Source organism: Microcaecilia unicolor, chromosome 1 (assembly GCF_901765095.1).
Source record: "Microcaecilia unicolor chromosome 1, aMicUni1.1, whole genome shotgun sequence".
Taxonomy (NCBI): Eukaryota; Metazoa; Chordata; class Amphibia; order Gymnophiona; family Siphonopidae; genus Microcaecilia; species Microcaecilia unicolor.
The window spans coordinates 240,925,425-240,997,513 of NC_044031.1; the positions used below are offsets into that span (position 1 = coordinate 240,925,425).

The window sequence follows — 72,089 nt, forward strand, 5'->3', positions numbered from 1 at the left end:
TCTGTGGCAGTATCTGCAGATGTCAAATGAGTTTAGAAATTCTGATCATTTGTTCTGTTGGCGGGTCCCCGACGGGGGTTTCTGGCATCTAAGGCCACTATAGCCCGATGGCTTAAGGAACTAATTTTTTCTGCTTATCTACTTTCAGGGCGGTCGCCGCCTGAAGCATTTAAAGCGCAATCTACAAGGGCAATATCCTCTTCGTGGGCTGAAACGGGTGTCTTTTCTCTTCAAGAGATCTGTCGTGCGGCTACCTGGGCTTCTCAGCTCTCTTTTGTGCGGCATTACAGGCTGGATGTGGCAGCGCGGCAGGATGCACATTTTGGAGCACAAGTGTTTGCTCGCGGAGTTGCCTGTTCCCACCCTATTTAGGGAGTGCTTTGGTACATCCCATCAGTTTTTTTTTTTTTGTTACATTTGTACCCTGCGCTTTCCAACTCATGGCAGGCTCAATGCGGCTTACATGGGGCAATGGAGGGTTAAGTGACTTGCCCAGAGTCACAAGGAGCTGCCTGTGCCTGAAGTGGGAATTGAACTCAGTTCCTCAGTTCCCCAGGACCAAAGTCCACCACCCTAACCATTAGGCCACTCCTCCACTCCAATGGATTCATCTGCTGTTGATGACAAGGAAGGGAAAATTAGGTTCTTACCTTGATAATTTTCTTTCCTTTAGACACAGCAGATGAATCCATGATTCCTCCCTGATTGACTTTAGTTTTTGTACAGATGTTGTATACAGACATTGGGCCTCATCAGGAGTACTTGAAGACAAGCTATCAGAGTTGCTACATGCTGTTTTTATTGCAGGAGGTTGATAACGTCCCTCCTTTGTTTGGATATTGCTCTGGTTCTGCGGCGTTTGTTCTCTGTGAGGAAAGTTTATGTTACTTTGCCTTTCTTATTCACTCTGCTTTAGAAATTTCATATACTGAAGGCAGAGGGGGCTGGGCGTCCAGGTGTTTTCCATGTGCTTTCAGTGTTCTCTATCTCCACCTGCTGGTAGGCAGATACAACCCATCAATTAATGGATTCATCTGCTGTGACTAAAGGAAAGAAAATTATCAAGGTAAGAACCTAATTTTCCCTTATTCAAGTGTGCTTCGAAGTTATTTATGATCATGCATGTGACACCCAAAATGATAGGAAATATTTCTGTTTCTTTCTGACACATTTTATTAGTCTCAGACTGCATTCCTTGGTACTTGAGGATATTCCCGCTCTCCATGCGGTTCACTCGGGACTGACACCTCTATAATCAATGATGTTCTGGAGTTTCTCTTTTACCACTATATCTGGTTTTCTGGCATCCAGCTTTTTATCAGTCAGGATGGGAATGTCCCAGGTAATCATAACCTCTTCATTTTCCACAGTTTGCCTAGGGTCATGATCCCAATGTTTGCACACTGATGCTCATCTTATTACTTGCTTGGAACTGCATCGGCAACTTATCCAGGTGCACTTGGAACTTTTTGATCAAGCCTGTGGCACCCAAAATGATGAGATATACCTTTCTGCCATATTTTTTGGGTTTCAGACTACATTTCTTAATACTTGAGGATCTTCTCGTACACCATGTAACTGACCGAGTAACTGTTTGGGACTGACATCTCTATAACCAATGGCATTCCGTTTTGCCACTATATGTGGTTTTCTTGCATCCAGCTTTTTATCAGTTGGGATAGGGCTGTCCCAGATAATTATAACCTCTTTGTTTTGCATAATTCTCTTAGGGTCATGATTCAAATGCTTTTCTGGTACACTCATGTTGTAATACTTATAGAATTATCAATGAATGAGATGCACCAAGTTGAGCCTATCTGTATAAAAGTTTTCTGCCATCTGCAGTTCACAGCCAGCCGCAAGATGAGCAATTGCTTATAGTTCTTTCTTATAGAATCTACAAATGTCTGTGCACCAGTTTTAATAATGCTTGCTGTAAAACATCTTGTTTTTAATCTGCTATCCTGACATACAACTATCACTTATAAATTTATTTTTTTCTGTATCAGTCATTCTATGCCATTGCAACTCAACTTTGCTTTTGAAACATTTTTCATGTTTAGTACATTTCAATGGCTTGTCTCCCCATGTGAGACACTTCATGCAATTGCAGCTCGGCTTCACGTTCAGGACATTTGAATTTTTTGTGTCCCATATGAATCATTTTATGCCGTTGCAGACTACTTTTCCAAGTAAAACGTTTAGCACATTCAGAACATTTAAATAGTTTGTCTCCCCTGTGAGTTACTTCATGGAATTGCTGCTCGGCTTTGCTTTTGAAATATTTTCCACATTCACATTTAAAAAGTTTGTGTCCTATGTGTACCATTTTATGCCGTTGCAAACTGCTTTTCCGATTAAAACTTTTAGCACATTCAGAACATTTATATGGTTTCTCTCCTGTGTGAATCATTCTATGCATTTGCAGTTTACTTTTTTGAAAGAAACATTTATCACATTCAGTACACTGAAATGGCTTGTCTCCCTTGTGAATCATTGTATGCCGTTGCAAACTGCTCTTCCGATTAAAACTTTTAACACATTCAGAACATTTAAATGGTTTTTCTCCCATGTGAGTCACTTCATGCAATTGCAGCTCAACTTTCCTTTTGAAACACTTGCCACATTCACATTTAAATGGTTTATGTCCCATGTGAACCGTCTTATGTCGTTGTAGGCTGCTTCTCCTATTAAAACTTTTACCACATTCAGAACATTTATATGGTTTCTCTCCTGTGTGAGTCACTTCATGGAATTGCAACTCAACTTTTCTTTTGAAACACTTACCACATTCACAACACTGAAATGGTTTCTGTCCTGTGTGAATCATTTTATGCCATTGAAGACTGCTTTTCCGAGTAAAACTTTTAGCACATTCAGAACATTTAAATGGTTTCTCTCCCATATGAGTCACTTCATGCCTTTGCAAATTGCTTTTCTGACTGAAACATTTATCATATTTAGTACATTTAAAAAGTAAGTCTCCCGTGTGATCCATCTTATGCAGCTGCAGGTTCTTTTTCTGTCTGAAACGTTTATCACATTCAGAACATTTAAATACTTTGTCTCCCAAATAATTGATTTTATGCTGATGTAGGCCACATTTCTGACTGAAACATTTATCACTTTCAAAATTTTTAAATTGTTTTTCATAGGCTCCAGAGTATTCAGATGGATTAGTTTTGTGTATACCTTGATGGTCATGAACCTCGGTCCCAAGCCTGCTTATATGATGCTCAACAAAATTTGAGTCTGTGGTAAAGGTTTCCCAAGTATCAGCACTTTTAAAATGTCTCTCGTCTTTGAGTCCTCCAGGTTCTACAAATTTTGAGCAGTAGTTGCAGTTTCTCTCTTGTCTCTTTGATCTTTCACTTTTCTGGGCTCCTGCTTTCACCTTGGTTTGTACTGTATTACTGATACCTCCCTCACAGTCAGCTGAAAGATCTGGGCTGTCTTTGGAGGGGTCTTTGTGTTTCAATTCCTCTTTCTGCTGCCCATCGCACATTCTTATTCTTTTAGTATTATTCCTAATTCCATCATCTGTTGGATAAAAATGAGAGTATGATCCTTAATTTTACCACTATGGAAAAGGACATATAAAAAAAACTATCCTCATATGATTATTTGGAGATTTGCTTGGGTAGGGTTTCATATATATACTAGTAAGAAATGCCCGTTTCAAAAGGGAAGGAAATGGGTGCTAGCAAGGCCATCCCCCACCCTCTGTCGCTGTTCCAGACTCTGCCATCCCTCCGTTTTCACCCCCCCCCCTTCCACGACCCAGTCGACCCCCCCCCTCCCCGTTCTCGGTGAACACCGTCCCCCGCCGCCATCCAGTACCTGTGCTGATGTGGGACCCCAACCCCCGTCAGGCAAAGTCGTGTGATGGCCTTCGCGGCATTGCTTCTTCAATGATTTTGCTCCGCCCTCGTCGTCATCATGTAGTGACGCGAGGGCAGAGCAAACACTGATGGGCAAAGTGGTTATCTCGATGCCTCAACTTCCGGTGGCCAAAGCGGATATCTCGACACCTCAACTTCCGGTCATTTAGACGTTGAGGTTGCGAATTATGTGCGGATGGGGCGTGGCTGAGGGCGGGTCTATGACTGACAGTGAGTGGTGCATGAGTGAGAGTGAGTGTTGCTGACAGCCTAGCCTACCAACACGGCAGGGCTTCAGTGTTTCCCTCCCACAGAGTGAGCTATATATATATATATATACACATATTTTAAAAAAAAAAAAAGTAGTGTTGCTTATACTGGACTTTATGGGATCTGAGTCTCAGAAGCTCAGACCTATGGACTTTCAATTTCTTTCTAAGTCATTAGAATTAATTTGCTTTAAGCTAAATGCAAAATTTGCCCAAAAAGAGGGTAATTTTATAAACAGTCTCTTAGCTGTGAAGATCAAGTAGGTGCAGTGGCGTTCCTAGGGGGGGGGGGGGTGGTAGGTGCGGTCCACCCCGGGTGCATGCCGCTGGGGGGGTGCCGCGCGCGCCTGTCCTCCGTTGTTCCATGTTTCTTCTCTGCCCCGGAACAGGTTACTTCCTGTTCCGGGGCAGAGAAGAAGCATGGAACAACGGAGGACAGGTTACTTCCTGTTCCGGGGCAGAGAAGAAGCATGGAACAACGGAGGACAGGTTACTTCCTGTTCCGGGGCAGAGAAGAAGCATGGAACAATGGAGGACAGGTGCGCACGGCACCCCCCCAGCGGCGTGCACCCGGGGGGGGGGTCCTTCGCGGGGGTGTCCTTTCGCTGGGGGGGGGGGTCCGCGCTGCATCGGGGGGGGGGGGGCGCTGCACCTGGGGGGGGGGGGCGCATTGGCGATCCGCCCCGGGTGTCAGCCCCCCTAGGAACGCCACTGAGTAGGTGCCAATCTGTGGTCTATTTTACAAAAACATATAAAGGGCAATTCTATAAACTAAGTGTTCACACTTATGTACTCATTTCACACATAAATATTTGAGTAATTAGATATCCCCAAATGTGTGTGTAAATTCCAATATTCTACCTATGCGCTATCTGAAAATATCCACTTATCTTACATAGGGAGAAATTTAATTTTCCCTGCTAATTTTCTTTATTTTAATTCCTCCAGCACAATTCAGATAAGTGGGTTCTGCACTACCAGCAAGTAAAGACTAAAAAAAAACAGTAGCCTCAAAATAAGCCTATAAACGCCCTGTGCAGTTTCAACAAGCCAAAGGGCAAGAAAAATGAAGTGTAGTGGGCCCAGGTGTGAACAAATGAAGACAGCAGATCCTCAAAACTTGAGAAAACAACAATTTATTCAAAGACCAGACACGGCCCATGTTTTGGCTAATCGCCTGCATCAGGGGTCATATAATGTTAGTTTAGTTTATTAAAATTTGATATATCACTTTGCCAAAAGGATCACAGCAGTGTACAATAAAAACATACATCAGCGAAACACTTTCCTTGCTTTCTACTTCATTTTGATTTATTGCATAAATTTATGTTTTTAAAGTAATGTCTTTTACCTTTATTTGGCTTCTTCCCTTTTATCTATGTTTGAATTGTAGTATTAACTGATGTCACATTTTTTATGTAATTTTTTGTATTTTTTTTATTATTCATTTTGTACTGCTTTATGATTTACATTTTTATTGGCCTGTGTTTTTTCTCATATATATGATTTCTTATCTATACGATTGTATTTGAGATTCCTGATGCAGGCCTAGCAGCCAAAACACAGCCTGTGTCGTCTTGAATGTTGAGAATAAAGCACTTTTAACACATAGGGGGTCTTTTACTAAGCTGCAGAAGTGTTTCTAGAGGTAAATGTCAAGATGCCCACAGGAACATAATGGGCGTCTTGGAGTTCACCACCAGCTGATTTCTACTGCGCGCTAAAAATGCTACTGCAACTTGGTAAAAGACCCCCACAGAGTATCGCCTGGTGTGGGTTAGTTGCCTTCGATGTGCTGTTGGTGTCTTTGGAGACCTGCAAGGGATTGGAGAGCCCCCAAAAGTGGGGACCAAAGTAGGATGATAAGATCTCCTAGTGGCCCAGCACACAGAGGTCTTAGAGACATCCAACACCAGATATTTATCGCTCAGCCATCTAGAACCTGATCTAAGCAAGACTGTAGGAGACTTAGATCTATAAAATTTTTATGTAATCTAATGATGATTAAAATAACATCAGCATAGATGTGAAAAACTAAAGTCTAGTTCCTGTATCAGAGTGGCCAAGGGCCTGAGGAAAACATTAAAAAGTAAAGAGGATAAAGAGGACCCTGGAGTACTCCACAATCAAAGGAATGTTATTAGAAAAAAAGAAGCAACCTTATGGACAGCATAACAGCGACCAAACAAAAGAAAAAAAAACAAGATTTAAACCATTTCAAAACTGTGCCAGCCAAACTACAAGCTTCCAAAAGGGTAAGCAAAGCCTCCTTAAATAACTTGGCCTGACGATCTCCAAATATAAAGCTAGTTATGTGTTTCCTGTGGGGAGATGTGAACATAAGGAAACACATAATTAACTTTATATTTGGAGATCTTCAGACCAAGTTAGTTAAGGAGGCTAACATTACATGACCCCTGACACAGGTGATTAATCTGTGCTGGGTCCTTGAATAAATCATTGCTTCCTCTGGTTTTGAGGCTCTGCTGTCTTCATTTGTTCCTACCTGGGCCCAATACACTTCAGTTTCCCTTTAAGCCATTATCTCAGTAAGAAACTTAGATAAGCCCCTCAAACTCTCCATTATATTCCTCAGAATCAAGTCATTAAAAAAAGAACCAAACCATGTGCCACTTTTTTTTCCTCCCGAACATGCCCTGTTCATGGTCAATTTTTTGTTGTTTTCTGCTGCCAATCCGATACCATTTTTTAAACACAGAATCACGTGTCCAACCCTGAGTTGGTTCTGAATTTCTCTGGAGGAATTAAAGAAAATGAGCTAGTAAGACCACATCTCTCTTTCCTTAGCACTCCTCCTGAGCAGTTCAGACAAGTGGAAGTACCATAGCAGTGACATTCATGAGGGTGGGACAGCCATACCTGTGGACAACACTCTCTATTAATAGCCTGCATCCTGTCTCGCCTGTACATCCAAACGATAATGCCTTGCAAAAGAACGTAAGGACACCCAGGCAGATGCCTTACAAATATCTAGAGCTGCCACCAGACCATAGATTTGCATATAATGGAGAAAGTGTATGCAAATCAAGTTCATGCATATTCATTGTGGATATCCTGAAAACCTGACTGGCAAGAGGTACTCCAGGACTGGACTTTGGAAACCCTGGTATATGTAGAGGGGCATAATCGAACGGGGCGCCCAAGTTTTCCTGGGGCTGTCCTCGCAGCATGGCTCTGTGAAAGGGGCAGGAAAACCCGTATTATCGAAACAAGATGGGTGTCCATCTTTTGTTTCGATAATACGGTCAGGGACGCCCAAATCTCAACATTTAGGTCGACCTTAGAGATGGTCGTCCTTAGGTCGTTCCTAGAGATGGTTGTCCCCGGTTTTCAGCAATAATGGAAACCGAGGATGCCCATCTCAGAAACGACCAAATCCAAGCCATTTGGTCATGGGAGGAGCCAGCATTCGTAGTGCACTGGTCCCCCTGACATGCCAGGACACCAACCGGGCACCCTAGGGGGCACTGCAGTGGACTTCACAAATTGCTCCCAGGTGCATAGCTCCCTTACCTTGTGTGCTGACCCCCCAACCCCCCCCCAAAACCCACTCCCCACAACTGTACACCACTACCATAGCCCTAAGGGGTGAAGGGGGGCACCTACATGTGGGTACAGTGGGTTTCAGGTGGGTTTTGAAGGGCTCACATTTACCAGCACAAGTGTAACAGGTAGTGGGGATGGGCCTGGGTCCGCCTGCCTGAAATGCACTGCACCCACTAAAACTGCTCCAGGGACCTGCATACTGCTCTCATGGAGCTGGGTATGACATTTGAGACTGGCAAAAAAAATTTTTTATGTTTCAATGATTTTTATTGACAACAAATTCAAAATAAACCTTTACACTTCAATGAGCTTGTACTGCGTCTCTTTTGCTATCAGACATTTATTTATTGATCCCCCCCCCCCCCCAAACTCTCCCCACCTATAATCTGGAAAGTCTGTTATTAAACATCAGTAATGGAATAGTCTGTCCTTCTTCCCCCCCCCCCCCCCCCCACCACCACCACCCCTGTACATCTATTACTTATCAATATCCTTGTCTATGAAAGAGTAGGTACTAGGTATTAAGAATTTGTCTCTTAGCTGTCGGTTGTAACGTGTCCCAAAATCTGCTCCATGTCTGCTGCAGGCGTCTCCCTTCTGCTAAAGCAAGCTCACAAACTCCACACCTTTCCAGTTTCAACAGATCTATCATGAGTGTTCTCCATTGGGTAAAAAAAAAAATTTTTAAGTTTATTTTTAGGGTGGAAGGGGATTGGTGACCACTGGGGGAGTAATGGGAGGTCATCCCCGATTCCCTCCGATGGTCATCTTGAAGGGGTGGAACGCCGATTACCACCCGAATACTACTGAACAACAGGACGACCTCATGTTTTGTGCCTACTGATGGACTTATACTTATGGACTCTAACTCTGCTTTTGGCCTCTTAGCCATACTTTATTAATGCACTGGACCTTTTGTGCCTTACATATAATGAGCCTAGACTAAGACCAAAACCTGTGCAGTTTAGACTTTTACTAGTAGTATGTATTTGTTAACCAGCAGCTAGATAACAAATTGTAGTAGTCAGCAATTTAGGGCAGCTGGCTCTGCCAGCCCAGTCTCGTGATCCATGCATAGAGGCTGTATTGTGTAAATGTGCTGGAACACTGAAATAAGTTACTGTTTTGCTGCAGTTTATACTATTTTGCTGTAAAGGACAATTTATTGTGCTTAGCTAAAAGAAGCTGTAACCAGATAGCAGAACCAGCTGGAACTTGTGCTGCTTATCAGTATATTGCCTTATATGGTATATGCAATGCCAAATAACTGTGAATAGACTAGAGACCAGTGTTGGAAATAGAGGGTTGTGTGCAAAGCCAAAGATAAGTTTCGTTTCCTGGGTTCTGTGTAAGATCCTCTGTCTGTAACTGCGCATGACTACTGATAAGAGTGTATAAGAACGAGTGTCAGGTGACGCTCAGGGGGCAGTATTCTGAGATTGTACTCGGGGCTGTCTGAATTGCTAGCAATAAAAAAGCTGTTTTGTTTTGGAACCAATTTGCCTTTCGTCTCCTGATTTCCCACCTGTTTCATTGGCGACCCAGATGGGACAGAAGTAGAAAGGGGAATCGGATTATATTCTTTCCCCTCCCCACTGCAGCCGGGTCGGCTCATCGACCCCCTCCCGAGAAGGTGATAAGTGGCCACCGCTGATTTCAGCGTTCACCTCCCGGCGGAGGGCCGATTGATTCCGGCTGACTGGAAGTGGGGCTGTGAGGTTCCGGCAAGACACCTTTTTCTATTTCAGAGAGAAGCGTACGACGGCGCGGCCTGCGACCCCGGCGGACAGGCGAGTATACTCTACGTAGTGACCGGCCCAGTAAGGACCGAAGAAGAGGCGTGATCACCCTCTTTTAGCCAGTGACTAATACGGACTATTGGTATAAGACTAGGTCCCGAAACTCACTAGGCTCCGACGACGAAACCGAGCGGCGAACGGGAAGGTTTCTTGTGGCGTATGAAAATGTAGACTCTCAGGCTTCTCTGAACTGCAGATTCCATGACCTTGTGTACACGAGCTGCATGAGCTGTAGAATGGAATGTGTTTAGATAACGTGCTTGAGAACCAGATAAACTGTTCAGCAGCTGAGGAGTGCAGGGGTTTTTTTTTGTCTCAGGCTGCTATAGCGTAAAAGCAGTCCAGGGTTTGGGACCCACTCATAAGACCACAGCCGGTGGTGGGGGTGGGCTCGAGGAAATAATTACTCCGGGTGCATGTTAACAGAGTGATATGACCCTTTGAACTTAACTGTTGCATCATGTTAGAAGTTACTATAAGATACTAGGAAAAATGCCCGTTTCTGAGTGCAATGAAACGGACGCTAGCAAGGGGCCCCCTCCCTCCGTCCCTCGGAGCTACTCGCGTTACTTGTTCGGGGTTCGCGTTTGCCTCGTATTTCGGCCCTCGAGTGTTATAGCTCCGCCCTCGACGTCATGACGTTTTGACGTGTTGTTTTTTTTACATAGAGAGATAAGATTTTGTTTCTCTGAAACAGAACTATGTATTCTACAGCAGACGGTGCAAGCTTTGTATATGCAGCACCAGGATTTCGTTGCTGGGGATAATGTTGTTTATCTTTCTTGAATCTGGTTGTTAAAAAGGGGATGACAATTCATGCTTTTCTTTAAGTCTTATGGGTATAGTATTACGGAGGTTAAATATAAAGCCTCCCTTCAGGAATGCAGCCTTGATGTTCCTCCAGCTGTTTTTGTCACGCTATGTTAACTTTCAACTTTGTGATTTACTGAAAAGTGCATGACGGCATTTTCTGAGGTTTAAAATAAATAAATAAATAAATAGGAATTATTTAGCTGAGTTTTGGATTGTGTAGTTATTACAAATTTTATATACCTTGTATACCAGGATTTTGTGCTATCCCAGTGCCCTTCTAGGCAACTGCCTGGGTTGCCTCACTTTGTTTCTCTTTTATTACATTAGATTTAATATTTGTATTCTTATAGCTCCATGCTGCACTTGGGTTCAAAGCACGGTGCATCTGTTGTAATTTACTGTGAGATTTATGGTATCGTGTTCATTTACTGACCATAGTCCCTAAAGAATGTAAAGAAAACTACAGAAGGTATCCCACACCCCAAAAGCTAAAACATTGGATTTTAAAACTCAGATTTGTAGCTTATGTCAAAGTTACCGAGAGAGCTTGTGGCAGCTTGTTTACATTCAGTTTAAACAAACCCTGCATTTGGAAAAAAAAAAAAAAAAAAAAAGGGTCCAGTTTGTGCTTTTCTTCAGGGACATATCAGCTGCCTGTAGCCATGAGCAGTTGCCTTTTATGCAAACCTTATGAGTCTCGTAGGCAGTGCAAATCACAGCTGCTTAATTGTATTGCACTAAGTTTGTTTTCCTCCACTGCAGAGGAGGGATGCAAATTCCTAAGTTATTCATGAGACTTGCAGACTATTTCTTGCCTACTCTCTGTATCTACCTCAGTAGGATTTGTACAATAAATGTTTGTCTGGTGAAATATCCCACGTGTATGTTCTGTACCCCAGGTAATTGAGATTTCAGAGAGATAAGTTTTAGGTTTCAGTGTTCGTTGTTTCAGTGTTCAGTTGTTTGCTTATGACGTCACTCTTCTTTCTTTTATTGATGACTTGCTCCCTCTGCTGATCTTTGGGTGTATTACATGCACAAGTTGTTTTGGGGAAAAAAAAAAAAAAAAGAAGACAGTCCCTGCCCAGAGGAGCTTGCGGTCTAGACTAGGGCAGACAGATAAGATTCACAATTACAGACTTTTGTTTTAATAATGTGATTTATGCAAAGAACCGTTTGTCTACTAAACTACTTAATGTGTTTAATTCATCATGCTTGTGATAAATATATCTGTGTTACTTTACCTTGGGCAATTGTGACTCCAGAGATATTGCCCCCTCCAGGGTAAAGGAATTTAGCTGAATGTTCAGATTAAGAAGTTGTTAATGTACCTTGAATGAGAATGCTTTGTGCTGCTATAGAACATTTCTAGGCACCTGCCTACGTGCTGACATCATCCTTGTTCTAACTTTTCTCCATAAATCATATGTCTCATGATTTTAGCTGGACGCTTAAACCAGGTTGTCCAGAGAGGTGAGGTGTACCATGATAAAGATCTAAATGTAAGTTTTAAATCATAGGGAATCACATTGTGAAGAAGATGGAAGCAAGTTCCCAGTCATTGAAAGGTTACTGAGATGTTTGAAGCTTGAAAAAGATATACTGCCAATGTGCAAGTTGTGTGAATAGTGTGAATAACCACATGGCAGGAGTACATGATTATGTGCTATGAAGGTACACTTGTAAGTCAGATAGAAGGGTTGTGGAAGTGGATATATGTGGGAGTGTTTCAACAGAACTATACTGCTTGGGGATAGGCCACAGAATAGCAATTCATTTTATTCTGTATTACCTATCAAAAGAAGCATGAAATTTGAGTATAGAAGTAAGCTAATGGCATTTTGTTAAGGGTTTGACCAGATATTGAGTGAATTATTATCATTTATGCCCTGAGGCCTACATAGAGGCCCTGTATCGTTTGGAGTCCTCTTCCTTGTTTTTTTCCAGGTCCATCAAATTGTCCTCTCACCTTAGTTGGCAGGCAGGACGTGACATCATTTGACTGTGATCACTGATGGCACCAGTCTGTGTTAAGGCCTGCTGTCCACCATTCCTGAAACAGACTTGGCCACCGCATTCTCCTCTGTTCTCAGGGTTGTTGCCTATTACTGCAATGAACTTTCTAGAATTATAACCTTTATATCCCAAAACAACTCTGTTAAGGTTGCACCAATGCTGGAAGGGGATGTTGGTTGAACTCATTTTGTTAGATAGACTGCTAAACTCTAGGCCAGCATTTAAACTGGTGGTCCATATAGGAATATTGCTATACATTCTCAATTGTAATGATTTCTTTTTGCTTACTTGGTATAGGCATCATCAGTAACGCCTCTGAAGCCACTGATTGTTTCCTGTATGATATTGTTTCAAGATCGCATGTATTGTCTCATGTTGCAAACACAAGATCCTAAAGTTCATCCAGTCCCACACACACAGTATACCCTATGCAGCTCGACATAGCAACCCGCCAGAGATCTGATGATGTGCCAGATCAAATATGGACCGGTTGTCCAGTACGTTGGTGACCTGTTGATTGTGTAGTGTTCGCCTGAAGGTTCTTGACAGCGGGCTGCAAATGCCCCTGAAATCTGTCACCTGCTTGAAGCTGTGTGGAAGCCAAGAAAAGTCGCTGTGATGCACTGTAGGGCCCACACAGGGAAGACAGATTCCATAGCCCGGGGCAACCGACGTGCGGACGAGGCAGCCAAAAAAGCCTGTCAAGAACCCTACCCTCCTTAACCTACTCCTCATCCATCTCCCTGAAGAAACCCCCGCATTTACAGAAACTCCCCCAACAGGGAGTCTTGAAATTTACCAGAAGTCAGGAACCCCCGAGTACAGGCCCGTCCAAGACTTAAGGAAGGTCAACAACCAGGTGGCCGACATAGTTGCTCTCGTACAGAACCCTTACTCCATTTTAGCCCAAGTGCCAGCCCAGACCAAGTGGTACAGTGTCATTGATTTGAAGGACGCCTTCTTCTCCATCTCCCTTGCCGCCGACAGCCAGAAATTGTTTGCCTTCACGTGGGAAGACTTACAGACTGGTAATAAGCAGCAGTTTACCTGGACCCGACTCCCCCAGGGATTCAAGAACTCCCCCACCCTCTTCGGCGACCAACTCGCCCAGGACCTGAAGACGTATCAGGACGAGTACGGGCCGGTCGTTCAATACGTGGACGACCTGTTGGTGGGCCGTGAAACGTACACGGACTGTGCAGAAGCTACCCTTTACCTCTTGACAACCCTGGAAGCCCTAGGGTACCGAGCCCGCCGACAGAAGGCACAGATATGCGACATCGAAGTTGCGTACCCGGGATTTCGCCTCCGAGAAGGAACCCGAAGGCTCGGTACCCCCCCGAACCCAAGCCATCCGCAACCAACCCACCCCTGCGAATAAGAAGGAATTGCGGGCACTCCTCGGAGCCGCTGGATATTGCCGCATTTGGATCATCAATTTTGCTATCCTGACCCACAGTTTGTATGCCAAACTGAAGGGGCCTGAACTCGAGGGCCAAGATCTCCGGTGGGAGAAAAGCGAACTGAAAGCCCTTCAGGACCTTAAGGATGCCCTTGCGGCCCCACCAGCGCTCGGACTGCCAGATGTGACTAAGCCGTTCCACTTGTTCATCGACGGAAAGAAGGGATTGGCACTTGGAGTCCTCACCCAACTGGTCGGCACCTGGCAACGCCCTGTAGCATACCTCTCCAAGGGCATGGACAACGTGGCACGAGGATGGCCGGGCTGTCTCCGAAGCATTGCGGCGGCCTGTCTGCTGATACACGAGGCCAATAAACTCACGTTTGGCCAGACACTCTTTGTGACCACACCCCACACCATCCGCGGCCTACTCGAGAGCCACGGACCCAGATGGATGACCAACTCCCGATTGGTTAAATACCAAGCCCTCCTGTGCGAAAATCCGGAGGTGCGGATCCTGGACACGACCAACCTCAATCCTGCCACCCTCCTACCGACCCCTGAATCACCATTCCACGACTGTGAGGAGGTAATGGCCACAGTGCAGACCTGACCTCAAGGACCAACCCTGGCAAGGGGGCATCACCCTTTTTACCGATGGAAACAGCCAGGTGATAGAGGGAATTCGAAGAGCTGGCTATGCTGTCGTGTCTGAGGACCATGTGATCGAGGCTATGGCTCTGCCGCCCAGAACGTCAGCCCAGAAAGCGGAGCTGATCGCCCTCACCAAAGCCCTCCTGTGGGCTGAAGGAAAAGTTGTTAACATTTACACCGACTCCAAATACGCTTTCCTCACCCTCCAGGTGCACGGAGCCTTGTACAAGGAGAGGGGATTTCTGACAGCTGAGGGGAAAGGACTTGCAAATGCCACTGAGATCTGCCAATTACTCGAGTCAGTATGGAAACCGAAGAAGGTAGCTGTAATGCACTGCAGGGCCCACACAGGCCGGACGGACCCTATCGCCCGGGGAAATCAGCGGGCAGACGACGCTGCAAAAAGGGCGAGTCGACTCCCTTACCTTTCTCATTCCTCTGACCCTGTACTCGTCGTTCACCTCCCCACAGAGACCCTTATCTATGCCCCACAAGAGGCTGAGTGGGCCCGGCAAGAGGGCCTGGAGTCACGCAATGGCTGGTGGGTACTACAGGATGGGCGCATATGGATACCCGAAGCCTTGGCCTGGACGGTGGCCAAGGAGGCTCATGACCGCACCCACCTGGCCAGGGACGCCCTGGGGCGCCTACTCGAGAAGACCTACTACATCAACAACCTGTCCCTGTGGACCAAAAATGCTTCCAGCCAATGCGCAACTTGTGCTCGGAACAACCCGAGAACGGGGCCCGGTCCTATGCCAGGACATGTTCTCCGGGGCACTAGCCCCTTCCACGTTTGCCAGATTGATTTCACGCATATGCCCCCAGCACGGGGATATAAAGCCATCCTCGTCGCTGTGTGTACCTACACTGGATGGATTGAAGTTCAGCCCACCAGAACGGAAACGGCGAAGGAAGTCACCTCCTTATTGATCCAGCACATTCTGCCGAGATACGGCCTCCCCAAGCAAATAAACTCCGACAACGGCCCTGCATTCGCCAGCGAAGTTACACAACAGCTCAGTACGAGACTGGGCCTCGATTGGAAGTTACATTGTGCATGGAGACCCCAGAGCAGTGGAATAGTGGAGAGAGCTAACCGATCCCTCTTTAACCAACTGGCTACCGACCTCTGGGAGCCTCAAGAGTATCCTCGTCAGGGGGGGGCCTGTTTTTGCTGTCCTGCTTATTAATACCTTTGTCTCTCCCCTTAGTTTTCAGGTGTCTCCGCTCCACCATGGAAAGCATCGCTGACCGCCGTGCTGCTGCCCAACTTATGGCTCTCCAGATGTACTCCCCCATTCCCCAGTCTGATGAAGCTGACGATGAAGCACCTTGTGGCTGACGTGCACCTTTCACCTCCTGAGTCACTTAATGGGCCAGTACCCTTGTGTCAGCATAAGACCGGATACAAAGGGGGGGGGATTCCACTAGGGGCCCTCCGTCTCAACCCCGGCGAAGCAACCAACGGCTGCGCAAGGGCTTAGGGCTCGCTTGTTGCCTCCCTCGCTAACTATCCTTGTCCTTTCTTTCTTTTTTCAGGGTTCATGGAAGTGATACTTTCCACCAGATGGATGTTCAAGTATCAAAAGGGGGGAATGAAGGGGTGGAACGCCGATTACCACCCGAATACTACTGAACAACAGGACGACCTCATGTTTTGTGCCTACTGATGGACTTATACTTATGGACTCTAACTCTGCTTTTGGCCTCTTAGCCATACTTTATTAATGCACTGGACCTTTTGTGCCTTACATATAATGAGCCTAGACTAAGACCAAAACCTGTGCAGTTTAGACTTTTACTAGTAGTATGTATTTGTTAACCAGCAGCTAGATAACAAATTGTAGTAGTCAGCAATTTAGGGCAGCTGGCTCTGCCAGCCCAGTCTCGTGATCCATGCATAGAGGCTGTATTGTGTAAATGTGCTGGAACACTGAAATAAGTTACTGTTTTGCTGCAGTTTATACTATTTTGCTGTAAAGGACAATTTATTGTGCTTAGCTAAAAGAAGCTGTAACCAGATAGCAGAACCAGCTGGAACTTGTGCTGCTTATCAGTATATTGCCTTATATGGTATATGCAATGCCAAATAACTGTGAATAGACTAGAGACCAGTGTTGGAAATAGAGGGTTGTGTGCAAAGCCAAAGATAAGTTTCGTTTCCTGGGTTCTGTGTAAGATCCTCTGTCTGTAACTGCGCATGACTACTGATAAGAGTGTATAAGAACGAGTGTCAGGTGACGCTCAGGGGGCAGTATTCTGAGATTGTACTCGGGGCTGTCTGAATTGCTAGCAATAAAAAAGCTGTTTTGTTTTGGAACCAATTTGCCTTTCGTCTCCTGATTTCCCACCTGTTTCAATCTGGTCAGTTCGGGCACCTTTTCACGGCCAAGTGCTCATCAGGGACGCCCTTCTTTTTTTCATTATCAGCCGAGGACGCCCATCTCTTAAGCACGCCCCAGTCCCGCCTTTGCTACGCTGCCGACACGCTCCCGTGAACTTTGGTCGTCCCCGTGAAGGAAAGCAGTTGAGGACGCCCAAAATTGGAGCTACCCCCCAAAAGATCTTCTCTCCTTTTCCTCGGCGACCAGCCTCCACTTGACACCATCAGAGGATGAGAAGATTGTACTGTCACCTACAGGTTGTATGGTTTAAGTTCTGTGATCACATTTACATCCAGGTAGATGGTCACAAGTATTTGTATTAGAAATCACAGAACTTGTTTCTAAATCTTTATTGCTGCTTGTCATTTGTTTTTATTGCTTGGCAGAGTCCTGATAGTTAGTTTTGTTGTCAGTAGATAATGGGGTAGTGAACCCTGGGATACATATTTCTTGGTATGACTATTCCTAGACACTTGATTTGTTATTGTCTACACATCGATCTGTAAACACCCCTGCAGAGGTGTTGAGTATATCAAAGCGTGGGGTTAAGCATTCTTCAGAGAATGGTAGCACATTAATAAACGTGCCAAAGGACTGTTCACTTGTTATTTTTGAAAGAATAAATAAATACAAAGTTAAAACAAAACAAAAAAAATATACACTGCTGGGTAGAAAGGAAGACTGGCATCTTTCAGCAGTACTGAGAGGTCAGAACTAGAGAGTGTATGAACTCAAAAAGGATTAGAGACACAGTGTGACAAAAGAAGATGAAGGAAAGTGACAGAGATACATGAAAAAAAGGGGTCAAAAAAGGTAAGAAAGATGAGACTTCATAAGAGTAAAGACTGGAGAGGAAAGAAGAGGATTTGTTTTTGTGAAGAAAGACAGGTAGTCACAGAATTGTGGGGGATGAAGAGAGAAGGAAATTGAGAAGAATGAAAGGCAAGAAGTCACAGCGGCCATTTTGAGAGCAGAGCCAACATGGGAATCGCTCCTGCTCCAACTATACCCCAAGGGATTGTAAAGTTGGGGGGGGGGGGGGGGGTTGGGAAGGAGGGCAATTCCTGTACCTGGGGGGAGGGCTAGAAGCAATGGGACAAAGCACACATTTTCAGCTTTTACCAAAAACACACGGGCTGATATTCAGACCACGGGAGGGAGCCCGGCTAACTCCCATGGCTGGCGGTCAGCCCGGATATTTATTGTTGGGCCATTTCCAGTGACTGGCATTAAATATCTGGTTTATTTTTAGGTGGTTTAAAATTAACTGGCTAGTCAATAGTCATAGATAGCCGGTTAACTTTAAACCACCTAAAGACATATCGGCTATTTAAGTGGCCCGATGTGGCTGCTTACAACAGCTGGGTATGAATTGAATAGTCGGAAATAGCTGGCTATAATCGCACGATATAGCTGGTTATCTTCTAGGTGCTAACCAGGAATATTCAGCAGGGGATAACTGGCTATCCCCTGATGAATATCGCCAGATTGCCGTTTAAGGCTGATGTCTCTACTTCTTTCCGATTGCACAGATGGAACTTTCCAACCCGCATCCGGCAGGTTGAAACCTCCCAGCAACAGCACTTCTCCCTTCTTTCTCAAACTTTTGGATATCTGTAACTGGATCTTTATCTAGTTGCTCTGATTGTGTTAGAGGTCTGTGGACAACCCCCATGCAGACAGAGGTTCCATCTTCCCTTTTCAAGGTGATCCTTTCCCCAGGCCCCCTGCATTTCAGTCACTTTGATATTGTTTCTCACATAGAGAGCTAATTTTCAACTACCTCTGTCCTTCCTTTTATGTTTGTGTCCCATTCATGGGAATCACTGAACCATGATAGCAACAATATCTAATTCTGCCTCTAAGGCTTGCAGATCATGAACTTTGTTGCTTAGACTGTGAGAGTTTGTAGTCTTTGCTTTCCAGCTAAATTTCAGAGGCCGTCTCATCTTCTGTTTTTAAAAGGTTCTGGGGTCGTGGGGGGGGGGGGGGGGCTCCATTGGACCACTAGGGAAATTTCTTTTTTTAATGGGGGGTGGGGGGCGCCAGGAGGTGAAAGGTAGGAAGCACAAGCAGGTAGACTTTCCAGCTGCCTCCTTGTGCTCCTCTCCTCTCCGACAGCTCTAGAGCAGCCGTAAAATTTGCTTGTTAAATTAGGGCTACTCTGGAGCTGTGCATCCCCTGGAATACACATTAGACTACAAATAAACTCATTAGAATACTAATGAGCTCATTGTAATACATTTGCATGGGGTTCTTGGTGGCTGCTAATAGCACACGTTAGAGCCACGGAAAACCCCTTTGTGCATTACTAAGTACCTAAAGTTTACTTTAGACTGGCTAGAACCAGTCTAAAGCAAACGTTAATAGCACTGTAAGCTTTGTGCATCTGGCCCTTCATCCAGTAAGATTAGTATATTATATTATCATACTACATTTTCTGTGCTTTATTACCATGTATTTATTGTTTATTATATTTTCAGTACGTTATTGACCGTCTTTGATCTGATTTTATTGTATAGTGGCCTTATATTCTTTACTCTGGCTTCCCATCACTACAGGGTATAATTTAACATCCTGTCATTACTTTTTAAATCTTTGCAAAAAATGGTGCCAATTACTTTTGTTAATGTACTTGAAGAAATGCACCAGGAAGAAGTCTTCACTTTTCATAGGCGTTTCTTTTAGATTTGCTTCCTTAAAGGAAATACATTTGATGCAGACTAGGAGGAAAGCTTTAGGCCCCACTCTGTGCAATTCTCTGCTTACAGAGCTTTGATATATTGGGGCTATTGAGGCTTTCACAGTCTTTGGGGCCCTTTATTGAAGTGTGTTAAGCAGTTAACATGCAAATTAGCGTGCACTATTTCCACAGAGAGCTAATTCACACATTAAGGGCCCGATTCTGTAAATGGCGCCTGAAAAATTCCACATGGAAAACATTTCCGCCTTAGTGTATTCTATAAGCAGTGCCTAGGTTTAAGCGTGGTATATAGAATATGCTCAGTTGATATCCAAGCACCTAAAACTACGTGCCTCCCTTTATACCAATGAAAATGTGGCGGAAATCTCGGCACATAGATTTAGGTGCAGAAGGCCATATTCTATAACAGTGAGTGTAAATTTTGGAACGCCCATTTCCCTGCCCATAACCACACCTCTTTTTGGCTGCACACATTACAATTTAGGCGCAGTGCATTACAGAAATGCTTAGCAAGTTGTGCATGTAAATTCTAATTATTACCAATTAGTGCTCATTACTGTTTGTTAAGACCTGTTATCAACACTGATTAGCTTAAGTCAATTAAGTTATATGCACTGTTATAGAATCCTATTACAAAATTTGGATTTTGGCACGGAAAATTAGGTAACAATAGAATTCCCTCTTAAATGCATGTAAAGGGGAAGATTCCCCCAAATTCTATAAATGGCACTTAAAATTGCACGTTAAATTTCGCTGTGTACCCAATTTGCATGCGCAATTTAACTGAGCCAATTAGCACCGATAATAGGGCGCTAATAATTATCGGCATTAATTAGCATTAATTGAAATTTACATGCTCATATGTAGTCACGTAAATTTTATATGCAACTCCAAAAAGGGGATGCAGCCAGGGGAGGGTCATGGGCGGATCAGGGGTTTCTACAATTTACACACGCTGTTATAGAATAAGAGGGGATTCGCATCTAATTTAGATGCAAGGATTTACACCAGAGTTTACTTGTTGTAAATCCTGGTGTATAAAATTAGGCGTTAAGCATATCTATAAATGGTGCCTAACTTTCAGCGCCATTTATAGAATCGCGCTTAGCATTTTTTTTCGGCACTGACATTTCAACGCTGTTTATGTAATTTGGTCCATTATGGGCAGAGAATGGATGCAAAGTGCACAAAGCAGCTAGCACACAGAACTTATCGTGCACTGTCACTTGTGATAAAGAACTTTTCAGTGTGATAACTACAAGGGACACGCTGGGCAGTCCCCCAAATGTTACCACACAGCCTTTGTACTTACTCTGTAGTAATTGTGGTAAGTGTTGCAAGGGCAGATTCCTAATTATATGCTTGCTCACTTTTGTTTTGCACTCCTAAATAGAGCTGAGGTGTACTGTTGATAATTTAGTTACATTTCCAAATGTCAAAGGAAAGAAAAGGTTAGGACTTTTTGATGGGTTACTAGCTGTTCAGGGACTACTACTACTACTACTTATGATTTCTATAGCGCTACTAGATGTACGCAGCGCTGCACACTTGAACATGAAGAGACAGTCCCTGCTCGACAGAGCTTACAATCTAATTAGGACAGACAAACAGGACAAACAAGACATAAGGGATACATTTATGGAAAGATGCTGCAGGATTGGTTTTTCTATCACAGTCCTATCTGTCACTTAGGAAGCTTTTAAAAACCCTTTTAATTAGAAAATTTTAGTTCTGATCTCTTTGATTGGAACCTGCTTAGAACTGTAAGGTGTTAGAGAAATACAACCCTGGATGTAACGTAATGTTAATATTTGCTGTTAAGGCACGGTAAGCACAAAATCTTACCATATTTTATTAAATGGGCCTTGCTATAAGACTTGATTATTCTCATCTGCCTTCACCTGTGTAGAAATAATTTTTATTGTTTTTGTTTAAACAGTTTAAAATTTTTATTAAAAATTTTTTTTTATTCTAGTATCTGTGACATGGATTTTGTGATGTTAAATTTAGGGCTTTTACAAATCCACGCTAGCGATTCCAGCACAGCAAATGCAATGAAGCCCATTCAATTCCTATGGGCTTCATCGCATTTGCCTTGCCGGAATCCCTAGCATGGCTTTGTAAAAGGAGCCCTTAATCTTCTTGGTCTGGCTGTTATTTATTGTTTCTATTATACTATACTTGATGGATATTATTTATATTTCATGTTCTATGTCTTTCTTTTATCTGGAGTCCATATGACAGTTTTACTAGTATGAATAAATAAAATAAAAAGTAAATGTTATACTTGCCTGTTAGAGGGTGAGTCTCTTCAGATGTTCTTGATTCAGGATGATCCATGATGGGGAGATCTTCCTCTTGTTTAATGCTCAGTGAGAACACAGATGTTACAACTGGAAGGCCTGTGATGAGAAAATAAACATGTCTATGAATATTCAGACAGCCCTGATAAAATTTGTTTCCTAATATAAGATTAAGTTTCCACATCTTCGATGTTAATGATCTATCTCCTGTGATCTGAAAATGCAAAGCCCTTTAACTCCAAAACATTCACTTACTCGTGCTAGGATCATTCATGCTTTCTTTTCCCTCCAATTCACAGTGTTGTGCAAAATATTTCTTGCAAGTTTGAAAATGGACCAAGTCATCCTATTTTTGTATACTTTACACTGGCTTCTTTATTTAAATTAATGTTGTTGGGTTTTAAAATACTGAATGAGATGATTCCAGCTGATATGAACCATTTTGTGACTTTATATTCTCCCCGAAAAGATTTGCATTCTTTAGATGACATTCAATTTCAACTTTCATCATCAAAGGACATTTGTTTATGTGATCCAAGGAAGAGGATGATTCCAGACAGGGTCCAGTTCAGTTGCACTTGCTACAAACTGAATTACGATGTCAACCTTCTCATATGATCTTTAAAAATACCTTGAAAACATGGCTCTGTAGTCAGCTGTTCTGATCTATCTGGTTGAATTTTATGAGGTTCTGAATTATTTGCCAGTTCTGATTTGTTATTATTTTATTTGCAATATTATGATAGAGAAAATTATGGCAGATAAAGGCCATATAGGCTATCTAGTCTGCGTATCTATACCATCTACTATCTCTTCCTTTCTCTAAGACAGGGGTGTCCACCTCACTCCTCGAGGGCCACAGTCCAGTCGGGTTTTCAAGATTTCCCCCCATGAATATGCATGAGGTCTATTTGCATGCATGCCTCCAATGTATGCAATTAGATCTAATGCTTATTCACTGTGGAAATCCTGAAAACCCAACCTGGCGAGGGCCAAGCTTGGACACCCACATGCTTGTCCCACACTTTCTTGAATTCAGATACAGTCTTCATCTCCACCACTTCCACCCGGGAGTTGTTCTACACATCCACCACCCTTTCTAAAAAGAAGTATTTCCTTAGATTACTCCTGAGCCTATCCCCTTTTAACTTCATCTTATATCCTCTTATTCCAGTTTCCTTTCAGTTAAAAGAGACTTGCCTCCTGTACATATATGCCACGAAGATATTTAAATGTCTTCATCCTATCTCCTTTTTCTCATCTTTATTCCAAAGTACAGTGGGGGAAATAAGTATTTGATCCCTTGCTGATTTTGTAAGTTTGCCCACTGACAAAGACATGAGCAGCCCATAATTGAAGGGTAGGTTATTGGTAACAGTGAGAGATAGCACATCACAAATTAAATCCGGAAAATCACATTGTGGAAAGTATATGAATTTATTTGCATTCTGCAGAGGGAAATAAGTATTTAATCCCTCTGGCAAACAAGACCTAATACTTGGTGGCAAAACCCTTGTTGGCAAGCACAGCGGTCAGACGTCTTCTGTAGTTGATGATGAGGTTTGCACACATGTCAGGAGGAATTTTGGTCCACTCCTCTTTGCAGATCATCTCTAAATCATTAAGAGTTCTGGGCTGTCGCTTGGCAACTCGCAGCTTCAGCTCCCTCCATAAGTTTTCAATGGGATTAAGGTCTGGTGACTGGCTAGGCCACTCCATGACCCTAATGTGCTTCTTCCTGAGCCACTCCTTTGTTGCCTTGGCTGTATGTTTTGGGTCATTGTCGTGCTGGAAGACCCAGCCACGACCCATTTTTAAGGCCCTGGCGGAGGGAAGGAGGTTGTCACTCAGAATTGTACGGTACATGGCCCCATCCATTCTCCCATTGATGCGGTGAAGTAGTCCTGTGCCCTTAGCAGAGAAACACCCCCAAAACATAACATTTCCACCTCCATGCTTGACAGTGGGGACGGTGTTCTTTGGGTCATAGGCAGCATTTCTCTTCCTCCAAACACGGCGAGTTGAGTTCATGCCAAAGAGCTCAATTTTTGTCTCATCTGACCACAGCACCTTCTCCCAATCACTCTCGGCATCATCCAGGTGTTCACTGGCAAACTTCAGACGGGCCGTCACATGTGCCTTCCGGAGCAGGGGGACCTTGCGGGCACTGCAGGATTGCAATCCGTTATGTCGTAATGTGTTACCAATGGTTTTCGTGGTGACAGTGGTCCCAGCTGCCTTGAGATCATTGACAAGTTCCCCCCTTGTAGTTGTAGGCTGATTTCTAACCTTCCTCATGATCAAGGATACCCCACGAGGTGAGATTTTGCGTGGAGCCCCAGATCTTTGTCGATTGACAGTCATTTTGTACTTCTTCCATTTTCTTACTATGGCACCAACAGTTGTCTCCTTCTCGCCCAGCGTCTTACTGATGGTTTTGTAGCCCATTCCAGCCTTGTGCAGGTGTATGATCTTGTCCCTGACATCCTTAGACAGCTCCTTGCTCTTGGCCATTTTGTAGAGGTTAGAGTCTGACTGATTCACTGAGTCTGTGGACAGGTGTCTTTCATACAGGTGACCATTGCCGACAGCTGTCTGTCATGCAGGTAACGAGTTGATTTGGAGCATCTACCTGGTCTGTAGGGGCCAGATCTCTTACTGGTTGGTGGGGGATCAAATACTTATTTCCCTCTGCAGAATGCAAATAAATTCATATACTTTCCACAATGTGATTTTCCGGATTTAATTTGTGATGTGCTATCTCTCACTGTTACCAATAACCTACCCTTCAATTATGGGCTGCTCATGTCTTTGTCAGTGGGCAAACTTACAAAATCAGCAAGGGATCAAATACTTATTTCCCCCACTGTATATATACTGTTTCTGGAAAAAAAGTGCGTCCCCTAAACATTTTACAATAACAACCTCAAACCTGCACCAAATTAAGTACAATTTTATGTGAACAAAGTGAAATCTATTTGCGTCAGCAACGCCAAATTACATAGGAATCCCATTTAAGAGATTTTTAATTTTTACAACCAGCTGTCACAAATCTCAGTTTCTGACATGACTTAATTACTTACTCACTGACGTCATCTGTCATGGCGTTGCGTGTTGATAAAATGTTGTGAAAAGATCTGAGTTTTACTTAAAATGCTCAGAGTTGAAAAAGGATATGGCACTAAAAGATTAGATTTAAACATTCCGACTGCTCAGGTTGACATTAACTGTGTAAGAAACTCTAAATTTTGAGTAGTGTTATTTAAAATTTGACATCTCAGTAAGGTTACGGTGAATTTCTATGAAACCACACAACACTGTTTGAAATAGATGTCACTGCATGTAAAATTTTAATTAATTTGGTGCAGGTTTGTGGTTGTTATTGCAAAATGTTTAGGGGGCTCACTTTTTTTCTGGACACAGTGTATATATTGAAGTCTTTAAGTGTTTCTTCATACTCTTTATGATGGAGACCTTTGACCATTTTAGTAGCCACCCTCTGGACTGACTCCATCCTGTTTATATCTTTTTAAAGGTGTAGCTCCAGAATTGTACACAGTATTCTAAATTACTACTACTTATTTCTATAGCGCTACTAGATGTACGCAGCGCTGTACACTTGAACATGAAGAGACAGTCCCTGCTCGACACAGCTTACAAGCTAATTAGGCCAGACAAACAGGACAAACAAAAGATAAGGGCATATTAAAGTGAGGATGATAAAATAAGGGTTCTGAACAAGTGAATAAGGGTTAGGAGTTAAAAGCAGTTAAATGGGGCCTCACCAGAGACTGGCACCTCCTTTTCCCTGCTGGCAATTCTCTCTCTATGCACCAAGCATCCTTGTGGCTTTGGCTTTCATACTTTCTTCCTGTTTGGCCTTTCTTCCTGTTTGGCCACCTTAAGATCATCATATACAGTGGTGGAAATAAGTATTTGATCCCTTGCTGATTTTGTAAGTTTGCCCACTGACAAAGACATGAGCAGCCCATAATTGAAGGGTAGGTTATTGGTAACAGTGAGAGATAGCACATCACAAATTAAATCCGGAAAATCACATTGTGGAAAGTATATGAATTTATTTGCATTCTGCAGAGGGAAATAAGTATTTAATCCCTCTGGCAAACAAGACCTAATACTTGGTGGCAAAACCCTTGTTGGCAAGCACAGCGGTCAGACGTCTTCTGTAGTTGATGATGAGGTTTGCACACATGTCAGGAGGAATTTTGGTCCACTCCTCTTTGCAGATCATCTCTAAATCATTAAGAGTTCTGGGCTGTCGCTTGGCAACTCGCAGCTTCAGCTCCCTCCATAAGTTTTCAATGGGATTAAGGTCTGGTGACTGGCTAGGCCACTCCATGACCCTAATGTGCTTCTTCCTGAGCCACTCCTTTGTTGCCTTGGCTGTATGTTTTGGGTCATTGTCGTGCTGGAAGACCCAGCCACGACCCATTTTTAAGGCCCTGGCGGAGGGAAGGAGGTTGTCACTCAGAATTGTACGGTACATGGCCCCATCCATTCTCCCATTGATGCGGTGAAGTAGTCCTGTGCCCTTAGCAGAGAAACACCCCCAAAACATAACATTTCCACCTCCATGCTTGACAGTGGGGACGGTGTTCTTTGGGTCATAGGCAGCATTTCTCTTCCTCCAAACACGGCGAGTTGAGTTCATGCCAAAGAGCTCAATTTTTGTCTCATCTGACCACAGCACCTTCTCCCAATCACTCTCGGCATCATCCAGGTGTTCACTGGCAAACTTCAGACAGGCCGTCACATGTGCCTTCCGGAGCAGGGGGACCTTGCGGGCACTGCAGGATTGCAATCCGTTATGTCGTAATGTGTTACCAATGGTTTTCGTGGTGACAGTGGTCCCAGCTGCCTTGAGATCATTGACAAGTTCCCCCCTTGTAGTTGTAGGCTGATTTCTAACCTTCCTCATGATCAAGGATACCCCACGAGGTGAGATTTTGCGTGGAGCCCCAGATCTTTGTCGATTGACAGTCATTTTGTACTTCTTCCATTTTCTTACTATGGCACCAACAGTTGTCTCCTTCTCGCCCAGCGTCTTACTGATGGTTTTGTAGCCCATTCCAGCCTTGTGCAGGTGTATGATCTTGTCCCTGACATCCTTAGACAGCTCCTTGCTCTTGGCCATTTTGTAGAGGTTAGAGTCTGACTGATTCACTGAGTCTGTGGACAGGTGTCTTTCATACAGGTGACCATTGCCGACAGCTGTCTGTCATGCAGGTAACGAGTTGATTTGGAGCATCTACCTGGTCTGTAGGGGCCAGATCTCTTACTGGTTGGTGGGGGATCAAATACTTATTTCCCTCTGCAGAATGCAAATAAATTCATATACTTTCCACAATGTGATTTTCCGGATTTAATTTGTGATGTGCTATCTCTCACTGTTACCAATAAACTACCCTTCAATTATGGACTGCTCATGTCTTTGTCAGTGGGCAAACTTACAAAATCAGCAAGGGATCAAATACTTATTTCCACCACTGTATGATCACCCCCAAGTCCCACTCTTTTGTACTACTACTAATCATTTCTACAGTGCTACTAGATATACGCAGCACTGTACACATTATATGCAGGTACTTCCTCTGTCCCTAGAGGGCTCACAATCTATGGACCCTGTTTACTAAATGTATGGATGTCTCTAGCGTTAGCTCACGCTAAAAATGATAGCACACCTTAGTAAACAGGGCCCTAGGGTTTTTTGTACCTGGGGCAATGGAGGGTTAAGTGATTTGCCCAAGGTCACAAGGAGCTGCAGTGGGAATTGAACCCAGGTTGCCAAGCTCAAAGTCTGCTGCACTAACCATTGGGCTCGATTGGGTGGGAAAAAATTTTTCCACCTGGCAACCCTGGTTCTGTTAGTGCTGCTCACTTATCTCCAGGTGCCAGGGCCACAGGACCTGGTGCAGCATTTTGGCAGAGATGGGCTGGCACTGCTCTGCAATTCTGCAATCAGTCTATAGGGAAAGTCTTCCCCAGAACTAAGACCTCTCTGCCCATGCTGATGCAGGCTCACACTGTCTGACACCCGCATGGGCCAGCAGCATCAGAGGTCACCTGACGTCTGGCGCATACATGTGGGGATCTCCATATGCAGTTGAGCAAATTTTCCAGACACTTCCACATGCAGATAGTAGTGCTGCTCACCCACTGCCAGCGATGGTAGCATTAGTCACTGCTACTAACTAGTAGTCAGTTAGCTCTCGGTCTCAGAGTCTTCACTGTGTCTGCTCTGCACTCTGCAACAGTACTGGGCCGGGTGTTTTATTTTTTTGCTACAACAAACTAATCAATCAGCTCACCACTGAGCCAAGAGACCAGTCCGGATATTTGCAGGTACTATTCCATGGCTTGTCTGACCTCTTTTGGGTTGCGGGGGGAGGGAAGCTGTTCCATTGTACCCACAGAGAGCTACACATTTCACAAGTTGATATGTACATAGGGTTACCAGACATCCCTGATTCAGACTCCTGTCCCCAATTTTCCCTTGTTTGGCAACCATCTGTTCCAGATTTTTTTTGCCTTGCCCAGCCTGCCTCCCTTCACGTGATCCTGCATTTCCCTCTCTTGCCACCACCTGTCACCAGCATCATCCCTCCCCTCAAACCTCGCTTTCCACTCCCGGCTCCTTCCCTCCAGTGTCAGGGTTAGGAAGTACAGTGCCACAATGTAAAGACTCTCGTCAACTACTCTGTGCGTCTCTGCTAGGTTCTGCCCAAAATGCAACAGGCGGTGTACATCAGAAGGGGTGGGACCCGGCAGAGCCACACTGCGTGGCCAAGGAGAGTCCTTGCATCACAGCACTGTACTTCCTAACATTAAACCAAAGGGAAGGAACCGGGAGCTGCAAAGGGAGAGCTCAGGGGAGAAGCGGGGGTAGAGGAAGGGGAAAGAATTAGATGCAAGGCCAGAAGGGGGAGAGAGAGATGCAAGTGCTGGACTGGGTCTGAAAGTGGATATGACTGGGCTGAAAGGGGGACGAGAGAGAGGTGGAGATGGCTTACTGGAAGGGCAGAGATGGAGGTGGCTGGAAGAAAGGGGAAGAAGAGAGAAAGAGAAAGATATTGGCTTAACGGAAGAGCAGAGGAGAGAGCGGTAGAGATAGCTGGACTGAAAAGGGGGGAGAGAAAGAGATGGCTGGATTGAAAGGGGGAAGAAAGAGAAGTAGAGATGGCTGAAGTAGAAAAGCGGAGGGGAGACAGGTGAAGACTATAATTTTTAAAGTGGAAAATTGCCATGGAAAGGCTCCACCCTGCCCCACCTGACCCCACCCAGGTGTCTGAAATTTGGAAGCCAAAAATCTGGTAACCTTATATGTACATATTCACAATACAGTATTGCTTGTAAACATACTACATTCTGTGGTCCAACTTAAGGATATTTTTTTACTTTTTACATTGTAATAAAAAAGTAGTTTAAGAGCTGTACTTTTTTATTTTTACTTGAGTATTTTGTTTGGATAAGACTTTCTACTTTTACTTCACTACTTTTGAAGCCAATACTTTTACGTTTTACCTAAGTACTTTTAAAAAAGTAACAACATCTCTGTCAGAATATTATAAGCCTGCCAATCACTTAAGGGCTCATACCAAGGGTTTGTAATACTGTACATATACTACCTTTCTGTGGTATAACCAAAGTGGTTTACACACTACATATAGGTACATTCTCTATCCCTAGTGGGCTCATAGTATCTGGGGCAAGAGATGAATGTTTGATCTGAGTGCTCTGTCTATCTGAATATAAAATTGCAATAATCCACTGGCTGAAATTACCTCCCTAAACTGTGTAGACAGTGAGAAGTTGTTTGGCACAATTTCCCCAAGGTCAATTTGATGGTTAAAACAGTGGATTTCAAAGAGTTTGCCTTTATGAGCAGCAGAACAGAGCTGTTCAGGGGACAAAAAGATGGCAGTACTTGTACTTATGAAGCAAACACGGAGAATGGCACTGAATCTCCTCCCTCTGTATCTGTGAAGCACCTTCTGATTAAATGGGAAGCGCTCCGGAGCTGGTTTGATAAGTTAAAACATGGACTCACTGAGGTAAATGGGAGACTGCAGAAATGGCAGCAGAACTCAGAGCAGATATTGATGAGCTGGGGCAGAGGGTAGAAGACATGGAGAAAACGGAAGTTCAAGGAAAGCAGGTAGCCAAGGCCCAGCAGTAGATAAAAGGACTAGGCTAAAGAGCTCCTCATAGCTAAGGCTGAGGACTGAATGGGGCAACATAACTTAAGAATTAAGGGTGTCCCTGAACTTCCTGAATATGCAAACTGTAATAACATGACTATGAAGATTTACAAGGCAGCTCCAAGTATGGAATGATCAACCCTCACCACCCAGCTCCGGCTGTGATTGTGTTCCTTGATGGAGCGCATAGAGTACAAGAGTGCTCCAAAATAATGCCCCACATGATATTGTGATCTGTATTTATTATACTGTTAAGAAATGATTATGCAAAAAGTAAGAGCTGTTTATAGCTTGCTTTGGGAAGGGCACCAAGTCGCTATTTACATAGACTTATCTCCTGAACCCTCCAAAAGTAGAGCTATTTTAATACTGTTACCTCTAAGCTGCAACAGGACAAAATCAAGTACCAAAAGCTATACATGTTCGGACTGGCATTTACAGCAGGGGCACAGCCAGAAGTCCAATTTTGGGGGAGCCCAGGAGGAAAGCATTTCCTCTCAACTGTTCTCTCCCCCTACCTCCCAACACCCCTTGCGTCCCTCCCACTCATACCTTTGCTGGTAGGGAAGCCCAAGCCCCACCAGCTGAAGAGATTCGCTGGCCGAGCCCCTGCCCATGTTGTCTTAGCAGCTAGGAAGCTGGTGCAGTGATTCATCTGCAGATGCCGGCACTTCTGTGCACGCTCAGAACTGAGCATGATTAGAAGTGCCACATCTGTGACTGAAGCACCCCACTGGCTTCATCACTGTTGAGATAACACAGCTGAGGGCTCGGCCAGCAAATCTCTTCCTGGGCATCCCCATCAGCCATTCATCCAGTACTGCAATTTTGGAGAGGGCCTGAGCCCAAAGTTGGGGGAGGCCCCTTCACCTCCCCCTGTGGCTACACCACTGGTTTACAGTTAACGAGATTACCAAGAGAGTGGTCAAGCTAGAAGAAGTATATGAACCTTATGGGACGAAGCACACAGGACTTCATCTGCTGGTCAACAGACACAACTCACAGGTTATGGACTGGTCTGGGTGAGGCCACTAAGGAATGGGGCTAGGGTTGTCTTGTGAAGTTTACAGAATGTGGGATAAAACAGTCTTTATCGAATGGGACAATGGGAAGTGAGCTAGTCAGTTTTGTTCAGCTAAAAGAGAAATACGAATTGGGAAACAGATATTTCCTATATTATATGCAAGTTGATATACTCTGCTCATAAATATGATTTTGTTACCCCTTTCTTTCTCAAATTACACTGGTTACATATTGAAGCTAGAGTGCAATTCAAAACTTTGCACTATGATATTTAAATCACCTTAAGGTAATGCACCTGCTTATATGGCTGATTTTTTAAAGTTTTTGAATTTTCGGAACCAGTTGTTGTTAAGTCTTCCCACTGTAAAGAAGATGCCCGGAAACAGTTATCTCTGTTTTACTAGGCTGCTTTAGTCTTGAACTCTGCCATCCCATTCCAAACTCTACCTCATTCCAGTGGTCACTCTGCCCCATGGTATCATTCTGGACTCTGCCTCCAGAAATGGCATCTCTGTCGAGTGGTGTGACTTTGGTATAAATCCCATTCTAGCAAAGTTCTCGTGGTTTATCGATTCAAGTTAAAAACTTTTAATTCCCAACTTAGCTTGGCAAAGAAACAATTCCTCATAACACAACTTGTTTCCTCCTTCAACCCGACAAAAACACTTTTCTGGTTCATTAAACAAAATACCGTTCAACCCACTCTGCAAGTTTCATCGACCACACCACAACCAGACATGCTACCATCTTTATTTCTATCTAAGATTTATTCTCACTTACAAACTTTCTCTCCTTCAAATCCTACATCAATTAGCGTTTTACACTCTTCTTCAACTTCTACTAAGACACTTTCCGCTTCCTGGTCAGCTTTCTCTATACCTTCCATTACTATTCTTACTACTATCCTTTCCTCAATGTGCCTCACAATCTGCCTTCCTGATCCTGTACCCTCTCCTTGACTAAAATCTGCTCCACAAGGTCTTCTCACTCTTGCGCTGGCTATCATCTCACACAGTTTAGGTTCTGGAATAGTTTCTGGTATATGGAAAAAAGCTTGGATAGTCCTGTGCTATAAAAAAGCCCTCTTTGGATCCCTCAAATCCTCTCAATTACTGTCCAGTCTTCAACCTTTGCTTCCTATCTAAACTAGAAGAAAACATAGTTTAATCGCCAACTTCTAGATTACACCAAAAAAACTTTGATCTTACATCCCCGCCGCTCTAGGCATAGTACCGAAACTATCATTACTGCTTTTCTCAAGAATCTTTACAGCTCCTTGGATAAGGGTTATATCACTCTCACTGTTTCTTTGGATCTTTCTCTGGCTTTTGATCTCGTAGATCATTCCCTTCTCCTGTCTTGTCTTTCAGTCACAGTTCTTGATTGGTTTTCTTTGTTTTTGAGCAACCATTCCTTTGTAGTCTATTCTAACTTGACATCTTCCTTTACTGATTCCCTCAAATGCGGTGCCCCCCAGAGTTCAGTGCTATCTCCACTACTTTTCAACATCTTTATCAGTCCACTAGCAACATAAAATCAATCTTTCAACATACAATTTTTCATTTACACAGATGACATCTTACTGAGTTTCCCAGTCTCTCCTCTTAACATCAATCTCCAACCTCTCCAGGACTGTCTTGCTGCATTAACTAATTGGCTTAATAGTAACAAATTGAAACTAAATCCCCCCCAAATCATGGCTTGTTGGATTTCTGGTTCACTTTTTCAGCCCATTTCACCCCAAATTCTCTTTAATCTTCCTAGTCAACCAGTATCCTGCTTCTGTTACCTGGGTGTGTGGTTTGATTCTCAACTTATTTTTCTAAACACACCTCCGAAATCATCAGACGTGGTTTTATGGCATTACATATGCTACACTCAATTCGTTCCATCTTAGACTTCAACTCTTTACACACTGCCGTGCATGCTTTCCTCACTTTTAGGTTGGACTATTGTAGCATAACTTATGCTGGCCTTACTGCTGCCCACATTAAACATATACAGACTCTGCAGAGTTGTGCTGTCCACTTTCTATGTGGAGCATAAAGATTTGATCACACATCCCCACTACTTTCCCGTTTACATTGGTTGCCCATCAAATATTGTCTCCTCTTTAAGGTTCTTATGCTCACTCATAAAGCCTACTTCACTGGAGACCCTGCCTATCTACTTCAATTACTCCTTATACACCCTTGCACAATCTTCACTCGTTAGACGCCAACAGACTTGTACTTCCAAACCCAAGGTAGACCCAATTCAAGTCAACAGGGCATTCTGCCTTTTATTACCTGGCTCCCACACTATCGAACAGTCTACCAAAAACTATCTGTAGTGAAGAATCTTTTGTTAAGTTCAAATCCCTGTTGAAAACCTATTATTTCAAGAAAGCTTTTGGCCATGACTTCTGACAGCCTGCAGCCGGTTCCTGACGCATAGTGTACTTGGTTATGCTTTTCATAAGAATGCCTGTCTTCTATCATATCACTACTGGTGGTTCCTTTCATATTATTTTATGTCAATGATTTTAATTGTACACCGCCTAGACCCATTGTTTTGGAATAGGCGGTATAGCAAATTTTAATAACCATAAACATTAGCATAATGTAATCAAAAGCTACAGGTAGATCTTTGAGCTAAAATTACCCCATTTGAGGAAACCTGGGACAAAAAGGCTGTTTTCTAGACTGTGTGAGGCATTAATTGCTCCAGCTCCTATTAAGCCAGCCCATCTTAGAATATGGGAACCAGTTCTAAAAATGAGGATAGAAGAGGTGAACTGCCCAGAGATCTTTCTTGCTACAACTTTTACCAAGCTTTCTGGAGAATGATTATAAAGTTCCATATAGAGCATACATCACACCTATTCTTTTGCCAAAATAGTTGTAGACGGGTAATGGAGGCTGTTTGAAAAGATGCAGGCAGCTGGGAGACTATTTTCACTTGTGGTGGGAGTGCCCAAGAATTAAAGAATTCTGGTTAGACGTTGGTAAGTTATTCAGAGAGATAACTGGGGAGAAAGTGACGTCATGGATCCAGATGATTGCTTGAGCTTTTAGCTCTGCACAGCCCGATTTAACTTCAGCGTAAATCCCCCCCCCCCCCCCCCCCCCCCCCAATTTAGGCAATTTCACATACAGGGAGATCATTAAATCTATGGAGGAACATTTGAAGACCATGGCGATATGAGTATTTCGTTCTCCTCTCGTCACATATTGCAAGATTTTGCTTCACATCCTGGTGGAGCTGCAAGTCGCAAGACAGTTAAGATGGTGGAGACTGCCATTCAGCCATGCCTTCCAGTGACACAACCTCCTACAATGGAATTATCTCCAGATCCAATGGTGAATGGAGATCTACTTACAGAATTTCAGGTACTCCTTCAGGAAATTTAAAAAACTTATCTGATAGCAGTTCAGACTGAGCACATTGGCAGTGGATCTCCATGGAGAAATAGCTGAATTGGACCATAGACTGGTCGATACGGAAGCTCTTGGACGAATCTATCACTAACCTGGACTCCTCTCTACAGGAATGTAAAACTACTGATCAATATCTACTGGACAAAGCTGAATATTTGGAGAATCGCAGCAGGAGGCACAACCTGCGCTTTAGGGGGGTGCCAGATACTGCAGGCTATATAAACTACAAATCGGTAGTGAAGCAATTGCGAGTACACTACTTTCTGATACTGACACATCAGTGGCTTCTGATACCGTAAGACTGGAAAGAGCACATCATGAAGCTATAATGATCAAAGTGTGTTCTGTGGAGGACTTTCGATGGGATACTTATGCGATAGAAATATTTCAAGATTTGGCAGCAACGACGCTTCGCAGGAGAAAGGAGCTCCAACCCTTTACTAGAAATAAAAATGTAAGTGAAAATCACTAGAAACATTTAGCATCTATGAATATTTAGAAATACTCCACAGCACATAGCAAGGATTTTATTATAAAGGAATTCTTGGCTCACCATTCTTGGTATCAGCATCCTCCTCTTCTCCCTCCAACTGGTCAATGACAGGGACCTCTTCCATTTTCAGGATCTCTACTGTGGGGTCAGCAGGGCAACCTTGGTTGTCTGTAAGAATGGAAAAATAACTTCAGGTTTAAAGGAGATCTTAGGACCTAAGAAAAGTAATAATTCACCAGTACTGAGATGATGGGAATATTATGAGCTCTTGAAAATGCAACTACCTCAGGCCACTTCACTGGCTCCCTATCCGTTTCTGCATTCAATTCAATCTTCTCTTACTGACCTATAAATGCATTCACTCTACCGCTCCCCAGTACCTCTCTACTCTTATCTCTCCCTATGCCCCCCCCTCGGGTACTCCGTTCTGTGGATAAAATTCTCTTGTCTGTCCCCTTCTCCTCTATTGCTAATTCCAGACTCCGTTTCTTTTATCTCGCTGCACCTCACGCCTGGAATAGACTTCCCGAGCTTGTACGTCTATCCCTGTCTTTGGCCGTTTTCAAATCCAGGCTAAAAGCCCACCTCTTTAAGGCTGCTTTTAACTCCTAACCACTACTCACTTGCCCTGTACCCTTCTACCCCCACCTCTTTAATTCCCTTACCTCTTAGTTGTTCTGTCTGTTTGTTTGTCCTATTTAGATTGTGAGCTCTTTGAGCAGGGACTGTCTTTTTCATGTATGGTGTACAGCACTGCGTATGCCTTGTAGCGCTATAGAAGTGATAAGTAGTAGTAGTAGTAGTACCGTGATGGAAAGAGTTAAGGATTCTCTGTAGCTCTAAAACTGAACCGTGACATTCAACACTTCACCCAGCAACATAGCAAGACTATAATTGTACTGGGCAACACGCAATCTTCATCCCTTCCGACCCTCCACTTAGACCTCATACAATCACTATACAACCTTGTATCTGTTGTCAACCGACTAGGCAAACGCCTCTGACGGTACTATGTAGCCACATTGAGCCTGCAAATAGGTGGGAAAATGTGGGGTACAAATGCAACAAATAAAAATAAAAAATAAAACACAAACATGTTCCTACAATACTACTGCTACAAATATGCTCTTTGTTATGGAATCCCACCTCGCTTATCTGGTGCCACCAATGTGGATCTTCCTGTCTCCCTTTCCACTGCTAATGCAGAGGGTGGGTTGCTCTGCTTCTCTCTCCTATTATGAATACTACTGATCACTCTCCCTTAAGCAGATAGTCACATTAATTGTGACACGAGGATGCTGCTTGCATAGCAGGTCTCATATGAACCATATTATTCTGAGGCGTCCTCTAATTTCTTGAAATATATTTTGGCGTATTTTGGGACATATTTGATTTATTTTTCTCCAACTAGCAGCACTGACCCCCCCCCCCCCCCCCCCCAGAGCTTCTGGGTGGAGGAAAGTTTAGCATCTTGGAGCAGCACTAAGAGAGATCAGAAACAGTGAAAAATGCGCAGAAGATTTAATAAACTGATAAAGGATGAGAGATAGTAAGTGTTGAAAGAAGATGAAATAAAAGAAGGGAGACATGGGAAAATGGTGGGGAAGACTAATAGGGGCTCATTTTCAAAGCACTTAGACTTACAAAGTTACATAGAAACCTATGAAACTTTGTAAGTCTAAGTGCTTTGGAAATACGGTTCCAAGAGAAAGAGAAGGAATGAAAAGCAAAAATAAATAATATTTTAAAAAGCAGACCTGACAGTTAAAAGGGATAAGTACAAATAAAGTGAAACCAAACAAACACGTTATTCAATAAAGCAATGGTCAGAAGCAGGGGCCTGATTATAACAACTCATTCTCACTTTGACTTGTTCAGGGAGGAGTCTTTCTTTTAGGAAATGTTTGTAAGAGGTAAGAGTAATGGGATTTGATATACTGCTTTTCTGTGGTAAAATCAAAGTGGTTTACATTTATTATATGCAGGTACTTTCTCTGTCCCTAGTGGGCTCACAAACTAGATATTGTACTTGGAGCAATGGAGAATTCAGTGATTTGCTCAGGATCGCAAGCTGCTGCACTAAACGTTAGCCTACTCCTCCACCCTATCATCTCTTTACTAATTTTAATCCATACTACATTACCTTCTTCATGCAGCTCCTCACATGTTACTCTGGTGGTCAAATTTCCTCTTTCCTCAGATCCTGGAGGCTCAGTCCCGAATCCCTCTTGTTCAAATTGGATTAAAATATCGGGTTTGATGTTGTGGGAGCCTGTTATCAGAAAAAGATAGTACAATATGTTTTAAAAAGTTACTCCAGAGCATGATCATTTTAATACTGAGGTGGGCAACTCTTTTCCTCAAGAGCTACAGACAGCTCTGTTGTAGATACTGCTACTGGAGGAAAAGTCCATAGTCTGCTATTGTTATGTACTGCATAAACATAATGGAAAGTCATGTCCTCAGGATTTGTTCGACAGTCTGTTCTTCATCTAGTTGTGTAGATCAGAAATCGGATTCTGCCCGACTCTTAATCAGGTCCACTAGACATCTACACGCTCGAGTGTGTTCTTTTGGGCCATACCTTTACTCTGGAACTAATTCTCAGTTGACCTTTTGAGGTACAGAATCTACCTAGGTTCAAAATGCAATTGAAAACTCCCTTTTTCATGCAGGCATTTGCAGCATCCGATGTTTTGACTAACCCTTGGAACAGTCTTTAATGGGAGGTATCTGTGGAACACTTTAGTGGTTAATGACTATTTTACTGTCTGTTTAGTTGTACGATTGCTTACTTCTGTTTTGAGTGGTTAGGTATTATTTAATTGAGCTGTTTTCTATCTTAATTTGCATTTGATTTTATTTGTAAACTACTGTGTTCATTTTTTTTTTTGTCAGGTGGTATATTTTAAACTATCTTATAACCTTTCTTAACTTGGTTTTTTAATTGGTTTATTAATTTATGCTCTGTTTACATCTAAGTGGATTACATAAACATACATAACCATAAATTACATACAAAAGTTCAAAAGGTAAAAACAATACATCATATAGGGGACTCATTTTCGAAACAGAAAAATGTCCAAAAAGTGACACAAAGCAGTAGATGGACGATTTCCTTGCCAAAACATCCAAATAACTATTTTCAAAACACATTTGAGACTTTTTCAATGCAGTTTGTCTGCAGTGTCTCCAAATCACAATGGGGTGTGTAGGGGGCAGGATTCGGGTGTTCCCAAAACCTGGACATTTTTTTGCCATAATGGCACAAAACAAAAGCGTCCAAGCTGTAATTTAGATGTTTTGATCTAGACCTGTTTTTATCACGACTAAGTCAGAGAAAGGTGGCCTAAATGACCAGATGACCACTAAAGGGATTAAGGCATGACCCTCTTTTACTCCCCCAGTGGTCACTGACTCCCTCCCTCCCACCCCGAAAAGATGTGAAAGAAATCCCTATCCAAATCTGGCCTCAACCCCTTCATCTACGCTGATGACGTCACAATATTCATCCCTTTCCAATCCAACCTTACAGAAATCTCGGAGAAAATAATCAATGCCATGAACATCCTAGCATCCTGGGCCAATGCTTTCAAGATGAAAATTAACAAAGAAAAAACTCAATGCCTAATCCTTTCCTCACAACACACGACTCTGCTCCCAACCACCCTGATCACCCCCGACGTTACAATCCCAATATCTGACAATCTAAAAATCCTAGGAGTAACATTAGACAACCACCTAACTTTGGAAACTCATGCAAAAGCCACGACAAAGAAGATGTTCAACATGATGCGGGTACTAAAAAGAGTAAAACCATTCCTTCCTCAGAAAACTTTCCGCACTTTAGTACAATCCACAGTACTCACCCATGCCGACTACTGCAACAGCATCTTCATTGGTTGCAAAGCCCAAATCATGAAAAAACTTCAAACCGCCCAAAACACAGCAGCCAGACTCATTTTTGGCAAATCACGATTTGAAAGCGCAACACCACTTCATGAAAAACTTCATTGGCTCCCTATCAAGGAACGCATAAACTTCAAAGCCCACACAATGATCCACAAGATCCTCCATGGCGAATCTCCAAGTTACATGACCAACTTGATCGATCTCCCATCCGGGAAGGGGTCCAAATCTTCCTGAACATATCTCAATCTTCATCTTCCCAATTGCAAAGGCCTCAAATACAAAACCTACTACGCATCCAACTTCTCCGTAATAGGCAGCCAACTTTGGAACGCCATACCTCGACACATCCGATCAACCAATGAACTCCTACCCTTCCAAAAGCTACTGAAAACTTACCTCTTCAAACAAGCTTACCCAAACAACCCAACTTAATCCTCCACTAGCACTATCCATACTTCAATCCTCTCCCCCACATCTCTACCTATTGCCCTACTCTATATACAGTGGTGGAAATAAGTATTTGATCCCTTGCTGATTTTGTAAGTTTGCCCACTGACAAAGACATGAGCAGCCCATAATTGAAGGGTAGGTTATTGGTAACAGTGAGAGATAGCACATCACAAATTAAATCCGGAAAATCACATTGTGGAAGTATATGATTATTTGCATTCTGCAGAGGGAAATAAGTATTTGATCCCCCACCAACCAGTAAGAGATCTGGCCCCTACAGACCAGGTAGATGCTCCAAATCAACTCGTTACCTGCATGACAGACAGCTGTCGGCAATGGTCACCTGTATGAAAGACACCTGTCCACAGACTCAGTGAATCAGTCAGACTCTAACCTCTACAAAATGGCCAAGAGCAAGGAGCTGTCTAAGGATGTCAGGGACAAGATCATACACCTGCACAAGGCTGGAATGGCTACAAAACCATCAGTAAACGCTGGGCGAGAAGGAGACAACTGTTGGTGCCATAGTAAGAAAATGGAAGAAGTACAAAATGACTGTCAATCGACAAAGATCTGGGGCTCCACGCAAAATCTCACCTCGTGGGGTATCCTTGATCATGAGGAAGGTTAGAAATCAGCCTACAACTACAAGGGGGAACTTGTCAATGATCTCAAGGCAGCTGGGACCACTGTCACCACGAAAACCATTGGTAACACATTACGACATAACGGATTGCATCCTGCAGTGCCCGCAAGGTCCCCCTGCTCCGGAAGGCACATGTGACGGCCGTCTGAAGTTTGCCAGTGAACACCTGGATGATGCCGAGAGTGATTGGGAGAAGGTGCTGTGGTCAGATGAGACAAAAATTGAGCTCTTTGGCATGAACTCAACTCGCCGTGTTTGGAGGAAGAGAAATGCTGCCTATGACCCAAAGAACACCGTCCCCACTGTCAAGCATGGAGGTGGAAATGTTATGTTTTGGGGTGTTCTCTGCTAAGGGCACAGGACTACTTCACCGCATCAATGGGAGAATGGATGGGGCCATGTACCGTACAATTCTGAGTGACAACCTCCTTCCCTCCGCCAGGCCTTAAAAATGGGTCGTGGCTGGTCTTCCAGCACGACAATGACCCAAAACATACAGCCAAGGCAACAAAGGAGTGGCTCAGGAAGAAGCACATTAGGGTCATGGAGTGGCCTAGCCAGTCACCAGACCTTAATCCCATTGAAAACTTATGGAGGGAGCTGAAGCTGCGAGTTGCCAAGCGACAGCCCAGAACTCTTGTGATTTAGAGATGATCGCAAAGAGGAGTGGACCAAAATTCCTCCTGACATGTGTGCAAACCTCATCATCAACTACAGAAGACGTCTGACCGCTGTGCTTGCCAACAAGGGTTTTGCCACCAAGTATTAGGTCTTGTTTGCCAGAGGGATCAAATACTTATTTCCCTCTGCAGAATGCAAATAAATTCATATACTTTCCACAATGTGATTTTCCGGATTTAATTTGTGATGTGCTATCTCTCACTGTTACCAATAACCTACCCTTCAATTATGGGCTGCTCATGTCTTTGTCAGTGGGCAAACTTACAAAATCAGCAAGGGATCAAATACTTATTTCCCCCACTGTACCTGGATTACCTTTATGATACTTTGTACCATACTTTATGCTATCCCCATGATACTTTGTACCATACTCTGGATCATCTCTGTGATACTCTGTACCATACTTTGTAAGCCGCACTGAACCTGCTATCGAGCGGGAAAGAGCGGGGTATAAATGCGATAAATAAGAAACAGTACATACCAGCCTCTATGACAGCTTCAGATGTTATGGCCAGACCTATTAGGCCAGCAAGCAGGTCCCTAGAGTAGCCTAGTGGTTGGTGCAGCGCACTGTAGAGAAGGGGACCCAGGCCCATATCCCATTCTAACTTGTACACTTGTGGTGTAAAGTGTGAGCAAAAACCTACTGTCCCCACATATAGGTGACACCTACAGCCATAAGGGCTACTGTAGTAGTGTACAGTTCCATTTCAATTTATTAAAACTTACTAAACCATCTTAATCACTAAGAGGTCCTTTTAGCAAGCTGCGGCATTTTTGACGCACACTGAGGCCCTCTTTTACTGCAGTGGGTAAAAGGCTGTTTTTTTTTTTTAATGGCCATGCGGCAAGTGAAGTACTTGCTGCATGGCTATTTCAAAGGGAAGCACTTACTGCTACCCATTGAGGTGGCAGTAAGGGCTCCCGCACTAACTCAGCGGTAACCGGGCAGTGTGCAGCACTGCCCAATTACTGCCGGGTAAATAACGGTCCTACAAAAAAAATATATTATTTTTGTAGCACCGGAAACGGCGCACACTGAGTGAAATGGCGCACACTGAGTGTGCAAACTACTGCCAGGCTGTTGCGGGTAGTCCGGTGGTACTTCCAGTTGGGCTTACAGACACTTAGTAAAAGAACCCCTAAAGCAAATCAGGGCAGAGGTTCAATAAAACCAGACATAAAATACTATCAGAAAGGAACTCCAAAATATAACATCCAACCAAGAGTCGAATAAAACAATCAACCAAAACAATTAGCTGTAATGATAAGTCTCTCAACAAGGAACACTCATGATAAGGAAAAAAGAGGCACAGAATTAAACATCATTTTGAAGTAGCCCAGCCAAAGCTAACTTGAAAAACTAGGTTTTTGGTGGGTTTTGGAGAGCTTGTCATACAATATAAGGGGGTAATGGAGAGGTGTGTACCTGGGAGCATTTATTTGAAGTCCACTGGAGTGCTCCACTGCTCTGCTGGCATGTCTGTGTGGCCAGTCTACTAAGAATGCTGGCTCCTCCTACAACCAATGGCTTGATTTTGTGTGTTTTTCACTTGGGCATTTTTTTTCTCTCGAAAATGATCCAAAAAGGTAGATGAACTGAGCACAAAAAACAACATCTAGTAAATGGCAATTTCTGAAACAGAAAGACAGACATTCTCCTGTTTTGAAAATGGCCATTTTCACTGCTCGATTTTTAGATTTTTTGCGCAAAATGTCCAAAGTTGGATTTAGATGTCATATTGAAAATGCCTCTCATAAAACAACATAAAAACTGCCTCTCATACTCTATCTAATTCACTTCATCATGTATATCTACATGTATATCAATTTTTATGTGCAATTGTTTTATTATCATTTGTCTGGAAATGAATAAACGCTGGTTATTTTAATTTCGGTTTGGTTCCAATTTTTGGATAGCCTGGCTTTTATATTCCCACCTTTTTTGTTTTTATCTACCTAAACTACATCACACTGTTGTATACCTTAGCAAATAAATGTCCCTTATCTTTTAAATGTATCAGTATCTGCCATCACTCTATCAGCAAAGGAAGCTGGTTCAACATCATAGGACCTGCAACTGAAAATGCCCTTTGTCTGGTTTCCTCAAAATGTATTTTCCTCAAACCTGGAACAGAGAGACATTGTGTGCCCTTTGATCTCAATGTACAATTCGGATGATATATTTTCAGTACCATAGAAAGGCACTGATCTGCCTCCTGTTTTAACGCTTTATGTATTATCAGCAAAATTTAAAAAAAACAAAACAATTTTCTCTTTTACCAGTAATCAATGAAGCTGTTTCAAAATTGGAGTAATATGCTGAAATCATAAGCATCCAGACACTAGTCATGCCACAGTATTTTGTATAATCCCTCAAGCTTTTATACCTGATGCTGGCAATCCCAAATATAAAGCATTGCAATAGTCCAGGCCACTAATTGCCAAACTCTGTATGACTGATCTAAGATCTTCTCTTGGAATACATCCTTTCAATTTGCTCAGCATCCATAGTTTAAAAGAAGAAGCCTTGTCATGCTCATGGGCACACACTAAGGAATCAATGTACTGAAATGTGCTAATAACACAAGCACTGATGTGCATTAAACATATGTTCATGTATGTTACCATTAATGTATAGCACCGTAGTCTGTGTCAACTCTCATTAACTTTAATGCAGACTGAGATAAAATTTAATGAGCTGCACTGTATGCAAGTTTATGCTTAACTGCATTATATACTGTGATTTGCACCACCTCAACAGCAATACAAAAAATTGACACACAAGTCGGTGTACCATGTTCATAAACTGTGTTCCCCTCAACAACAGAGAAGCCTCTCCACCATCTCTTTCAAACAAAATCGATTTCTCAATCCCATTACATTTCAGGAGGAGGAGACAGGATGACGGCCTCTTATCCCACCACCACTGATTTCCTAAATGGTCCCACCTGACCTTAGTAAAAATGCGCAGGAGGAATTTTATACTTACTTGTTACAGAAGGGTGAGTCTGTTCAGATGTCTCCGATTCAGGATGATCCACAAAGGGGAGATCTTCCTCTTGTTTAACACTCAGTGAGAATACAGATGTTACAATCGGAAGGCCTGTTATCAGAAAACATGTTTAGAAGGATTCAACAAGGATCTGATAATATTAAATTAGAAATCAGAATTTAAGGATCCCTTTTTCAAAGCTGCAGTAAGCACTGAGGGGGAAATTCTATATATGGCACCTTAAAAATCGGTGCTGTAAAACCATGCAATTAGCGCGATTCTATAAACTATGCCTAAAGTTAGGTATACTTTGTAGAATATATACATGTGCTCTTCATGCGCCTAGAATTTTAGGTGCATCCATTTAGGCCACCTAAAACCAGGCCTAAATACCTGCACCAACTTAGGCACAGATCGGGTGTATTCCATAATAGTACGCATAGTTTTTAGGAACGCCCACATCTCCTTTTCAACTGCGCACATTAGAATTTACAGGTACCGCATTTTAGAGTATGCCTAGAAAGTTGTGCACGTAGATTCTATTTAAAGCCAATTAGTGCCGCTAATTGGTTAAGTACCAATTATCAGCGCTGATTAATCAATTAAGTTATATGCGCAATGTGGCCATGTGGCCAAATTAGCATGCACAACTTAAGGCACTATACAGTGGTGGAAATAAGTATTTGATCCCTTGCTGATTTTGTAAGTTTGCCCACTGACAAAGACATGAGCAGCCCATAATTGAAGGGTAGGTTATTGGTAACAGTGAGAGATAGCACATCACAAATTAAATCCGGAAAATCACATTGTGGAAAGTATATGAATTTATTTGCATTCTGCAGAGGGAAATAAGTATTTGATCCCCCACCAACCAGTAAGAGATCTGGCCCCTACAGACCAGGTAGATGCTCCAAATCAACTCGTTACCTGCATGACAGACAGCTGTCGGCAATGGTCACCTGTATGAAAGACACCTGTCCACAGACTCAGTGAATCAGTCAGACTCTAACCTCTACAAAATGGCCAAGAGCAAGGAGCTGTCTAAGGATGTCAGGGACAAGATCATACACCTGCACAAGGCTGGAATGGGCTACAAAACCATCAGTAAGACGCTGGGCGAGAAGGAGACAACTGTTGGTGCCATAGTAAGAAAATGGAAGAAGTACAAAATGACTGTCAATCGACAAAGATCTGAGGCTCCACGCAAAATCTCACCTCGTGGGGTATCCTTGATCATGAGGAAGGTTAGAAATCAGCCTACAACTACAAGGGGGGAACTTGTCAATGATCTCAAGGCAGCTGGGACCACTGTCACCACGAAAACCATTGGTAACACATTACGACATAACGGATTGCAATCCTGCAGTGCCCGCAAGGTCCCCCTGCTCCGGAAGGCACATGTGACGGCCCGTCTGAAGTTTGCCAGTGAACACCTGGATGATGCCGAGAGTGATTGGGAGAAGGTGCTGTGGTCAGATGAGACAAAAATTGAGCTCTTTGGCATGAACTCAACTCGCCGTGTTTGGAGGAAGAGAAATGCTGCCTATGACCCAAAGAACACCGTCCCCACTGTCAAGCATGGAGGTGGAAATGTTATGTTTTGGGGGTGTTTCTCTGCTAAGGGCACAGGACTACTTCACCGCATCAATGGGAGAATGGATGGGGCCATGTACCGTACAATTCTGAGTGACAACCTCCTTCCCTCCGCCAGGGCCTTAAAAATGGGTCGTGGCTGGGTCTTCCAGCACGACAATGACCCAAAACATACAGCCAAGGCAACAAAGGAGTGGCTCAGGAAGAAGCACATTAGGGTCATGGAGTGGCCTAGCCAGTCACCAGACCTTAATCCCATTGAAAACTTATGGAGGGAGCTGAAGCTGCGAGTTGCCAAGCAACAGCCCAGAACTCTTAATGATTTAGAGATGATCTGCAAAGAGGAGTGGACCAAAATTCCTCCTGACATGTGTGCAAACCTCATCATCAACTACAGAAGACGTCTGACCGCTGTGCTTGCCAACAAGGGTTTTGCCACCAAGTATTAGGTCTTGTTTGCCAGAGGGATTAAATACTTATTTCCCTCTGCAAAATGCAAATAAATTCATATACTTTCCACAATGTGATTTTCCGGATTTAATTTGTGATGTGCTATCTCTCACTGTTACCAATAACCTACCCTTCAATTATGGGCTGCTCATGTCTTTGTCAGTGGGCAAACTTACAAAATCAGCAAGGGATCAAATACTTATTTCCACCACTGTATGTAGAATGTGAGAGTGAGTGCTTACCACTGAAAAAAAAGGCTTACAGCAGGGCGTGCTGAGATGTCCCACAGTAATTTTGCCATGTGCACCTGATACCCACGTGATAAAACAAAATTCTTTTTCAGCACTGGGGGTGGGGGTGGGCATGTTCTACGCTAATCGATTAGCGTAGCTACAAACTGATTACCATGTGCTTAACACGTAAGCTCTTATTGCCTACATAATAGGTGGTGGTAGGGGCTGACGTGCTAATGGAAAAATTAGCATGTCCATTAATTTTTTTTAAAAAGCAAAATTTCGCCATTTTAACCCAGCAAAAAAATGACATTAGCATGTAGGAAAGACCTGAGTGAGGGCGCGCAAAGGCCACTTTTAACCTCAGTTTGGTAAAAGGGCCCCTAAGTCTCTAAGGAATCCTTTTACTATGGTGTGCTAACAGATTTAACGTGTGCTAATGATTAGCATGTGCTAAATCTGTTTGTACAGCTTAGTAAAAGGGCCCCTGAATGTCTGGTGTCCATGACTCATCTCCTGTGATCTGAAAATGCAGAGACCTTTAAATCTAAAGTAGATGCTTACTCTTGGTGGGGTCATTCAGGTTTTCTTTTCCCTTCAATTCACAGTCTTGTGCAAAATATTTCCCGTCTTCTTTTTTAATCTTGAATATAACATCAGGATTAACAATTGAATAACCTGTCAATAAGAAATAGAAAAATAACATTTAAATTAAAGTTTAATTTGTTTCCTGTTTTGGTGTGTGTGTGTTGTGTTGTTTTGTGTGTCTAGATAGATAGATATAAACAGATAGATAGGTTTGAATATTTGTCTGATAAAGCTTGGAGACAAAAGGTGGCTACAGCCTGCCACTTGATTTAAGATTAATCCTTGGTACAGGATTAACCTTAACTCAAGCTTAGAAATGGTATAAACATTTCTCTTCATGGCCCTCCTAGATGGTAATACTTACCATTTCTATAGCACTACTAGATGTACGAAGCGCTGTACACTTGAAGAGACAGTCCCTGCTCGACAGAGCTTACAATCCAATTAGGACATGCAGGACAAATAAGAGATAAGGAAATTGGTGGAAATGATAAAATATGGGTACTGAACAAGTGAGTAAGGGTTAGGAATTAAAAGCAGCATCAAAACGGTGGACTTTTAGCCTAGGTTTGAAGACAGCCAGAGATGGAGCTTGACGTACTGGCTCAGGAAGTTTATTCCAGGCATAAGGTGCAGCAAGATAAAAGAAACGGAGTCTGGAGTTAGCGGTGGAGAAGAAGGGAGCAGATAAGAGAGATTTACCCAGTGAACCGAGTTCCCAGGGAGGAGTTTAGGGAGAGATAAGAAGTCAATAAGAGCAGTTTGAACTGTATGCGGAAATGGATAGGGAGCCAATGAAGTGAGGAGAGGGCTAATATGAGCATAGTAACACTGGCAGAATATAAGTCGTGCAGCAGAATTTTAAACAGATTGAAGAGGAGAGAGATGGCTAAGTGGGAGACCTGTGAGAAGCAAGTTGCAATAGTCTAAGCGAGAGGTGATAAGAGTGTGGATAAGGGTTCTGGTAGTGTGCTCAGAAAGGAAAGGGAGAATTCTGGTGATATTATAGAGATAGAAATGACAGGTTTTTGGAGGAAGTGACGTCAGCGTTGCAAATGGTGGCTTGAAACGTTAGCTCCCGAACCAGCAACCGCAAAGCTTTAATTATAGGCGCGATCTGCACCACGCTGTAAGGCGAACCCCGAAGGAAAAGCGGTGTGAAAGCGGAGCGCAGGGGACGATGACACCTGGAAGCGCCAAAACAGCTGATTTGCAGGCATTTGCGTTTAAACACAAAGACGCCAAGACGATGCAGCAGCAGGAAGAAAATGGCGCGAGTCAGAAGACCGACCACGAAGTCTCGGCTCTCCTAGAGGGCGGAGTGGCGGACGCACCACAACAAGAAGTCTGGGCAAAGCTCTGCAACTGGTTCCAGGAGATCCGCACAGATTTAAAAGACCTAAAAGAGGTACACCAAGATATGGCTGCCTTAGGTGCGGAGCTTCGGGGAGAAATGGCCGAACTAGGCAGCCGCGTGGTGGAGTTGGAGGCGGGCCTAGAAGAAAATGCGGAGACGCTGCAGACACTAGAGCAACGTGTGCAAGGCCAGAAGGCAGAGACTCAATACCTACTAGACAAAGTAGAAGACCTAGAGAATAGAAGCCGACGAGCTAACATTCGGGTACGGGGCGTACCCGAACTACCGGATTATGTGAATTGCGAAGTGGTGGTACAACGCATAGCGGCCCAATTGCTCTCGGAGCCGGATAGCCCACTAGACTCGGAATCCATACAGATTGAGAGAGCACATAGAGCGCTGGGCGGTCACAAAAATAATGCGCCAAAAGACATAGTGGCCTGCTTTAAAGACTATAAAACAAAAGAAGCGGTGATGCGGAAAGCTAGGGCGGCTGAACCGATCGAGTGGGATAGCTATCCCATAGCAATTTATCATGATTTGTCATCCACCACCCTGAAGCGGCGCAGCGAACTCAAACCCCTAACAAACCAACTGAGAGAAGCAGGGATTAAATATAAATGGCAGCATCCGTTCGCCTTGATGTTTTACAAAGAAGGCAAACAATGCAGAGTGGGGTCGATTGAGGAAGCACAAGACTATTTGGCGGCTCATGGATCAGATGAGGCTACTACAGCTCCGCAGAAAGCAGGTCAACCACGGAAAGAAAGGCCGAAATGGCAGCGAGTGTCCCAAGGAAGGGGGAGACAGACGCCAACTATCAGATAAGCGGATGACCCCATCGGCGAGCATGGGATGACCATTTGACTATAGCCCTATGGGATGATTGATGTTAACAAAAGACTGGAGTTGTTTCACACTGAAGTTAACTAACCCTGTGGTGCAGAGTGATGGTATGCTGAAGGTTGCTGAGTTATTGACGTGATTTCCTCTTTAATGGACATGCCAATATTGGGTAAATTGGCATGTCAAACACAGATGTGGGGGGCGGGAGTGGGGGTTGGGAGGGGAAAGGAGGGGAGGGAGAGCACTAGGTGGTGGATATATAGGTGGGGAAAAAAATAGAATGCCATGTCGGTATGCACGTATGTGACGATGAATGTGCGAGGCCTAAACACCCCCCAGAAAAGAAGGCAGGTGTTCAGAGAGATGCTGCGTCTGAAAGCAAACGTGGTGTTTCTTCAAGAAACCCACTTAAAGCGAAGCCATGAACACTTGATGAAGCATAAAAGCTTTCCAATAATACAGTATGCGTCGAGTCTAGATGGCAAAAAGACGCGGGGGGTGATGGTGGCTATGTCTGGTGCTCACCCGTGGTATATACATAAAACAATAAGGGACAAATTAGGCAGATATGTATTGGTGGTGGCATCCCTATACAGTATATTTTATACCTTGGTATGTGTATATGCTCCAAATGAGGGACAGGGAGAATTTTTTGAGGAACTAGAGGAACTCATGCAAAAACACATACAGGGACAGCTTATGGTGGGAGGTGACCTGAATCTCACGATGGACCCAGCGATAGATAATTCGGGGGGAAAGGTGACCTATGCCAAAAAGGATAGAGTGGCCCTTAAGGGGTGGATGATGAGATGGGGGCTAAAGGACCTATGGAGAGAGAGGCATGGGCCAGTAAAAGACTTTACATATTATTCACCAAAATATCATTCATATTCTAGGATAGACTACTGGCTAGGTGAGGAAGCAATAAGGGATAGAGTGCGTGATGTGGAAATTGAACCAAGAACTTGGTCAGATCACTCCCCGGTGGTTCTAACCATGAGGATAGCAAACGCGCCTAAAAGACAGTGGCAATGGAGGATGAATGAAGCTCTCCTATTAGACCCGCAAAATATAAGTACCATAGAAAACTATATAACAGAATACCTTAAATTTAATGACACGGGGGAAGTACAGCCTATCAGCATATGGGAGGGGCTTAAAGCAGTACTTAGGGGACAGCTGATATCACTTCAGGCCCACTGTAATAAAATCAGGGCGGAGCGGGAAACCACTCTCAGGAGAGCAGTAGCAGATCTGGAAAAAGCCCATAAAACTGACCCGGCAGATAAGAAAAAGGCGGCAGAGCTGCACGAGCTTAGGGCGCAATTAAATGAACTACAGTTGTTAGAAATAGCAGCGCAAATGCAGCAAACACAGCAAGAATACTTTGAGTTTGGGAATAGGGCTAGCAGATTACTCGCTTTTAAGCTTAAAAAGAGTGCGCAACGGAATGTCATTACTGGCATAAAGGATGCTCTGGGAGAACACCACACTCAAACAGAAAAAATACAGGAAATATTTTGGGAATTTTACACCAGGTTGCATCAGTCAGAACAGACAGCATCTGAGAATGAGATAGCTCAGTATTTGAAGGATGTTGACCTACCTAAAATGGCCTATGAGGAACTGGAAACACTGTCAGGTCCTATGACACTAGAAGATATAGAAAGGGCAATCGCAGATCTACCCAATAACAAGGCCCCTGGTCCAGATGGGTTCCCTGTCAGGTTCTATAAAATGTATGCCAAATGGTTGGCCCCTGTGTTGCTGAGGGTGGTGACCTCCCTAGAAACGGCCAGAGAACTACCATACTCTTGGAGAATGGCAGAGATAGTACTGATCTTAAAACCTGGTAAGGACCCGCTTCATTGCGGATCGTACCGACCGATTTCGCTCCTAAATACTGATTATAAGATATTCACTAAAGTGCTGGCTAAGAGATTACAGGGGGTAATGCCACGCTTGGTGCATGAGGACCAAGCGGGCTTTATCGAGGGACGGCAGACATTTGACAATATTAGATGTCTGCTCCATATTATTCAACAAGCGAGGGATGATGAAGCTCCAGTGATTGTGTTCTCGGTGGATGCAGAGAAAGCGTTTGACCGAGTAGAGTGGCCATTTCTGTTTGCGGTCCTAAAACAGATAGGACTAGACGGAAGATTTCTGACTTGGCTTCGCCTGCTACACGCTAACCCACTGGCAATGATTAAGATAAATGGTACACGTACCAAGCCGCTGTCTTTGAGCAGAGGTACACGACAGGGGTGTGCGGTCTCGCCACTGTTGTTTGCACTATCAATTGAGCCACTAGCCAGGATGGTTAGACGCCATCAAGAGGTACGGGGAGTGGTCAGAGGTAGACGTGAGCACAAGATCATGCTGTTTGCAGACGATATCTTACTAACCCTTACACACCCAAGACAATCACTGGAGCGGGCGATGGAGCTCATGGATCACTATGGGCGCATGTCAGGCTTTAAAATTAATGCAAACAAGTCAGAAATCTTAAACCTCACGACGCCTCCAGGCGAGGTAGAACAAATACAGAGGGCTCACCCATTCGTTTGGGCAGAGAAATCCATCAGATATTTGGGAATCCAAATTACTAATCAGGTAGAGACAATGTTTCAAGCAAACTATCCCAGAAAGATAAAGGAGTTATTTGAAGAGTTAGACAGATGGGAAGGTCTAAACATATCATGGATGGGCAGAGTCCATGCAATAAAAATGATGATACTCCCCAAACTACTATACCTGTTCTTGGCCCTTCCAATACCAATTCCCCGCTCGTTTTTCCAACAATTAAATAGGAAAATGTTTGCGTACATTTCGCGGAAGAGGCCGCCCAGGGTGCGCAGGTCGGTGATGTTCCAACTCCCGGCCATGGGAGGCATGGGTGTACCAAATTTCTATCTATATTATCAGGCTGCACAGTTGAGGATTCTAGCGGAATGGTACCCTGAAAATAATAAGAAATGGTTACACTGGGAGAGAGCATGGCTAGGAACCCGATACTTAGGAGCTATACTATGGGCCCCGGGGAAGGACCTCTGGGCAGCTATTAGACGGGCTTCGGTGGGGATAAGTCATCTCTTACACACCTGGTACCACATCCGAGCGCAGACATTCCCAGACAGGAAATATTTCCTACAAATGGCTATCTGTGGAGCTCCAGGATTCCCACTGGGAAAATCAGAGAGTGTGTATCAAAGATGGGCTAAGCAGGGACTCCATAAAATAGATCAGATATGGGATAAGGGGACAATACGGGAATTCCAGGATCTGCAGGTGGAGTATGGATTGGAGGAGAAGGATCTGGTATACTATCATTGTTTGAGAAATTATATACACAGACGAGCGAGGGAAGAACTAGAGTTGGCTGAAACAGTGCTCAAGAGAGCGATCAGGGGGGGAGGGGGCAGGGGCGGTGTGACTAGGCTTTATAGGGCCCTGCTGCTGCTCTCAACTCCCCAGGAATATTATGTGAGGACATGGGAGTCGGTGCTCCAAACTAGCTTTACGGATGAGAGCTGGAGGAGTGTGTATAGATATTTGTTAAAGCCATCTATAGCACAACCCCTAATTGAAAATGGGTATAAGATACTGTACTGGTGGTACTACACGCCGGACAAACTCCAGAGAATTTACACGCACATGTCTGCAGACTGTTGGAGAGGCTGTGGGATAAGAGGGACGTTTATGCATATTTGGTGGGAATGTCCAAAAGTCAAGGTGTATTGGGCACAGGTGCTGGAGATGGTTCATACAATGGTTAAGGTGACATACCCTAGTCAGGCAGGATATTGCTTATTACACCTTCGGCCCTCGAAAGTCAGGATACACTGGCATAAATTAGCGATCCAGTGTTTTGTAGCAGCTAAAATTATGTTAGCGAAGGCCTGGAAGCAGGTCGAAACACCAGGCATGCAGCTGGTGGCACGTAAATTAGATTATATATACCAGATGTCTAAGTTGACAGCAATTAGAAAAGGCCATGTTAATTTGTTTCAGAAGATATGGCTCCCATATGAACAGGAGAGAAATGCTTTTGTCACCACCATAGTGCGGGAGGGATGGGGGGGGGGGGGCATGGTTGCTTTATCTGTAACTGTTTTGAATTGTATGTGAAAGCTTATGTCTGAGAATTGGCAAATGTTGTTTTTTTTTTTTGTTGAAATTGAAAAAGCAATAAAAATATTTGGAAAAAAAAAAGAAATGACAGGTTTTAGCAGTCTGCTGAATATGTGCAGAGAAGGAGACAGAGGAGTCAAGGATGACACCAAGTTTACGAGCTGATGAGACAGGGAGGATGAGAATGTTATCCACAGAAACAGAGAATGGGAGAAGAGGAGAGGTTGGTTTAGGGGAAGGATAAGAAGCTCAGTCTTGGTCATGTTTAGTTTCAGATGACAGCGAGACATCCAGGCAGCAATGTCAGACAGGCAGGCTGATACTTTGGCCTGGATTCCTGCTGAGATTTCTGGTGTAGAGAAGTAGATTTGGGAGTCATCAGCGTAAAGGTGATATTGAAAACCATGAGATGACATCAGAGTACCAAGGGTAAAAGTATAGATGGAAAAAAGAAGAGGTCCCAGGACAGATCCCTGAGGTACACCAACTGATAGTGGGATAGAAGTGGAGAAGGATCCACCAGAGTATACACTAAAAGTACGATGGAAGAGATAAGAAGAAAACCAGGAAAGAACAGAGCCCTGAAATCCAAGTGAGGACAGAGTATCAAGGAGTAGACTGTGATCAACAGTGTCAAAAATAGCAGATCGATCGAGAAGGATGAGGATAGAATAGAGACCTTTGGATCTGGCCAGGAACTGGTCATTGGAGACCTTAGCAAGCGCTGTTTCAGTTGAATGAAGAGGGCGAAAGCCAGACTGAAGTGGATCAAGAATAGCTTGAGATGAAAGAAAGTCAAGACAACGGCGGTGAACAGCACATTCAAGTATCTTGGATAGGAAAGGGAGGAGGGAGGTGGGGCGATAGTTGGAAGGACAGGTGGTGGCACTGCAGACGTCAGTCTTCTTGGTGACATCTGCTACCACCCAAAGGGGGTTACACATTGTACAGTATAGTTGACTAGTGTGCAGCTGACATGTCATGCCCTTACACAGATTTCTTTTAGCTCTCTGAAGAAATGTGAGAGGTAAATCCTCCCCCTTGTCTTCTGTGCAAAAATATTTTGTATAGAAAAGGGAGACAGACTCCAGCTGGTCTTGTGAGAAGCCTCTAATTTAAGGTTCACATTTTATGTTACAGAACAAAGCAGCATTTTCTTTCACTAGCTCTTATTGGATATGGGATGGAATCAGAAGCCAGGTTCTAAATTTCAGATGCCCATTGTATCTGGAACTTATGAATTTTTAAAACGATTCCCTAATGGGCCTGTGTATTAGATGACAGAGAAGACATATTTACCTCGTGACATGAGGATCCCATGAATCTCCTTGATGACCTTCTTGTACAGCTCCTTCTGCCATTCCCCCAGAATGTTCCATTCCACTTCCAAGAAATAAGCAGCAACATTCCTGAATGTGACCAGTGTCTAGAACAACAAACAGGCTACCGTCAGCCACAGTTTCATTGTGTTTAATAAGACTTTGTTATATGAGCTCTGTCAATGAGATCAGATCTCTAGTGCATTATATGATTTAACGATTTTATTGATGAAGTATTTACATAGTCCCACACATGTCCCAACAAAGTAACACAATGCAGGTAGGAACTTCAAAACAGAATTAAGAGATCCATCATCCAGTTTTCAATCTTTTACATCAGATCCCTTTCCCTAAACCCTCCCCCCCCCCCCTAAAAAAAGAGGCCTGAATCGGAATCCAGCAGTGAGGCCTGTGCGGCTCAAATCCAGTGACCAGCCCAACACCCATCAAAACACAATAAGGCCAAGACAGTCCGGCAGTTCACCAGGAAAACAAGATACGGGATGAACCCTCAAGCAGAGTTCAGGATCATGCACCTGGCCCTGTGCGGAAGGGATTGAATATAGACATCCCACATGGCTAAAAATAGCTTCATACACTTGGGGGAGCAGATAGCTTGTCGTTTTTCTAAAAGCATCAACGCATGCTTACGATTTCTCCAAGTCCAAAAATAAGGGGCCTCCTCCCCCACCCAGGCACTTAAAATGACCCGTTTGCCCATAGCTTCTGCTTTACGGAGTAATAAGACCTGTGTTCAGTTGGGAGTACGAAAAAATTCATACTGATCGAACAATCAACCTGCTGGGGATAACGGCAGTTCCCGTTCTAACAACCTCCCCAGATAATCTGATATGTCTCTCCAGAATTGTTTTACCTTCAGGCAGCTCCAAAAGGTATGGAAAAATGAATTATCTTGTTGGCAATTTTGACATATTGGTGTTTCTATGCCCCCCGCTTTGAACTTTTGTTCTTGTGTAAAATAAGCCCTATGTATTGTGCGAAATTGACACTCCCGAATCTCAACACTCACCAAGACCTCAGGAATACGTTTAATCAATTGGTGCTAATCAAGAGAGGCCGTCGGTAACCCCAAGTCCCGGCTCCATCTTTGAGTAAGCTCCTCAAATGACCTCTTCGGTATAAACTTTTGCAGGGCACTGTGGAGGGCTGAAACTGTCAATCCTCCATCTCTAAGTTTATCAAAGAAGTTCTCTAATGCACTACCCAAAGAAGGAGATAAAGCGGCCATATCCAAAGAGTGAATATAATGTTGTAATTGGCAGTAAAGCCAGAAAATCTTTAGGCTCGACAATCCCTCTTAGCTGTAAAAGACTCCAAGAAAGCATCCTGCCCCTATCATCTATAACATGTTGTATCAACGTAACCCCCTTCATCGCCCAACGTTGAAAACTAGCTCCATCTTGACCCGGAGAAAAACATAAATTTCCCCTAATTGGGAGATGATCAGAAACCCCTGGCTGCTTATCCAGAAGCAGTACTAAATAACGCCACACCTGTCTCATCGAACAGCGTAAACCAGGTGGCAATTCCCCTGACGCACAATGTAAAAGTGAATTAACATGCCAAGGTGAGTAATAGGCCAATTCATATTCCCTGGGTGTGTAATTCCTCTCCCCAAGTACCCAATCTCCAAGATGGCGAAGTAAACAAGCATAGTTATATAGTCTGAGGTCTGGAAGGCCCAATCCCCCATATTTCAATGCTCCAATCAAATGCTTAAAAGTCATTTTCGGCTTTCGACCTGCCCAACAAATACGAGATAAGAGTTTCCGTAATGCATTTAAATCTCTAATAGGTAACAATTGAAGAGTGTACAACCATTTGGGGAATAAAACCATATTGAAAAGGTGCATTCTCCCATGAATAAGTAATGCCACACTGGGAAAAGACCAAGGGTCCATCGAGCCCAGCATCCTGTCCATGACAGCGGCCAATCCAGCCCAAGGGCACCTGGCGAGCTTCCCAAACGTACATTCTATACATGTTATTCCTGGAATCGACAATGGGAAATGCGTTCACTTAGCTAAGCTTGTTCTGGTATGTTCTAATAATAATGGTATGTTCGCATTATAAAGCACAGATGTTTTGAAAGGAAACTGGATGCCTACATATCGGAAGAATTTAGATTCCCACTTCAAGTGAAAAGGGCTACTCCATGTCTCTCAAATGGACAACATCGTAAGCAACGCTAATGATTTTTCTAGATTCAACCTAAAACCCGAGAAATCCCCATACTCCTCAAAGCTCTCCATCAATGCCAATAGAGAAACCTGGGGCTCAACGATATGCACCAGCAAGTCATCCACAAAAGCCGAAAGTTTGAATTCATGCAAACCTATTCGGACCCCCTGAATCTCCCTATTACTCATAATTTCCTGAACCAAAGGGTCTAACGACAAAACAAAAAGCATTGGGGAAAGAGGACACCCTGTCTAGTGCCCCGATATATCCCAAATGTCAAAGATGTCACCGCATTCACTTGTATCTGTGCCTTTGGAGCTCAATATAGGGCATTAACAGCATCCAGGAAAAAGCCCCTAAACCCATACCGATGCAAAGTAGTAAAAAGGAACCCCCAATCAACACGATCAAATGCCTTCTCTGCATCGATACTTACCAGCAGAGAAGGTCTAGCTATTTTTTCTACATGTTCCATGGAGATAAATAATTTGCGTAGATTATGCGTGATAGTACGACCACGAACAAACCCCATCTGAGGTTCCGCTATCAAAGTGGGAAGTATCTGGGCCATACGATTAGCCAAAATCTTAGCAAACAATTTGGTCTCTACATTCAGAAGTGAAATGGGCCTATAACTGGATCCCTCCCTGGTTTCAGCAGTACTATCATATTGGCCAACTGAAGAGATTGTGGGAGTTCTCCCTATGTTGCAATCTGAGTAAAGAAAGACCTCAAGGCAAGAATGACGGAGGGGCATAAGAGTTTGTAAAATTCTGCTGGGAGCCCATCCGGGCCTGGCGCTTTTAAAAGGGCACTCTGCTGCACTGCCAGGGCTACCTCCTCCTCTACTATGGGAGCATTACGTTTACTTACATCTCCTTCCCCTAAACAAGGTAGATCTAAACTATCTAAATACACTTCACACTCCAAAGTCCTCTCTAAAGGACTGGCATATAATTTTTGGTAGTACTGCTGAAAAACCTCTACGATCTCCTGATCAGTCCATACCCGAACTCCATCCCCCCTATCTATCTAAGATATGGTGTGAGACCCCCCTGGTTGTTTAAGCAGATGAGATAATAGTTTCCCTGACTTGTTCCCATGTAAATACAACTGATATTTATAGTATTTCATAGATTTCACCGCCCTGTCATGAAGAAACTCAGTGAGAATTGTTTGAAGCGCCAGAAGGGAATTTTTTAGTTGTGATGTCGGGTGTGCCCCGTATTGCCTTCGAGCATGTACCACTTGTTTCTCTAGCCTCAAATTTCTCTATCCCTAGATTTCTTTTTAAAGGAAGAATAGGCTATAATCTCCCCTCTAAGCACAGCCTTTGCTGCTTCCTAGAAGAGTATCGGTTGCTGAGCATGACCTTCATTTTGTTTTTGATACTCCTCCCATTTGTGTAATAAGTGCTCCCGAAAAGCCAAGTCCCAATATAACTGTGGGGGAAATCGCCAATGATACTGTTCACATCCCAATCCCCCCAAATCCAGGGAACACCATATTAAGCATGATCTGATACACTATATGATCCTATGCCCGCATCCATCACGGAAGAGAAGAGTGCCTTTGAAAGAAGCCAGTAATCAATTCTGGACTGTGAACCATGCGCTTGGGATAAATGCGTATAGTCCTGATCCAGGGGGTATAGCGTTCTCCATACATCCAGGAGATCAAGACTCGAACAAATCAACGTGATACCCTTAGAGGGATTTCCCCTATCTTGCAATGTTCCTCTTGATCTATCTAAAGCAGGGTCATGAACCATGTTAAAATCCCCTCCCATAATAATAGGCAGATCAGCCAATTCAGCCATTCTCTGAATGATAGTTCATATCCAATTCTGTTCATATACATTGGTGCCATATATGTTACAGAGTAGTATAGATTTTTTTATTGATCAAAGCCTTTATCAGTAAAATATCTTCCCTTCGCTTCCCTCCAAGATTGCTGAAGCACCACATCCAACCACCTCCGAACAAGGACCAGGAGACTGGCCTTGCTGTGAACTGCCGGAGAATCAATTATTTGACCCACCCACCAGCGCCGAAACTTCATGTGCTCTACCATGGATAGGTGAGTCTCTTGTAAAAATGCAATGTCCGCCCTTTGGTGATTCAAGGCCTGTAAAATCTTTTGCCGTTTGATGGGCGACGACACCCCATTTACATTCCAATAAACCAACTTAAGTACCATCACTTGAGATATGAAAAATGATGAAAAATCCAAGACAATAGTATGTTCCGACAAGAGGGCTGTCCCAGCCAGCAGCCCCCCCCCCCCAACACCCATCCTTAATAAGGCTCTCGCCGCATGCACCCTACCTTCAACAGAAAAGAAAAACCTCCTCAAACATAAAACCCCACCCCAACACCCCACAAACTGAAATCTTTCCATTAGCCAGATCACTCCAACACTCAGGCCCCAATGCACAAAGGCAGCCGTATACGGCTGCCTCATTAAAATTTAGCAACCGCTAAAAGCCAGTGATGCACAAAGGGGATTGCATGCAAATGATCTGCATGGATCCCCCTTTGTGCATCTTCACTGTTTGTGAGTTCGAGCTGTCAAATGGATTTGACACTGCTGTCAAATCCATTTGACAGCTCTGATGCACTGGACCTCCACTGTTTTGTTTTTTTTTTTATTTACAGTGATGGTTCAGTGGACCCTGACCCCCCCTATCTTTTTTTAAACTTTCCCTGGTGGTCCAGTAGACCATGACCCCCCCCCCCCCCCCCGTGACCCCGGAACCTCTTTTTAAAAATTTTCCATGGTGGTCCAGTGTTTCACACCCCTTCCCCTCCCCTGCACAGGCACACAACCCTCCCTCCCTGTACCTTTACGAGGTGGGGGCAGGAGCAACAGCTCCTCCTTCCTGCCCGAAACAAAATGACGGCACCCAGGCACTGCCCAGCGCATTCTGGGATGCACTGGTCAGGGCTAAACACCATATATGGAGTTTTTTTCCCCTTATATGATATTTAGACCTGTCCAATGCAGCCCGTAAAATTTGCTCGTTAAATTAGTGCTGCTCTGGAGCTATGCATCCCGTGGAATACACACTACATTTGCATGGGGTTCTCGGTAGCTGCTAACGGCACACGTTAGAGCCACGGAAAACCAGTGGCGTAGCTAGGTGGGGCGCCAGGGGAGCAGCTGCTCTCCCAAACTGAGTTCTGCTGGCGCCTATTTTTTTCTCGTCGTGTTGCATTTAAAATGTGCGCCGGCAGAAGTCTGCTCTCACACCACTTTCGCTCCCCCAGCGCCATCAACCTGGCTTCGCTTCTGCGGAAAACCCCTCTGTGCATTTCTAGTTACCTAAAGGTTTGCTTTAGACTGGGTAGAACCAGTGTAAAGCAAACGTTAATAGCAAGGTAAGATTGTGCATCTGGCCCTCACTAGGTTACTGTCTGCTCCCTCCAAAAGAGACAAAGAAAGAGAAAGGAAAGGTGGAAGAGCTGTACAGGGTAACACCCTGTATATAAAGGAAGAGAAAATAATTTCTTGCCTGATCAGAAACGAGAGCAGTCATTTCTGTCCTGTTTCCCCCTCTGAATTCTGCAGCTGCTGGGATGAATTCCTGGGGGAGGCTGGGCAGACTTCTGTGGGTCTCAGATAAAGTCCCGCCTCTCTCCCTCTGCAGAAATGAAACCCAGGTGTCACAGTGTTGTCCAGTTGCAGAACACAAATTTTTCTGCTTCCAATTCTGAACCTTTTCTGTCCTCTGCAGCCCTGCAGATATTAGAGGAAGAGAAAACAGTACTACAGAGCATGCGCAAAGTTCTTCACCCCCTCCTCTCCTGCTGAGGTCATCCTGGAATATCCCTCCTCCTTAAGGTGGTTCTCTAGAGACAGTGGAGCAGGTCAGATCTGGGAACTAATTCAGTTCTTTTGCATCTATACCATTGTAGTTCTTGTCACTTGAATCTATCTAATAACTCTGGAACTCCCAGCACTGGCTGCTGTAAAGGGAAGGAAAGTCAAGAGATATTCTGCCCCACTACAGCGAGCAGAGAATTACATGCTTATTTAAAGAGTGATCTTTGAAAGAGAAGACTGAATTATTTAGTCCTTGTTTACACTGCTTGCATGGGTTGTGTCTGTGGGGGATAGTGGGTGGTGAAACAGTAGCAGGTGTGTATTTTTAAGGGTAGGGCATTTTAGGGCATGTTGAAGTTTCATTTAACAGTTTCTCACACATGCCATTCCATCCTGTTCTATTAAATTCTCAGAGTGATTTTGCCTCGTGACGTGCACACAGGCAGGTATTTCCAACCCCTTCTATAATTCTTTCCAATGAGTTGGAAAGAAAAAGAAGCAGCCATGCATGCTAGCAAACCAGTAAATACGTAGTCCATTGCAATTTGAGCTCCATCAGTGCTGAAGGTGCAAGAGCACAAGACCCATGCAAAGGATCAGGTGTTTCAGCCTGTGTGAAATGTGCTACTGGGGGTACAGAGTGGGGAAATTTAAAAAAAAAAACCCGATTGCAGTAGTCCTAACCCAGGGGATAACCTGCTGAAACGAATTGGGCATGAGTGCAAGACAGAGGTCACACAGTTATAGGAATAGTGGAGTGATGATGGAACACTGGCCTGCACAATAGGGGCAGTTCTACAACTAAAAGCAGAACATGAGCTAAATCTAAATGCCAAAGTGTGCCTTAAAAAACAGCATAGCAACTTTCTGGAATAATAGAGATTTCAACTGTTTTTATGTACTTTATCATACGTCTTACATTTGAAGAGGTGAGTTCAAAAGTATGAAAAGCTGCTTTCTTGATAAATGCAAGTTTATATTTTCAACAATTCTAGCCAACATAAGAACGTTTTTTTACTGAATATCATATACTTTACAAATAAATGCATTTTATTGCAACAGCGCTGCTGCTAGTAGTGCTATAAAAATTATAAGTAGTAGTTGTTGTAAATTGTAGACATCCTATGGCTATCCTCAAGGCAACCTATTTCTAGTATGAACTAATTTATGAAAATAGGTTTTGGAAATTACCTACATCTATATAAATAATTCTCACCTCCAACGTTCTGAAGCTTACTGTGTGGCAGGGAAACACTGAAGAAAACCGCGAGCCACGCAGGGGGAGGAGTGGGGGGGGGGGGGAAGGCACAAGTCGCAAACAAGATCCGATGAAAGCAAAATGACAGAAAACTAGTGATTTTATATTTAAATATTTTTACTGAAGTATGAAAAGGAACAATATGCTGTACAATTGTTTATAAATCAAAAATATAAAACAGTAATAACAATGAGCAACTATAATAAACCCCTACTACCACCACCACCACCACCACCACCATCTACCCTTCCAACCCCAACAATAGCTGACTTCTACTACCCCCAAGGAATCCTAATCCACCCTGTTAAAATGTCCAGGAGTACAAAATACAGCCTGCTCTGTGTATGCCCTAGCAGGGGAAAAATATGCTGAATGAAGCACCGTTATGATTTTTTAATCAGTGGATTAAAATATTATCCAAAATCTAGGGATTCAGTCTAGCTCTCCTGTTTTCCACAGTCCTTCCTGTAATATAAGATGTCTTCTTAGAAGATGTGCCAGTAGAAGGAAGGTACAGGATCCCATATGCAAATTTGCATCACTCAAACATAAACAACAGTCCAGTTCATTAACAGGCTTCAAAGTAGAAAATGACATGAGGATAGAGTCTCAATTCTTAAGAAAATTTTCTTTAATGTGGTAACTTGAAAAAGGAGAATGTAACTTACAGTTTTGTTACTTGAAAAGTATTGTAGCCTCTGTTACCAGCATCCACTCTCAACCAGTGTACCCTAGATTCAGAGAGCTGGGAGAGTAATTTCAGCACACGCTGAGAGATAATGCTGTACAATAAAAATAAAAATAGTAGGTTGTAGGGCTGATAAAAAGACTTGAAGAAATTACAGTGATTTTGGAGTCATGCACTGCTGCTAGGTCAGAGAGCTGCTTCTACCAAGCTTTCAGGGGAGAGAGAAAAGACAGGGGGGGGGCATTTCAGCAACCAATAGGAAGCCTCCTATAAACCACAGGGAACTGTACATGTGCTCTGAAGGGGCCCATCAGAGAGAACTACAAAATTACACAGATTTGTAGTCCAAGGGCACAATTGAATCTTTTAAAGGCACAAGCACTGAATACAAACAACATGCAGCTTGCTTCCATTTACAGTGGTGGAAATAAGTATTTGATCCCTTGCTGATTTTGTAAGTTTGCCCACTGACAAAGACATGAGCAGCCCATAATTGAAGGGTAGGTTATTGGTAACAGTGAGAGATAGCACATCACAAATTAAATCCGGAAAATCACATTGTGGAAAGTATATGAATTTATTTGCATTCTGCAGAGGGAAATAAGTATTTGATCCCCCACCAACCAGTAAGAGATCTGGCCCCTACAGACCAGGTAGATGCTCCAAATCAACTCGTTACCTGCATGACAGACAGCTGTCGGCAATGGTCACCTGTATGAAAGACACCTGCCCACAGACTCAGTGAATCAGTCAGACTCTAACCTCTACAAAATGGCCAAGAGCAAGGAGCTGTCTAAGGATGTCAGGGACAAGATCATACACCTGCACAAGGCTGGAATGGGCTACAAAACCATCAGTAAGACGCTGGGCGAGAAGGAGACAACTGTTGGTGCCATAGTAAGAAAATGGAAGAAGTACAAATGACTGTCAATCGACAAAGATCTGGGGCTCCACGCAAAATCTCACCTCGTGGGGTATCCTTGATCATGAGGAAGGTTAGAAATCAGCCTACAACTACAAGGGGGGAACTTGTCAATGATCTCAAGGCAGCTGGGACCACTGTCACCACGAAAACCATTGGTAACACATTACGACATAACGGATTGCAATCCTGCAGTGCCCGCAAGGTCCCCCTGCTCCGGAAGGCACATGTGACGGCCCGTCTGAAGTTTGCCAGTGAACACCTGGATGATGCCGAGAGTGATTGGGAGAAGGTGCTGTGGTCAGATGAGACAAAAATTGAGCTCTTTGGCATGAACTCAACTCGCCGTGTTTGGAGGAAGAGAAATGCTGCCTATGACCCAAAGAACACCGTCCCCACTGTCAAGCATGGAGGTGGAAATGTTATGTTTTGGGGGTGTTTCTCTGCTAAGGGCACAGGACTACTTCACCGCATCAATGGGAGAATGGATGGGGCCATGTACCGTACAATTCTGAGTGACAACCTCCTTCCCTCCGCCAGGGCCTTAAAAATGGGTCGTGGCTGGGTCTTCCAGCACAACAATGACCCAAAACATACAGCCAAGGCAACAAAGGAGTGGCTCAGGAAGAAGCACATTAGGGTCATGGAGTGGCCTAGCCAGTCACCAGACCTTAATCCCATTGAAAACTTATGGAGGGAGCTGAAGCTGCGAGTTGCCAAGCGACAGCCCAGAACTCTTAATGATTTAGAGATGATCTGCAAAGAGGAGTGGACCAAAATTCCTCCTGACATGTGTGCAAACCTCATCATCAACTACAGAAGACGTCTGACCGCTGTGCTTGCCAACAAGGGTTTTGCCACCAAGTATTAGGTCTTGTTTGCCAGAGGGATTAAATACTTATTTCCCTCTGCAGAATGCAAATAAATTCATATACTTTCCACAATGTGATTTCCCGGATTTAATTTGTGATGTGCTATCTCTCACTGTTACCAATAACCTACCCTTCAATTATGGGCTGCTCATGTCTTTGTCAGTGGGCAAACTTACAAAATCAGCAAGGGATCAAATACTTATTTCCACCACTGTATATGGGGGCAGAACACTGGGTATGATCTCAAGTTCTCCACTTTACTGCTAGGACTTTTCTTAATACTTGCACTGTTGATAGGGGAGTTTCCTTCTGGAGCTCATAAACTGTAATAAGTACAGGCAATATATCAACATGCAGTTGTGAAGTTCTTTCTAGTCAGCCCACTGGTGCCCACCACAATTGGGACGCTGTAACATATTGATGTTATATAAGGGGTTATTAAGGTGCAGTTTTACAGTATACTATGTTGTTGCTACAGTAATTGTCCAAAGTTGAACAAATTTACTTGAATTGAGAGAAGTTATATATACAGGAAGCATTTGCAGCTTCATACTTTCTAATTGTGCAGAACTGAGAAAATTTACGGCAAGGATCAAAACACATGAAGTCCATACACACTAATAGAAATGCATCACTACACTTCTGAATTCTCTTCCCCCATACTTTCACCACATTTAAAACTCTACCCACAGATAAAATTGTTACATCCTAATGTTCTCTGGCTATTGTTCTATCGTCCTCCATTGTTACATTCCATTGATATATCCCCCAAATGATATTCTGAATTTACTTTGTCTTCCCTTAACTCTTCACAATGTAACCCATAATTGTATTGTAACAAATTGTACTTCCATCATTCACAATGTATTGTAAGCCACACTGAGCCCGCAAATAGGTGGGAAAATGTGGAATACAAATGCAATAAATAAATAATGGAACAAAGAAAAACGTCCAGGGCTAAAAGATGTTTTGGTCTAGAATAACAGAAAATACTGGACACAATTTTCAGCAAAGGTAACAAAAGTACTGGTAATGAGCTGAAAAAAAGCTAAACTAACCCAAGAGTTAGAGAATGTGTGGTAACAAAGGCGTAGCGTTACTTATTCTATCTTTATTTTTGGTTTATAGTGGAGAAAAATACCTCAGTAGTTACCGTTAGGCAACAATGTGCAAAAGCACTCAAATGCCAACGCAATTTTGACTCCGTTTTTATCACTGGACAAAAAAAACTCCACTTGTATGTATGTAAAGGCTACTAATAGGATTTACTTTACCCTGTATGCAAAAAATCAAAATTGTGATGTTAAACTGTTTCTCAACCAAGAAATGTTGTTACTTAGCTTAATCAATACTTCCCAATGGGGCTCACCGTTTCACTATACAATGTAAGCTTCCTCAGGGGGCCAAATAACTGGTAGCTAATCACGATATCTGAAATCAGAACAATAGTACCACAAAAAAAATCACTGAAACATTCGGGTGAAAGTTATAGCTAGAAAAGTAAACTATAATGAAGTACAGGTAGTAACCTTACAAAATGGCATCCACCACTCATGTGACACCAGCAGTGAAAGGACACACCGGAAGAAATACAAGTGTATTAATAGCATAAAGTGAATTGACATCATCAGTACTCAAAGAAATGGTATAATCATGTGATAATGAAACTGCTAGAACACTGAGCTGATTACATGAGAAAGACATTAGAAAAATACTGACCATTCTATTTGCGAATTTAAACCCCGTGGTTTCAGGGACTGTAATGTGTAGATCCACTTTTGTTCCTTTCTGATCAAGATCTTATTTCTGTCTCTTCTACGGATATTATAAGGAACATGATCAACAGCAAGACATCTAAGGGAATCAAAGTCATGGCCCTTGTCATGACAATGCGCTACTAGCGGAACACCTATTTTCTTCAGTTTGATACATGAATGGTGTTCAATGATGCGGTGGTGCAACCGACATGTAGTCTTCCCAATGTAAAGTTTTTGGCAAGGGCATAAAAGGATGTAAATTACATGTGTTGATTGGCAATCCGTCCAGTGATATAATTTATATAGTCTTCCATCAAGATGACAAGGGTCAGTACATTGGGATAATGTTGACTTTACATGGGAGGGAGCTGGTGCTGGTTGGGGTGTACGGTACTGTCCCTCGAGACCCATCTTTCTGTGGTCTCTTGCTAAAGGAATGCCTTAAATATACGGTCCACCCACTAATAGTAGCAGGGGACATGAACATGGTATTGAATCCAGAGATGGATTGCTCTAGAATATCACATGCCTGAATGGGATGGGGAGAAAGTGAGCTACAAGGCTCGTGCAGGGCTTTAGTCCTGCTGGATCCGTGGAGGCTTTTACACCCCGAGGAGCGAGACTACACGCACACCTCTCGGGCGCACCAGTCCCTTTCCCGCCTGGACTATTTATTTGTGAGCAGTGGCCTGTTTCCCCAGGTAGTGTCAGCAGTTATTGGCTCGGAGGAGATCTCTGACCATGCCCTGATATGGGTGGATGTAGAGGCAGCCCTACTTACCCAACAAAATTCAGGGTGGCGTTTTCCCTCGTATCTGTATCACTCTAGAGACTTCCTTGCCTACCTACAACGACAATGGAGTGACTATATGCAGCACAATCAACAACATGTTACTGACCCTGCACTGTTTTGTCCTACGGGTAAAGCTGTGCTACGGGGCCATATTATTGCATATGTTGAAGCGGAAACTGTGGGCGGCAAAACGGTCTTACATGGCCCACCCCTCTTCTGCCACTTTTGACACTCTGCAGGCCTAGGGTAGCCTTGAACTCTCACATTCATGAACGCATCTCTCAGCTGCTATTACGAGCGAAGCAAAAATTCTTCAAATTTGGGAATAAAGTGGGTGCGCTACTTGCCAAAGTGGTCAGGGAGTGGGACGGCCCTCGGCACATACCAGCTATAAAGACACCTTCAGGGCGGGTCACATCTAACTTGAAGGAGATTGTGGAGATTTTTGTGACCCATTTTCAGGAGCTTTATGCTAGCCCTGAGATGACAGGGGTGGCACCGTCTGACATCCAGGCATATTTAGAGAGGTCTGGGATAGCTGGATTTGCAGGGGACTTTGTGACTGCTCTCAATGCAACACTCACTGCCAAGGAAGTACAAAAACTGATTAAGGGCTTAAAACTAAACGGCTCCAGGCCCAGATGGCTTGTGGACTATTTTGAAGAGGTGATTGTGTAACACAGAGATTCCAAGGTATGAAAACACAGCATTAATTTGCCACCTGCCCAAGCCAGAACGTCCCAGGGATTTACCTGGGAGCTATCGCCCAATGTCACTTATAAAGGTAGACATCAAAATACTATCTAAGATATTAGCTAACAGGTTGGCAGAGGGGCTGCCAGAGTACATCCACTCAGACCAAGTTGGCTTTGTTAAAGGACGCCAGTCTGTATGTAATATTCATAAGCTGTTGATGGCCCTTTCTCTCTGCCAATGGAAAGAGATCCCCCTAGTAGTGGCTAGGTTGGATGCAGAGTGAGCATTTGATAGGGTACACTGGCAATTCTTATTCGACACTCTCACTTACTTAGGAGTCTCGAGCTGGTACTCTAGGGCAGTGTCGGTGGACACGGACCCCAGAGCAGCATTGCTAGTTAATGGGCACAGAACTGACGTTTCCCATCCTTCGAGGTACGAGACAAGGTTGCCCTCTGTCCCCCTTATTGTTCCATATTACACTCAAACCACTGTTCGGCCCCCTACATAACACTGCAGCACTGGAGGGGGTCACAATACGACATAAAGAGATCAAAGTTTTGGCCTTTGCGGATGACCTATTGTTAACCCTTACTAATCCTCAGGCCTCTATTCCTCACTTAGTCCAATTGATTTCTGGCTATGGCGTTCTTTTGGGGTTTAAATTGAATTTTACTAAATCTGTGGCTCTCCCCTCTTCTCCTACAGTCCAAAGCTCGTGGCACGGGGATTTCCCGTTTAGTTGGGCGGATGGTTGGATCAAATATTTGAGTGTTATCATTCCAGCTAACTTGCCCACACTATATGCCTGCAACATTCGCCCATTGGTGTCCTCCCTTCAGAGGACTCTCAGCTTGTAGCAAGCTTATCCGATCTCACTGCTGGGGCAAATAGCATTATTTAATATGATCTGGGTCCTGAAATGGTTGTACGTTTTTCAGATGTTACCCTTGTTCTTGTGTGTCAAGGATGAGAAAGCACTGAACAAAATGTTGCAGGCGTATCTGTGGCAGGGGAAGAGGGTCCGACTACCCATTTCAACTTTGCAAAAACCCAAATCACTTGGGGGACTAGGCCTGTTAAATTTAAGACACCTAACGGTAGCCTGCACAATGAGACATATCAATAACTGGTTTAGGAATGTAAATGACTTCTCTTTGGACTGGAACCTAAGCTTTTTTGCAGATCCTACTTCAGCTGGTAGATACACATTATACCGAAGCGCTCCCCAACACAGCTACGTCTTAACCTGTTTATCCATGCAGCAAGAGCAGCTTGGAGATGGTTGTGCAGACAGCATCACTTTTCAGCAGCAGTGACTCCCTTTTTGGCAATCAGACACAACCCAGACTTTCCTGCAGGTACTGACTCATCGGTGTTTGTGCAATGGGAAACCCTTGGGATTCAATATCTGTCCCAGCTGCTTGGAGGATGGTAAACTGTAATCCTTTGAGGTGTTGTGCACTCGTTATCAACTCCCCCCCCCCCCCCCCCCCCCCCCCCCCGACTTTTTTACACATTTTCAATTACAGCATTATGTTAACAGCTTGCCCTGGGAAGATTTGTGCGAGGATGTTCAGGAGACATTGAGTGAGGCACTCACACTGAATTCTCAGAACCTGGTGCCTTTAGCCTTTCATCACAGGTACCTACAGGATTCTTCATCAGAGATGGATTATGCACGGCTGGCTATAAATTGGAATTTGGATTGGTCAATACATTTGTCCAGCCAGCACATCCAAACCTGCTTGTGGCAGATATATCGAACCACTTGCAATGCTCAATTGTGGGAATTACAGTACAAGTTTCTTTTGAGGCTTTACATCTCGCTGCGCAGGGAGCACTAGGCAAGATTTGCGAGCTCAGAGGAATGCTCGAAGTGCCTTGGTACCCCTGCTACGCTGGGTCATATGTTTTGGCTGTGTCCTAGGATACAAGGCTTTTGGGCAAAAGTGTTACATGAGACTGAGGTATTATGGGGATGTACCCTCCACAAGGGCCCACAGATTATGTTTGAAGACTATCAATTACCTACACCCACACCTCTGGGCCTTCTAGATTTCTTCCAGAGATTGGTGTTGATGGCAAAAAAGACTATTTTACAACAATGGAGGGAGCCCTCGCCCCCTGCTTTTTCGTCTTGGCAGACTCAAATGACTTCTTTGCTGGCTATGGAGGCTCAGATTTTTTCAGAGGCCTCCTCACCCTCAGGTAAAAGATTTTGCCACTGTTGGGAGCGCTTCGGTTCTACTTTTCAACCTGCCGCTAGAAATTGGCTATTCCATTGATGGACAAGTTGTCTTCCATGCAGCACAGGGGGAGGGGGAGGGGTGGGTTAAAGGGATAGAATGCTTGTAGTCACTTTTGGAGTAGAGACTTGCATGGGAACGGGGATCGCGGGATTCCTGTAGGGATGGAAGCAGATCCGCGGCGATCCCTTGGGGACGGAAGCAGTTCCTGCGGGGTTCCCGTGGAGACAGAAGCAGTTCCTGCGGGGTTCCTGTGGAAGTGTATGCTGCACTTGCGCCAGCCTCTCACCTACCGAGTACCAAGTTCTTTGAGTGCTGTCTCCTCCTCCTTGCTTTAACAGCACAGATGCTTAAAGTCTCCATTAAGGAAGTGGTAGAGATACAGATGGTGATGAAATTCAAAAAGGAATGGGATGAACACAGCGGATCTCTAATTAGAAAATGGAAGTTATAAAAAAAAACCCTAAACTTAAATGGCTGCATGTGTGTGGATATGTCGAATCATGACACTTAGGCAAATCTGGCTGTGATGAACTAGAGCCAATACTAGGAGACCTGTATGGTCTGTGTCTCATATATGGCAATCTGGATGGGCTGGAAAGGGCTTAGACAGCAACTTTAGTGGCTGGAACATGAGGACAGTGCTGGACAGACTTTTACGGTCTGTGTCCAGCAAATGAGAAGATAAATAGGCTGGAGTGGGCTCTGAGGGCAACTCCAGCAGCTGGAACATAAGAATAGGGCCAGGCAGACTTCTATGGTGTATGTCCCAGAAACGCCACAGAAAGACCATAATCAAGTATATAATATCACATTCATTGTTGATTTAATCATAAATTGATAATGATTATGTCTATTATGTCTATTATGTCTACTGGATAGACCATTCCAGTTATCATCTGCTGTCATTTACTATGTTACTATTAATCCTCTCTGCTCCCGGGCTGATGCACAGACCTCAGCTCTGACATAGGCACGAGCATCAGATGTCACCTGACCTACTGGCGCGTGCATTTGGCAACCTCTTAGCACACAGTGCCAGTGAATCAGAGAAGTCTTACATGTGGGCACCAGTGTTCCAAAACTTCCATTCCTTCCTTGCCTGTAGAGCTGCAGTTCGAACCCAGAGACAGAGAGCAGACAGGAATTTTTTTTTAATGCACCATTAAATTCTTGCAGGACTAGGTGGAGACAGGTTAAATTCTTGCGGGGACGGGTGGGGATAGGTTGGATTTCTGTCCCCGTGCAACTCTCTATTTTGGAGTCTCTTAGTATGGACAGCGGGGGCTAGAATTTGAGATGTAACTATGTGAATTTGTTTTTTTGCTGTCATGCTACAATAAAAATCATTTCAAATAAATTTGTTTAAGACACTGTCTAATCCTATATAATAATTCTCACCTCCAACAGGATGTGCTTGGGACCGTGCCTGCCGGAAGTGGTCTGCTAGGCAGTCATGCTCTGACCTCAGTGACATCAGTGACAGACAATTTGGCAAAGCAAAACAATCTGAGTGCTGGCCATTAGGACACAGGGTTGATAGGAGAGTTTTAAAAGACTGAAGGAACCGAAAGTGTTATATGGGGGGAGGGGGGAGTTCTGAACGACTGAAAGACGAACATTTGGGAAAGGAAAACAATCTGAATGCTGGCTATTAGGACACAGGGTAGATAGGAGACTTTTAAAAGACTGAAGGAAACGAAAGTGTTAAACTGGAGAAGGGGGGGGGGGGGGAGTTGTGAATGACTGAAAGGCATGCAAATTTGGGACAGGAAAACAATCTCAATGCTGGCCATTAGCACACAGGGTACATAGGAGAGTTTTAAAAGACTGAAGGAACCAAAAGTGTTCGGGGGGGGGGGGGGGGGGGGGGGGGGGGGGAAGTTCTGAATGAATGAAAGAAATGAAAATTTACGAGGAACACAATCTGAATGCCGGGCATTTGTACACAGGGTAGATAGGACACTTTAAAAAAAAAATGAAGGACGTGAAAGTATTACATCTTGGGGAGGGGTGAGGAGGAAAGCGGGGTGGGGTATCCGGATACTGGGCGTTAGGGCCATGGGGGGTACATAGACTTTTGAAAGCCTTAAGGAACCCAAAGTGTGGGAAGGAGGAGGAAAGGAGGGGAGGGAACGGGGTGAGGGGCATTAGGAACAGGGGAGGGGGCCCTGTCACACACTCTCATTCTCACACACACACTGTCACACAGACAGTCTCACTCTGTCACACACCCCGCACATTCCCTCTGGCTCTCTCTCTCAAACATACACACTCCAGGAAAACCTTGCTAGCGCCCGTTTCATTCGTTCCAGAAACGGGCCTTTTTTTTTTTTTTTACATATTTTATTGAAGATTTTGTTATTTTTTTTGTACACCCAACTGGAAACAACACTGATCAAACAGTCACATAAGGATTAGCTTACATCCTCTCATCGTCACTTATCATAACATACAAACAGTATCAAATTCCCTCTTCACATCTTTTCCACATTTCCCTTTCTCCCTCCCTCCCTCTCATTTCGATCTCCCCCCCCTGGAAGCCAGATTCTCTCTCGTTTCTCCTCGTATGGGCCCCAAACTTTTTGAAACATCGCTAGCAAGCCTTTCCTCATCGCAGTCAGCTTTGCCATTTGGTAAATGTACTCTACTTTATATCCTATCCTCTGCAGGG

The 72,089-nt window shown here is 43.8% G+C and overlaps 1 protein-coding gene across 1 annotated transcript; it reads right to left on the minus strand.

Annotated features, from left to right (window-relative positions):
• Window positions 1-1,629: 1,629 nt before the first annotated feature.
• LOC115471356 (oocyte zinc finger protein XlCOF6-like) lies at window positions 1,630-60,090 on the minus strand. Its single transcript, XM_030205057.1, has 8 exons — window positions 59,870-60,090; window positions 54,134-54,260; window positions 46,474-46,587; window positions 43,631-43,744; window positions 37,093-37,221; window positions 35,010-35,117; window positions 21,784-21,894; window positions 1,630-3,540 (listed from the first exon to the last, which is right to left on the minus strand). The coding sequence occupies exons 1-8, from the start codon at window positions 59,891-59,893 to the stop codon at window positions 2,060-2,062; spliced, it is 2,208 nt and encodes a 735-aa protein (XP_030060917.1). The 5' UTR covers window positions 59,894-60,090; the 3' UTR covers window positions 1,630-2,059.
• Window positions 60,091-72,089: the final 11,999 nt, after the last annotated feature.

What these genes read in the sequence shown, in the direction of transcription:
- LOC115471356 (XM_030205057.1), bottom strand. Translation starts at nt 59,893, where the DNA reads ATGACTGCTCTCGTTTCTGATCAG. An exon ending in CCTGAATGACCCCACCAAGA is followed by an intron (nt 43,745 to 46,473) that starts GTAAGCATCTAC and finishes TTCTGATAACAG; the next exon opens with GCCTTCCGATTGTAACATCT. An exon ending in AGAGACTCACCCTCTAACAG is followed by an intron (nt 3,541 to 21,783) that starts GCAAGTATAACA and finishes TTTATCCAACAG; the next exon opens with ATGATGGAATTAGGAATAAT.